At 46.6% G+C, this 72089-nt stretch overlaps 1 protein-coding gene across 2 annotated transcripts; it reads left to right on the top strand.

Annotated features, from left to right (window-relative positions):
• The first annotated feature begins 36218 nt into the window (after positions 1-36218).
• Positions 36219-65463, top strand: OSR1 (odd-skipped related transcription factor 1). 2 transcript variants are annotated; one of them, XM_069235982.1, is made up of 4 exons: positions 36219-36500; positions 50985-51055; positions 58105-58802; positions 64478-65463. In XM_069235982.1, the coding sequence occupies exons 1-4, from the start codon at positions 36281-36283 to the stop codon at positions 64611-64613; spliced, it is 1125 nt and encodes a 374-aa protein (XP_069092083.1). In that variant the 5' UTR covers positions 36219-36280; the 3' UTR covers positions 64614-65463. The 2 variants fall into 2 exon arrangements, with proteins under 2 accessions (XP_069092083.1, XP_069092084.1); XM_069235983.1 differs by lacking the exon at positions 36219-36500 and adding an exon at positions 40767-40952.
• Positions 65464-72089: the final 6626 nt, after the last annotated feature.

Here is a 72089-nt window from a genome sequence, read left to right as displayed (position 1 = left end):
CCTAGGACCATAGCCTTTAAACTAAATATTTCAGAATGGACAACCCAGTACAGAAACCAGCTCAGTGGGCTATGAACTTAAGAAATACCAGAAAGGGACCTATAGAGCTTCTCAAAACTGCCAGCTTACTGAAAACCATAAGCTGTGTGCTTGTCCCTCACACTTCTTTATCCATCACACTGCTAAGCACTGCATCCCAAAACACGATAACCGCACCTCAGTTGTCCTCACTCACAACATTGAAACACTTTCTATACAAGATTAAAACAAAGACAACACACTTCCAACCAAACACCCTACACTGTGTAGCATGCTACTACCTATGTAGGCAAGAGCTTCAGTTCCTTACATAGGGGTATTAAGTTGTATATAAATGTTACAATACAATACACTATCATCAGGAATCAAATATCATCAGAGTCACAACTATGAAAGATATGTTTACATTCATTATTAACTCCAGAAATATTGACTCTTTTGGAAAAGAATCCATGTGTGAAATCATGGGTGTCTGAGATCCTGCCAAACCATCCCAATATCACCTACAGCCAGGGTGCAAATCTGAACATAATCCTACGGCCCTGAGAATTTAAAGGCTTTCATATGGTGATGTTGTAAACACTTCAAAGAAAGAATGCAACCTCTACATCAAGGTTATTGTATAGAAGCACACTGCTCTAATTTCCTCTTGTCACTTCAGACACATTCAGCTACTGCTGTTCTTGCTGTTCTGGGAAATAAGGTATTTTAGCACATACTTTTAAGAGATGTGTTAATGTTAGCCCATTAGAAGTGGGATGCTGCATTTGCACTTGAAAGATCATTTGTCATTGCAAACAATAACAACCAGTAGATCTCATCATTTAGCTTTGTAGATGATTTGCTCATGCTGTTCAGCATCAGCAAAGAGAAAAACTGGTTATTGCTGATGTTGAACTGATCCCAGCGGAAGCCTGTAACTCTTTTCTAATACCATTATTAACATTATCAATGCGTGTCCATTGCTACCAGTGTTCCCTTCTTTTTATCCCCAAGGTTAGCAAGTGAGTGAGTCAGTGGTTGGGAACATATAACAATATATTATTATTGTTATTGTTGTTATTATTATTATTATTATTATTATTATTATTATTATTATTATTATTTTATTATTATTATTATTATTATTATTATTGTTGTTGTTATTATCATGCAGATGAAGAAGAAGAACAACAACAAAGAAACCATTTAAACTTCACAGTCACTAGCACTTGTATTTATTTTTTTAAATATTGATGGTTCAATTTAAATATAAGACTTTTTTTAAACAAATTTATACAGTTCGGCCAGATTGCATACATTTTGTTCCAGTGCAATGCAATCTTGCATTGGCAGAGCATTAAAAAAATATTTCAGTGATTGGTTTGTGCAAATGTTGTGCATCGTTACATACATCATATTAGGCCTGATGTACAAAGCCATCTTTCACTCACAAAGACGCACAATTTGCAAAGTTACAGATTTAGGGGATGATTACGAGTTTGGCAGTCCCGTGACCACCATGTTGGCGGTGGCGATCCAACCACCAACATGCTGGTGAAGTGGACCACCGTATTACAAGTTTGGTGGCCGAGAAAATAGAAGACTGCCATGGCACCGCCGCCACCGCCATGCAGCACAGACCGCTGCGGTCTTCTGGAGGCATAAACAGGCCGGTAGAGACCATGTTTCCGTCGGACCTATTATGAGGGTACACACTGCCAATGTGACTGCCGCGATCCAACCACCATGTAGCAGAAGTGTAACCAAGCAGTTTAAAAGAAGACACTCACCTGCAGATAGAAATATACATCCGGAGCCACCATGGAGCCATTCCTAAACGTCATGCTGCTGCTCCTGCTCGCCGAAAGATAAGGAGTACAACGCCGACATGGATGACACCAGCCATAAGTACACACACCTTCCTGTATTATTAGCATGTACAATTTTTTTTTACCCCTACCAAACACATTATTGGGGGAAACACCAAGGCCAGCAGCTACACCTATCTTTCCCGACAACACACTTGCATACTACAACTCAAACACACACACATTCACAACATGCACACTACAGCCAGAACACATGCATTGCAACACGCACGGAAACACAACACAGGCTCAGGGACATAAAAGGGACATAAAAGGCCACAAACATACACACACAGCAACAACAATACAAAAAATGCACAAATACAAAATAATTCTGCAAACTCACACCAAACACTGGCTAGAGACTGCCCACACATACAACACACAAATATATCCACACACACACACCACCATCAAACAACCCTGCTATCGACACACACATCACACACACACACATACAACAAGGGACTAACAATGCCATGCACAAAGAGACAATTCAACAAAAGACACAAAGCGCACGACCACAACAACATCACCACAGCTGCGATGGGAGCTACAAGACCATACCTGGAAGGAAGCTTCAATGGGACACATATCATGTTAAACAAGGCACCAAACAACATGCGCACAGCAGTTTCACACAATTGAATTTTAGTCACAACCAATACCAATATCAATTGACTTGGGGCACAGCAACAAAGCACACAAAATTCACACTCCATGGGACATACCCCTACACCAACCTGCTGCAAGGGACACACCTACATGGACACATGCGCATTCAAATGCAACGCAACCTAACACAACTCAATACACTCCAAGTCTGCACTGACAATACTCACGAACACACACACTACATGTAGATGTTAGCCATATCAGGGGACAAGTCATTAAACGTACATGCCCACATGCACAACACAAAAAGATACACATACCACTACACACACAACACAGTGCCATGACACCAACATTGCAGCAACATACACATACCCATCCGACAACACACACCCTTCACTTAGGGGACAACAGCACTACACACAAACTTAAATACTGAAAAAAACACCACATAGAGCAGCAAGCAGCCTAAACACACACAACTACAGGCACACAACCAATGTCAGCCAGGAAGAACAGAAACCTAGGGATGGAAAAGCAGGACAAAGGTGCATCCAAAACACCAACAATTGGTTGGCTTTATTAAGGCAATTTTCTTGTAGTTCAAGGCCATAGGCCAGTCCAGACATGTCTGCCCAAACGGCACAATTTTGGGCCCCTACTTGACTTCTAACTGCCATTTAACCTCCACAGGGGTTTGGGTTTAGGCTTGGGAGGGGGGCTAGGGTTTGGGTTTGGGGGGATGGTTTTGGTCTTGGGAGGGGGTAACCTTCTTGTGAGGGGTTGACTTCTACTTGGTGGGGGAGGGGCATGGTGGCTTGCATGGGGGACATGGGATGCCTTGGGGAGGGAAACTGACCTTTTGGGGTTAGTATGGGGTGGGAAGAACAGGGTTAAGGTCAAGCTCACAGAGGAAAAGTTTCTTTGACACACGGGGACGGTGATCAGAAGGGGGTCTGGATTTGGAGGTTTAGGGAGTGGTTGTCTGATGTGTAGGTGTGGTGGTTTTGGGTGTGTGTTTGTGGGAGGTGTGCTTGTGTGTGGTGGGTGTCTGTTGTGTGGCTGAATCACGGTGTTTATGTGTTTGGGGCTGAGGAGGTGGAGGTGCTGGGTATGTTGTGGTGTGGGGGTGGGTGTCTGTTGGTGTGGTCACTGCAGGCATGGTGGATGTGCTGCATGTAGGTGTGTCTGTGGTTGTGGTGTCCACCAGTGTGGTGACTAGGGTGGATGTCTGGGGGGTCCTGGGCTGCTGTCTGCGGGTATGATAGGTGTGGTGGCTGGATCAGTGACTAGTGATGTGGTGTCTGTAAGTATGCCAGATGTTGTGTGTGTGATGTTATGGGGTGCCAGGGGAAGTCATACCTGTTGCTGTGTCTACAGGTGGATGTTGTTTGAGTCCGTGCCAGTGGTGTGTCTTGTGGTGCTTATGTTTGTGTGTACTAGCTTTGTCTGATGAGGTGGATGCATGCAAGTTTGTCTGTGCACTTTGGGTAGGTTTTGGGGGAAGGGAGGATTTAGACTGTAAGAGGAACATGGAGGGGAGACAGAAGACAAGGGGTGACTGGCTGCCATCAGTGTGGAGGCCAGAGCCTGAAATCATCACTGTAGGCCGGAGATTGCACTGTGAATGTCCTCCAGGAATGCATTGCCTTGCTGGATCTGGCCTGTCAGTCCCTGGATGGCATTCACGATGGCCGACTGACCCACAGACACTCAAGAGGTCAATAGCCTACTTACTGAGGGAAGCAGTGCTAACAGGGGCTAGGGCTGGGGCAGAGGTGCCTGCAGCAAAGGGGACGCACACCCTCTTGGGTGACCAGGCATGGCCAACTGGGTGGGGAGCAACAGGGAGGGCAGTGATATAATGGGGAGTGACAGACAAAGATGGTGCTGGGGTGGTCCCCGATGGGCCCACCACCACTAGGGAGTGGCCGCTGGAGGAGGAATATGGATGATGTCAAGCCAGATCCAGTCTCTCCCATGGCATTCCTCTCACCCTCCGGGCAACTGGGTCCTTCGCTGTCGGTGGTCTCGTGACCTGAGGTCCCATGGACAGATGCTTCCCCACTTGGCTTGGGCCTGTCCCCTTTGCCTGCCAGAGCTGATGCTGCCAAAACAGGGTGATGTAAGTTCATAACATGTACATCATGGCACGGCAATCACAACTCTGGGACACAAAACATACCATCATGTCAAGTGGCCCACCGCATAAAGTGACAGCAAAGTGGCACCATCATGTGCCAATACAAGACCATGCATCACATCTGGAATCACAAAGGTGACACCTGAGCTAATCTTGGTCACACATTACTACAATAGCATGGATGGGGTGTGGCTACCACACTAACCATTACACAACTAGGAGACCACTCCACATCAAACTTGTGCCACATGCAGCTCTCCACATAGAGCCAGTAGCCAACAATTGAATACCATTGTTAGGTACCCTACCAATTACATTCACACAAGCCTATGCACACATCTAACTTCCACTAATATGATGTCTCCACCGTAAGTGATGTTTGTGGGAAAGGCAGACAACACTGGCACTAACATGCCATGTCTGGACTAGGTGACATGGAATCAGCCACGTCACAATGGACACCTCACAACAATGTATAGCTCCACAAGTCATACCATACAAACATTAGTCAAGGAAGTAGTAGCAAGGTCACCCAGATGTGCACCATATGTGGTCTTGCAGTTCCCAAAACTCATGGAAAGATGTCTCCAGAATACACACAAGAATGGCCCTGATAGGCCCAGGACATCGTCCACCAGTGTCACACACCCATTTCCATGTTTACTTCTGAGTATTGGTGTAGTAGACAACTGAACCAGGCAGGAAGGAGGAGCACAGACCTAGAAATTACTATCAGGAGGAAAGCAAATTGTATAATTGTATAATGACAATCTACATCACTACCCACATATCGGACATGACAAGCATGGCATCTGTATGTGGATGATTCCCTGATTCCAAACACGTCATGTCAACATCACTGCAAGTCAATCCATGATACATCCATGCAGTCAGGGCACAATTCCCAAGCAACACACAGGTACTGTGAACCGACAACCATCATACCACATCAAGAGTACAAATCATCATCATGTGGATCAACAACCTGCCCCTACCTGTCGTGTCCATCCTAGCTACTGCTGTTGCACATGACTTAAGACATACTAAGAGGCATTAATGTTTCTGCCTAAATACATATCATGGTAACACAGTCCTGTCTGGGGCATCACAGTAACTGGACAATCTTTGCATATGTGTCATAATGACAACAGGACCCCATGAACATACATATAAGACTTTCACAACATCATCCCATATGCATGGTTAGCACATGACCCATATCTACTGCACATATATGTATCCTAGTGGGAATGGAGCACATGCAGACACAAGGTGTGTATATTACACTGATGACACATCAACCCTGGCAAAACACATTTCCAACTTACCAAGGGAATGTAGTATGCTACAGCTACCAACATTTAGCATGTAAGTCATGTCACATGTATCATGGACACCCATGCATCACAGATTGCTGTGAGGGACCAGCACCCAATATACAATGGAGACAACTTGCAGCTTGTTTGAAGCTGTCAACCTACACAAATCCCCAGACACAAGACATGGGACAATGATCCATATCCTGCTTACCGTTGGACTGTAACATCTATAAGGCGTGATCTGTTGGAGGAAAGTTACAACCACCAGGGCAGTCAAAACAGAATTTATGAACAATAAACTCAGTCATATATACTCCATGCTGAGCATTTCAAGTGAGGGTTCACCATAGTTTATTCCTAGGTCCCAGCTACAAAATGGATGGGCACACCAGTGTGAAGCACATGGTATGTTCACACCAATTTGACCCCAGAAGATATGTGACATATGACACATGCTACATTGTAAGGGGAATCAGTCTGTCCCTCACTCAATCACCTGCAAAAGGTTTTATCATGATCATTCTATGTACTCACCCCCTTGTGGCTGCTGTGCTGGCTTCAAACGTCCATCCTATGCCGGAAAGGCCACCGCCAACTTGTGGGCCATTAGGGGGGTCATTGTCCGAAGGACTACCCTTCTTTGTTGGGAGGACATCCCCAGCTGGGCCTCTGCAGTCTTCCTTCCACCTCTTCTGACAGTGGGCGCTTCACTGGAGGTGGACCCCCAGGGTCCGCACCTTCTTGTTGGTGGCACGCCAGATCCCCTTATTCCACAATTCCCATACAAAATGTCTGAGTCGCATACATGTCAGTGCACCTAGTTCATTACATCCTGTTTTGACCATCCTGTCCACCTGTGGCAGACAGCATGCATTGGACTCAGGATCATGACTGCAAACACATCAAATTAGGGAGCAGCATACACACTCTCCAGCTCACTGCCTGCACTGACTAGGTATAAAATCAGTGACTTGGATGGGACATGAGCTAATCACATGATATTAACCAATAACACGATGTAACACGTGGCAGTTGACAGGCAAAGCACACTGCAAACAATGCACACATGTGTGTTCACAAAACCTACAGTACTGAAGGACAAACCTGGCCCTGCATTGTACACGGTCAGCCTCAAAACCATAACAGCAGAGTCCAATATCATGGCACATCACTCTACGGCACACTGCATGTAGATGTGCAATGACCAAATAATGTATGGAAGCACTGAACACATCAGAGCTGGATAAAAGAGATGACAGGGCAGTGGCATGAAGGGATAGGTCAAGGCTATGTGACACACATTGTTAGATGTGATATGGGAACATCAGTCACAGATTATGACCCTCCCCAATGCAAATTGCATAGTAGTCAGTGGACATGGCCTACAAAAAAGTGCATATTGGGTGTGAGGCATGATTTGGCCCCTTCATATGCTGTCCAGGGATATGGGAGTGGGCACTGTGTCACACTTCCTGTGGAAATGGGAATCAATACCAGCCCAGATATCCAGTTATGGAGTGAGTGACAATACACAGGCCCCCTTCTCTGCAGGCTGTGCAGACATACCTAGATAATACGCCATGTCCAAAAACATCACATGCTTCATAGTACATCATGTAGCCCAGAGCCAATTTACATTGGCTGCCTATGTGCAGAGCTGAGGAGCAGAGTGAGTCATTTATTGGCTTCAGAACAACAGTCCAACAAAGGCTATATGTGACTAGAGATCCCTGTTCAAACACAGAAGAAGCACAAATGGTAGCCAACCATCACATACAACATGCATTAAAACCTACAGCTGTCATGCAACCACATGTGACTACACATTACAGACATCATCTAGTGGCAAGATTAGGCTGGGGATGGCTGTCAGAACACCTCACCTAGACATGTGCAAGAAATGCAAGTTGGTTCAGGGAACACTCAATGTACACTTACCACATTGTCTCTGGACTACAAACCTATCAATTGACAGAAATACATGCCCCTTGACTTAGCCATTTATTTACAGCACCTACAGGGCTTTGCAGATACAATCATGCAAACTGCGCTTAAGCCTAGGATGATGAAAGATTAAATAAGTAGGGGTACATAGAAAAGTGTGCACATGGTGCACTTACCTGCTCCTCTGGTGCACCATAGAGCTGTCCATACAGGAGTAAGGCATCCTGAACCAGCCTCTCCAGCTCTTCGGGTGAGAAGGCAGGGGCTCCATCACCTGTAGGATGCAGCATGACTGCTTCGTAAGCAGTTCAGGTTGTGGAGATCTTGCTGGCAGCAGTGTCAGGAGTCGTGAGAGAATCAGTAGAAAATGGCGGTCATGTCCACCAAATTCGCCATGTACACGACCATCACCACTGACAGACGCTGCCATTGGACCAAGACTTCCACAGACAGCAATGTTATCCAATAGCAGTGTCCGCTGCTTTGGCATCCACCTACCGCAATGACGACTTCCACCAGTGGTCACAGGCGGTTCCTAATGTCCAATGGAGTAGGTCAGGCAGCAGCCATTTTAGAGATATTCAATGCAATTACAACATATATTTTGATGCGTCACAAGCAAAAGAATTATGAGCTTGCATATATTTCGTACTGGCCGTGTTCTGTCATGTAGGTCAATTGTTTCAATTACAATGTAGGTAGGTGGTCCTGCAGATGTTACACCGTTATTGGGGGTACAGCGACCACCCACTCCCGCACATGTAAACCATGCTCTGGGGCATTGAATCACAGGCAGTTTATGGAGTAATTCTGATGTCAGGTAGCTGACCATATAGAAGTTTTTGTACACACATGTTGATAAGCACAGCATCAAAGTTTCACAAGTGGGCAAGTGTCATCCATGGTGTTTTTTGTGTATCGTGTTTACAGTGACTCACATGACATGACACATTTCATGTCTGACATGTTTAATGTAAATTGCTAGGGACACATTGAGTGACGACCTTTTTTTCTTTTTGGCCCACATAGTTACTCTGGTAGGAGAAGGATCAGACACACTCCAGTGTGCTGTCCACTAGCAGACTTGCAGACCATGGAGAATAGCCATGTCATACAATTGTTCTGCCTGGATAGGCAGACAATCATAGAGCTCTGTCGTCAGTTGGAGCCAGATCCGATGCCAGCCATGCATCATCCAATTAGCATACCACCCATAGTACAAGTGATGTCAGTGTTGTACTTCCTGGCCACAGGGTTCTTCCAAAACACAGTGGCCATATCTGCAGGGATGTCCCAACCTATGTTCAGTTATGTGTTGAAGGTTGTTCTCTCAGCAATATAGAAACACCTGGCAGCTACATTTGTTTCCCTCAATGTGAGGATTTTGCCTATGTTAAAGCAGTGTTCTATGGTTTGGCACACATTCCACATGTTGTAGGAGCCATTGATGGTACCCATGTAGCCCTGGTTCCACCGCATGGGAATGAATGGGTCTATCGGAACAGGAAGAACTTCCATTCCATCCATGTCCAAGTAGTGGGTTTGGCAGACCTCTAAATTTCTCCTCATTTGCATCACATGCATTACATCCCACAATGATGACAAATCACTCTTAGGTATTGCTTGTGTGCTAGTTGTGTTTATTCACATGTGCTCTGAACATAGAGGTGGATTTTGATTAAACCAAAAATACAAATAGTGAATGAATCAGTCATAGTGGTTGTAATCATTGGAGTAGCTGCAATAACAGGTGAGATCCAAAGTCCAATGTCCTACTATCCTGGAAAATGGATAGTGTGTGAACAACAGTCAACAGAGTGCTTCTATTGCACACAAAGGGGCTCAATCTGTAAAGGGTCACTTCCTGGCAGTGGTTGAGGTCTTGGCATCTGCACCTCCTGGTTGTTTAGGTGGACATACCCACTTTTGGGAGGTTCTTCAGCTACAGAGGCAGCGGTGTCTAAGGCAGGTCCTTCCACTGGAAGGGCCTCCCTTCCACTGGCTGCCACCTAGGTCGATGGGGCAGATGTTACTAGGCCATTGTGAGGGGTCAGCTGTTGTCCTCAATCCCTGCTCATGGTGGTGTTCATGTCCCTCAGCACCATTGTTAAGGAGGCCAAGGTGGCATTGTGGGCCTCCTACTTTGCAATATTTCATGGTGGTAATCCCTTTGCAACTGCTTGATCTCCCTGAGTTCAGTGAGTACCTTCCCCATCACGCCTTGGGATTGTTGGTAGGCTCCCAAAATGTGATGATGTCCTGGCCAAACCCATCTCCAGCAGCCTCATTTCGCTGGCCCACGCCACCCCTCCCATGTGTCGAGACGGGCCACTCACCTGAAAAGCAGGATGTCTGCAGGGGCAATGGTATGCCCCCGACCTCCTGGAACACCTCTCGGCACTTCCTGGTGGACACAGAAACCCCGACAGGTGTCCCAAAAGGAAAGGGGGAATGGAAGAGAAAGAGACAAAACACTGCCACGTCTTGCGGGTCCAGCCAGGCACCCTGTATCTTCGGGAGGGCAGGTCATTGTTAACAGAGTGATAGTAGAGTTAGTGCACTCAACTTGCTTGAAACTTAATCTCTCTTTCTGATATAGGCACAGGAGCAGTAGAAGAACACCAGGATGATCCAGCACTTTTCTTTGGTAATAATAAATGTTGGCACAATTACTAACACTGCATTACCAAAAACCCAAACTGAGTACCATAACGATAAGTACTGCAACACTAGGGCGGGCTTCACAGAGATTCACTGTTGCACACTACAATTGGAACTGTGGTTGCACTTATCATGCACAAGAAAGACAAACAAGGGCATTAATTGTATCATATATAACTTTCCTGCATGCATAAGGTTAAACTAAAAGGAACAAAAACAATCCAAGAAATACAAATGTCCACTCTGGGTTTAAACAGTTAGGGTGGCACAGTTTGGTTTGGTTTCACTGTGTGTGTGAAAAACCCTTCAAAAGCAAATTCCTCAAACCTGAAACACAGGCATGAATGACACAATTTAAATCCAGGAGTTATGCTATTAGAGAAAGAAAAGATACGTAAATGCTCTTTTAAAATTGCACTGTCACTTTTTGTAGTACTTGAACTCAAGCAGATATCCTGAAGCACATTTAGGCAAGTAACTACAATAATAATCTAGAATGTTCAGAAATGCATTTGTCTCTTCAGCACTCTGCCAAAATACAAGGTCTGAAATACACCAGCTGTTCAAGGAAAGCGCGGCGCTCTAAGAACAAACTCCCTGGAGAACACTAGTCTCTTAGCTGCAGTCTTTTCCAGAGTGCTGGAGGAATGCCTGGTGTCAGCTGGTACAGGAACGAAGAAAAGAATTGCCTCAAAAGTCCTGAATATGAGGATGGCAGCAGGGGCTGGACTGCCAAATCAGATGCTGAGATCAGGAAGCAAAACAAAGCCATGCAGGGAGGCATGCTTCACTCTGCTATTTATAGCCAATCAGGAAAGCAGTTGAGTTTCCACATGTGGATGAGTCACCACACCTAATTAGAAGCACATGTCTACACCACACCCAATTAGAAGCACGTGTCTACACCTGCTCACATTATCAAACAAGCATTGGTAAAACAAGCATTGATAAAACAAGCATTGATAAAACCAATTGTGTAACACAGCACATTATGTTTACTTAGAAACATGAAGGTTTAACCAAGAACAGACATATGATTTAACCCTAATCCCTGGGGATGCTGACAGATAACGCAGGAAGCACCTTGGGGATTCCTGACAGTCCTCCCCACCAAGGACCCTCTCAATGGGCGGGGTTTGGAAGGGTGCAGAAGATGGAATTTTTTAGAAAGACGTGGAGCATGAACTGTGGATGCGGGTTCCCAGGAATTGTCCTCAGGCCCATAGCCTTTCCAAGCCAATAAATAGTGTAGAACACCACGGACGTGCCTGGAGTCAAGAATTTTGGCCACTTCAAATTTCCATTGCCCATGTACTTTTACTGGGGGAGGTGGTGGGGCATCGCAGGTATCAGGGGAATAGTGACAGAGTAACAACACATGAAACATGGGGTGTACCTTCGAATCATCTGGCAATGTCAGTTCTACTACCACAGGATTGATGATTTTGGCAATAGGAAAGGGGCCTAGAAATCGGGGGTTTAATGTTCTGGATCCTGCAAGATGAGATTTTTTGATGAGAGCCACACCTGATCTCCAATCTGATAAAAGGGAGCAGGTCTCCTTCTTTTGTCTGCTTGTTTTTTTACTTGAGCTTGATAGAGTTTGAAATGGTGTTGTACTTTTTTTTTAATCCCCTATAACTCTTTATGGTGTTTCTGTACTGATGGGACTCTTGCGGATGTTTGGGACCCCGTTATAGGTAGCATTCTTGGGTGCAGACCAAACAAAAAGTAAAATTGCGATACTCCCTTAGCCATGTGGACACTGTTTATATATAAAAATTCAACAAGAGGCAAAGTCTTCTCCTACTCAGAAGACCATGGTGGTCATTCTGACCCTGGCGGTCTTTGACCGCCAGGGCGGAGGACCGCGGGAGCACCGCCGACAGGCCGGCGGTGCTCCAATGGGGATTCCGACCGCGGCGGTAAAGCCGCGGTCGGACCGGCACCACTGGCGGGGTCCCGCCAGTGTACCGCCGCCCCATTGAATCCTCCGCGGCGGCGCAGCTTGCTGCACCGCCGCGGGGATTCCGACCCCCCCTACCGCCATCCAGATCCCAGCGGTCGGACCGCCGGGATCCGGATGGCGGTAGGGGGGGTCGCGGGGCCCCTGGGGGCCCCTGCAGTGCCCATGCCACTGGCATGGGCATTGCAGGGGCCCCCGTAAGAGGGCCCCTACATGTATTTCACTGTCTGCTGTGCAGACAGTGAAATACGCGACGGGTGCAACTGCACCCGTCGCACAGCTTCCACTCCGCCGGCTCGATTCCGAGCCGGCTTCATCGTGGAAGCCTCTTTCCCGCTGGGCTGGCTGGCGGTCTGAAGGCGACCGCCCGCCAGCCCAGCGGGAAAGTCAGAATTACCGCCGCGGTCTTTCGACCGCGGAACGGTAACCTGACGGCGGGACTTTGGCGGGCGGCCTCCGCCGCCCGCCAAGGTCAGAATGAGGGCCCATGTGTCAATGTAACATCTCAGGATTTGCTCCAGCGATTGGTTGGCACGTTCCGTCTGCCCATCGTTTGTGGATGATATGCAGAGGACAAGTGGACGTCCATACCGACAGAGGAACAGAAGCTACGCCAAAACCGTGATATAAATTGGGGGTCACGATCGGGAACAATTGTGGTGGGCAACCCATGAAGCCATACAATGTGTTGGACAAACAAATCAGAGAGCTTGGAAGCCGTAGGGAGGCATTTTAATGGAACAAAATGAGCCATTTTGGTTAGGTAATCTACAACCACCTATATGACAGTGTGTCCACTGGAAGCTGGGAGATCAGAAATAAAATCCATACTTATGGTATGCCATGGGGCCACCGGAATTGGCATGGGAAGTAACAATCCTGTGGTTGGAGTATGTGGGGTTTTAGCCCGAACACAGGTGGAACAAGTCTGGACATCCTGCACAAGTGTGGGCCACCAAAACCATCTTTGACAGAGATCTAACATCTTTTTCTCACCCGGGTGACCTGCGAGGACAGAATCATGTCCCCAATGTAACACTGTATTCTGTAATTCTTTGGTAGGGACGTACAACTGATTAGAATGGTATAGTAAACCCTCTTTTTCATACACATCAGTTGAACAGGGAACCTTGTGTTGGGCTACCCGTATTATCTCAAGGAACTCTTGGGATATGAACATAGCCACAACTTTTTCTGGTGGTATAATGCTTCTGACCTGTTCTAGCGCAACATCAGAGGAGAAACCCATCCTAGACAACGTATCTGCCTTTTGTGGTGTAGTACCGGGCCTATAGGTGATTACAAAGTCAAACTCGTTAAAGAATAGAAGCCAGTGTAATTGACGAGGTGTCAGGGCCTTGGTTGCTTGAAAAAACTGTAAATTACAGTGATCTGTGTAAATAGTTACGGTGTGTCTAGCTCTTAGTAGGTGGTGATGCCATTCCTGGAAGGCAAGCTTGATGGCCAGAAGTTTCTGCTCCACCACAGTGTAATTTTTCTCTGCAGGTAGCAATTTCTTTGAGAAGTAAGCCACTGGATGGAAATGCCCAGACTCAGGATCTCGTTGGGGCAAGACACCACCCACTGCCATTTGGGAAGTGTCTGCTTCCACGAAAAATGACTGAGCCAGGTTGGGATGATGGAGAATGGGTGCTTCAGTGAATGTGTTTTTAAGACGTTGGAACGCTTTCTCAGCTTCTGCATCCCAGAGGAACTTAACCCCCTTTCGTAGGAGAAGAGTTATGGGAGATATCACGGTAGAAAAGTGTGGTATAAATCTCCGATACAAATTTGCGAAGCCCAAAACTGTTGCACTTCCTTGATGGATCTTGGGGCTACCCAATCCAGGATGGCCTGTACCTTGGACCTATCCATGGAAATTCCATCAGGAGTGATCACATATCCCAGGAATTCTACAGTTGTAGCATGAAAAACACATTTTTCCAGCTTGGCGAAGAGATGATGCTCACGAAGCCGTTGTAAAACCGCTCTTACATGCCCTATATGTTCCTCAGTGGAAGACGAATAGATCAAAATGTTGTCTATGTATACCACTACACAGATATCCAGAAACTCCTGCAGCACTTCATTGATGAGAAATGGAAATGCTGCAGGAGTGTTAAACAAGCCGAAGGGCATCACTGTGTACTCGAAGAGTCCGAATTTATTTCGGAACGTTGTCTTCCACTCATCACACTTCATCACTTGGATAAAGTAGTAAGCGCCCCGGAGATTGAGTTTAGTATAAATGGTCGACTGACGTACCTGATCTAAAAGTACCGGGATCAACAGAAGTGGATACCGATTTTTCATGTTCACTTTGTTCACTGCGCGATAATCTATACAGGAGCGCAGCTCGTGATTCCTCTTGGGCACGAAGAACAAAGACAATGATACTGGTGATGTTGAAGGACAAATGAAACCCTTAGCCAATAGATCATCCAGGTAGTTTCGCAGGTATCCATTCTCAGGCTCAGAAAGAGCATACACCCTACTACATGGTAGCGTTGCCGGTGGAATCAAGTCTATACACAATCGTATGACCTATGTGGCAGCAGCTGGGTGGCCTTCTGTTCACTAAAGACATCATGGAAGTCTTTATACGGTGCAGGAATGGCCAGTGTGTCGTCCGGCTTGATAGCCGTACTATGTGTGGACCCACAATGCAAGGGTGTCATTAGTAATGGTTTGTCTTGGTAACAGGAGTGCCAGCAATGTTTAGAGTCTAATGTCACTGTCCTTGCTGCCCAGTCAATTTTGGGATTGTGTAACTGAAGCCAGGGTATCCCCAAAATGGCTCCAAATACTGGGGTATCCATGAGGTCAAACTGAATTTGTTCTGACTGGTTGTTTGCACAAAGCATGGACAAGGGTGTTGTTTGATAAACGATAAGCCCGGAGGACAATTCTGAGCCATCCACGGCTCTGACTAGTTCAGGGACGTCTTTTCTGACAGTCGTAATATTTAGGGTTTTAGCCCAATCCAAGTCTAAAAAGTTTCCGGTAGCCCCGGAGTCAAGCAATATGGGAATAACCTTACGAGCCTGAGGGGACAACACTAACATCACAATAAGAGTTAGATGCCTAGGTACTGTACTGGTGGTATTAGCCAGAAGATGTGAGATCATATTGAAAGAAGCGCTCGATAAAATGGCCTCAGAAGTTATTGAGCCAGGTAGTTTTCCGCCTGGTCAGGAAGAGAGAATTCAGGCCCTGTTACCGCTCCGATGGCTTTCTTTGGAACAGTAGGGCTTGTTTGGACATTCCCGAGCAAAATGCCCTGCCTTACCGCAGTACAAACACAGTTTAAATTTTTTCCTACATTCTTTCTCTTCCTTAGATAGTGTGCCCCGCACATTGCCAATTTGCTTATGCTCAAGTGTATCATGAGTGGGAATGGTGGACTACTTTTTTTGGTTTTGAGCACCACTAAACATGTGTCACCATGGAATTTTTCTCCCTTACGTTCACTCAAGCGGTGATCCAATCATACCACCAGGTCAATGAACTCGGAACACTCCGTAGGAGGTTCCACAATTTGGGCTAGAACATCCTTGAGATCATCCCGAAAGGCCACGATAGAAGAGGGAGGTCATCTTCTCCTCTGGCCACTCAGTCTCTGCCACCAACCGATTGAAAGAGGTGATGTAGGACAGTAGATCCTTGTTTCCCTGGCGCAAATTCAGGAACTCATTGTCACTGGCTTGCACGAAGAGATGTTTGGAGAACAGTTTCCGCAAGGCTTCTTTGAACTGGTTGAAATCATACAGTATAGGGTCATTGCGCTCCACCAGCGTAATAGACCAATTAGCTGCATTGTCTCCCAAATAAGAGATAATAAAAGCTACCTTTGCAGCATCGTTGGGGAATGCAGCTGCCTGACACAAAAACTGTAGCTGGCACTGGTTAAGAAAAAATTTCAACTTGGCACTATCTCTAAAAAACATTTCTAGAGGAGCTAAGGGCACAGGAGTTGGTGTTGTGACCATTACCTGCATGGGTTGTGTGGTGGAAGTCGTTGGGCCTGAATCGGGTCTAGGAACATGATTAGACTGGTCAAACCCATGGGCCTGTAGTACTGGAGATCTTTAAGTTTGACTCCTCCCCAGGGGGTGTCTTGTGGATTATACCGCTGTAGTTCAGTGTGCAACTCCGGGTTCTCTTGCTTTAAGGAAAGAACTTCCTTCTGTAATCCCGCTAGGGCCCTAGTTAAATCTAATAAAGATGGACCATCCTGATCAGCTGGTAAAGCCTGTGCTAAACCTTTGAAAGTACCTATTGAGGAATCCATTGCCTAGGCAGCCGTGTATGTTGTGGTTTGGCTTTATGTCGAGACGGGCCACTCACCTGAAACGTAGGATGTCTGCAGGGGCGATGGTATGCCCACCAACCTCCTGGAACACCTCTTGGCACTTCCTGCTGGACACAGAAACCCCGGCAGGTGTCCCAAAAGGAAAGGGGGAGTGGAAGAGAAAGAGACAAAAGACTGCCACTTCTTGCCAGTCCAGCCAGGCACCCTGTATCTTCGGGGGGCAGGTCATTGTTGACAGAGTGATAGTAGAGTTAGTGCACTCAACGTCCTTGAAACTGAATCCTCTTTCTGATATGGGCATGGGAGCGGTAGAAGAACACTGGGATGCTCCAGCACTTTTCTTGGATAAAAATAACTGTTGGCACAATTACTAACACTGCATTACCAAAAACTGAGTACCATAACGATAAGTACTGTGACACTAGGGCTGGCTTCACAGAGATTCATTGTTGCGCACTACAATTAGAACTGTGGTTGCACTTATCATGCACAAGAAAGACAAACAAGGGCATTAATTATATCACATATACCTTTCCTGCATGCATAAGGTTAAACTAAAAGGAACAAAAACAATCCAAGAAATACAAATGTCCACTCTGGATTTAAACAGTTAGGGTAGCACAGTTTGGTTTGGTTTCACTGTGTGTGTGAAAAACCCTTCAAAAGCAAATTCCTCAAACCTGAAACACAGGCATGAATGACACAATTTAAATCCAGGAGTTATGCTATTAGAGAAAGAACAGTCACTTAAATGCTCTTTTAAAATTGCACTGTCACTTTTTGTAGTACTTGAGCTCAAGCAGATTTCCTGAAGCACATTTAGGCAAGTAACTACAATAATAATCTAGAATGTTCAGAAATGCATTTGTCTCTTCAAGATAGGCACTCTGCCAAAATACGAGGTCTGAAATACACCAGCTATTCTAAGAAAGCGTGGCGCTCAAAGAACAAACTCCCTGAGGAATACTAGTCAGTTAGCTGCAGTCTTTTCCGGATTGCTGGAGGAATGCCTGGTGTCAGCTGGTACAGGAATGAAGAAAAGAATTGCCTCAAAAGTCCGGAGTAGGAGGATGACAACAGGGGCTGGACTGCCAAATCAGATGCTGAGATCAGGAAGCAAAACAAAGCCAAGCAGGGACGCATGCTTCACTCTGCTATTTATAGCCAATCAGGAAAGCAGCTGAGTTTCCACATGTGGATAAGTCACCACACCCAATTAGAAGCACATGTCTACACCACACCCAATTAGAAGCACATGTCTACACCTGTTCACATTAGCAAACAAGCATTGGTAAAACAAGCATTGATAAAACCAATTGTGTAACACAGCACATTATGTTTACTTAGCAACATGAAGTTTTAACCAAGAACAGATATATGATTTAACCCTAACCCCTGGGGATGCTGACAGATAATGCAGGAGGCACTTTGGGGATTCCTGACACCATGCACCCTACCCCAATGAGCCTGGGCCCTTAGCACAGTTCGTCCCCCACCACTGGTTCCAGGTCCATCTTTGTCCAAGCTGTCTAATTGTAATACAGGTACCTGGACTGGGGGCACAAGATTGTTGAATCAGTACTCTGGACCCAGATTCGAGGATGACTAGTTGCCAGAGAGTTTGATGCAACAGGGCTGGGAGGAATCAATGTGGTCAGGGTAAGTCTGACAAGTGTCCTCTGACCAAGTTCCCCAGATGGGCAAAGTTGTCCTCAACATCCACACACCCAGGAGTGGTATCCCAACTGAGGGTTTGAACCATGGGGGTAGCAGCAGTGTCTTGATAGGTGTCTGTGTTCCCAGTGGTAGGTAGACCTGTCGGAGTGAGAGACAGTATATTTCACTTTGTATTGTGACAGGTGCCACCAACAGTTTACAGTGACATTTGACTAAGGCCATGTACATATTGGCTCTGCATTTTTTCCTTTTGTAATAGGCACACTTGTATCAACTGTTAAGACTTGGAATTTAGGGACCAGTCCAATTTCATTTCAAGGCACCTTGCTACAGAATGTCTGAGTATCTTGGCACTTGGATGTCTGTCCCTGGACTCCTACCTTTCCAGCAGTGCAGTCAACAATGGATGTGCATGATGTGGCTTTGTTCATCCCAAAACCTACTGGACTGCTATGCGGGCACACGTGGATCCTTGTTGTTGTATATCTTAGTTGTCATCATAGGGTCAGTGCACTGTGAATATGTTTCCTGCCACAAACATTTAGATGAGGCATCTTGGTACCTTTGAGTTGTCCTACATTCATTGGGCACATAGGTCGGGCTGTCCTTCCTGTCCACATTATTGACATCTTGGCTTATCTGCCCAAGACATATCTAGTTGATTAGACTGATCATAGAGTATACCATGATTGGTATGTCGGTCCCTCCCAGGAAGGTAACCTGCATTTGTGAATTAACAGACAGCAGCACTATGTCATTGAGGACCGTGTCCTGTTTATTGGAGGTAGAGGTACTGTTCCTCCTAGGACTTACAGTCATGTTACATCACGTTCTATAACCAGCATACATAATTCTTCCTCTCAGGTGACTAGATTTCCTAGCGAGTTGATGTAAATGGATGTTAGGACAGATGCACAGTGAGCATGTATTTTTGCATTGAGTAGACTGTGCCTGCTGACCTTGGCATTGCTGTCTTGGCCTGTCCTAGTCACACCCTATCCAGCTGACATCCCCATGGATGTGAACATGACAAAGGGTGAGTAGAAGGGTAATGGTCCTAGTAGCAGTGCACACAATATTGGCTGAGCGGATTGACATTACCAGTGCGTTCTGACCTTGGCATTGCTGCCTGGGCCTGCCCTAGCCACACCCTTTCAAGTTGATATTCCCATGGGTGAGTACATTACAAAGGCTGAGTAGAAGGGGAATGATCCTAGTAGCAGTGCACACAGTATTGGCTAAGTGGTTAGACATTACCAGTGCCTTCTGAGCTTGGCACTGCTGTCTTGGCCTGTCCTAGCCACATCCTATACAGCTGATGTCACCATGGATAAGTACATGGCAAAGGCTGAGTAGAGGGGTAATGGTCCTAGTAGCAGTGCACACAGTATTGGCTGAGTGGTTTGACATTACCAGTGCCTTCTGACCTTGGCACTGCTGTCTTGGCCTGTCGTAGCCACGCCCTATCCAGTTGATATCCCCATGGGTGAGTACACGGCAAAGGCTCAGTAGAGGGGGAATGGTCCTACTAGCAGTGCACACAGTATTGGCTGAGTAGATTGACATTACCAGCACCTTCTGACCTTGACATTTCTGTATTTGCCTCTCCTAGCCACACCCCATCCAGTTAATATCCCCATGGGTGCGAACATGGCAAAGGCTGAGTGATGGGAATGGTCCTGTAGCAGTGCACACAGTATTGGCTGAGTGGATTGACATTACCAGTGCCTTCCGACCTTGGCATTGCCTTATTGGCCTGTCCTAGCCACACACTGTACAGTTTGAATCCTCTCAGGTGGGTGCACACCAATGTGGAGGTGACAACGTTAGTGATTTGGATTGGGCTACACTGTTCTGGTCTTAGTGATGGTAGAACAGTGCCTGTTGGGAGTTGTAGTGCTATCACTCTCTGTACAACACCCACTATACAATGATGTTGTTCTCCCAGGTGGGTGTGATTGGCACGTAAAAGGCCAGAATGGGGTTTGTGAACAGGTGAACACTCGACTGTTGTGTGGTGTGACATTGTAGGTGGGGAAAGGTGATCAGTGAGCATGCATGCTAATCCATTTTGATGGGCAAATGTTGTTGATGTGATTTAAACCAGGGGTTGAGGTCTGAAATACACCAGCTGTTCTAGGAAAGCGCGGTGCTCAAAGAACAAACTCCCTGGAGAATACTAGTCACTTAGTTGCAGTCTTTTCTGGAGTGCTGGAGGAATGCCTGGTGTCAGCTGGTCCAGGAACAAAGAAAAGAATTGCCTCAAAAGTCCTGAATACGAGGATGACACCAGGGGCTGGACTGCCAAATCAGTTGCTGTGATCAGGAAGCAAAACAAAGCCAAGCAGGGACGCATGCTTCACTCTGCTATTTATAGCCAATCAGGAAAGCAGCTGAGTTTCCACATGTGGATGTGTCACCACACCCAATTAGAAGCACATGTCTACACCACACCCAATTAGAAGCACATGTCTACACCTGCTCACATTAGCAAACAAGCATTGGTAAAACAAGCATTGATAAAACCAATTGTGTAACACAGCACATTGGCGGTCATTCTGACCGCGGCGGGCGGCGGTCGCCGCCCGCCATGCGGTTACCGCCGAATGACCGCACCGCGGCGGTCATTCCAACTTTCTCGCTGGGCCGGCGGGCGACCGCCAAAAGGCCGTCCGCCGGCCCAGCGGGAAAGCCCCTGCAACGAGGAAGCCGGCTCCGAATGGAGCCGGCGGAGTTGCAGGGGTGCGACGGGTGCAGTGGCACCCGTCGCGATTTTCACTGTCTGCAAAGCAGACAGTGAAAATCTTTGTGGGGCCCTGTTAGGGGGCCCCTGCACTGCCCATACCAGTGGCATGGGCAGTGCAGGGGCCCCCAGGGGCCCCACGGCACCCGTTCCCGCCATCCTGGTTCTGGCGGTGGACATCGCCAGAAACAGGCTGGCGGGAAGGGGGTCGGAATCCCCATGGCGGTGCTGCAAGCAGCGCCGCCATGGCGGATTCCCTGGGCCAGGGGAAAACCGGCGGGAAAACGCCGGTTCCCCTTTTCTGACCGCGGCTTTACCGCCGCGGTCAGAATAGCCCAGGAAGCACCGCCAGCCTGTTGGCGGTGCTTCCGCCGCCCTCCGCCATGGCGGTCATGGACCGCCAGGGTCAGAATGACCCCCATTATGTTTACTTAGAAACATGAAGGTTTAACCAAGAACAGAGATATGATTTAACCCTAATCCCTGGGGATACGGACAGATAACGCAGGAGGCACCTTGGGGATTCCTGACACCATGCACCCTACCTCCACGAGCCTGGGCCCTTAGCACCGTTCGGCCCCCACCACTGGTTCCAGGTCCATCTTTGTCGAAGCTGTCTAATTATAATACAGGTACCTGGACTGGTGGGCACAAGATTGTTGAATCAGTACTCTGTACCCAGATTCGAGGATGACAAGTTTCCAGAGATTTTGATGCAACAGGGCTGGAAGGAGTCGATGTAGTCAGGGTAAGTCTGACAAGTGTCATCTGACAAGGTTCCCCAGATGGGCAACGTTGTCCTCAACATCCACACATCCAGGAATGGTATCCTCGCTGAGGGTTTGATCCATGGGGGGAGCAGCAGTGTCTTCATAGGTGTCTGTGTTCCCAGTGGTAGGTAAACCTGTCGGAGTAAGAGACAGTATATTTCAGTTTGTATTGTGACAGGTACCACCAACAGTTTACAGTGACATTTGACTAAGGCCATGTACATATTGGCTCTGCATTTTGTCCTTTTGTGATAGGCACATTTGTATCAACTGTTAAGACCTGTAATTTGGGAACAGTCCAATTCCATTTCATGTCACATTGCTACAGAATGTCTGAGTATCTTGGCACTTGGATGTCTGTGCCTGGACTCCTACCTTTCCAGCAGTGCAGTCAACAATGGATGTGCATGATGTTGCTTTGCTAATCCCAAAACCTATTGGACTGTTATGCAGGCACACCGGGATCCTTGTTGTTGTATATCTTAGTTGTCATCATAGGGTCAGTGAACTGTGAATATGTGTCCTGCCACAAACATTTAGATAAGCATTTTGGTACCTTTGAGTTGTCCTACATTCATTGGGCACATAGGTCGGGCTGTCCTTCCTGTCCACATTATTGACATCTTGGCTTATCTGCTCAAGACATATCTAGTTGATTAGGCTGATCACAGAGTATACCATGATTGGTATGTTGGTCCCTCCCAAGTAGGTAACCTGCATTTGTGAATTAACATACAGCAGCGCTATGTCATTGTGGACCGTGTCCTGTTTATTGGAGGTAGAGGTACTGTTCCTCCTAGGATTTACAGTCATGTTACATCACATTCTAGAACATAGATTTCCTAGTGAGTTGATGTAAATGGATGTTAGGACAGATGTACAGTGAACATATATTTTTGCATTGAGTAGACAGTGCCTGCTGACCTTGGCATTGCTGTCTTGGCCTGTCCTAGCCACACCCTATCCAGCTTACATCCCCATGGATGAGCACATGGCAAAGGGTGAGTAGAAGGGTAATGGTCCTAGTAGCAGTGCACACAGTATTGGCTGAGCGGATTGACATTACCAATGCATTCTGACCTTGACATTGCTGTCTGGGCCTGCCCTAGCCACACCCTTTCAAGTTGATATCCTCATGGGTGAGTACATGACAAAGGGTGAGTAGAGGAGGAATGATCCTAGTAGCAGTGCACACAGTATTTGCTGGGTGGATTGACATTACCAGTGCCTTCTGACCTAGGCATTGCTGTCTTGGCCTGTCCTAGCCACATCCTATCCAGGTGATATCCCTATGGATGAGTACATGGCAAAGGCTGAGTAGAGGGGTAATGGTCCTAGTAGCAGTGCACACAGTATTGGCTGAGTGGATTGACATTACCAATGCCTTCTGACCTTGGCACTGCTGTCTTGGCCTGTCGTAGCCACACATTGTAAAGTTTGAATCCTCTCAGGTGGGTTCACACCAATGTGAAGGTGACAAAGGTAGTGATTTGGATTGGGCTACACTGTTCTGGTCTTAGTGATGGTAGAACAATGCCTGTTGAGAGTTGTAGTGATATCACTCTCTGTACTACACCCACTATACAGAGATGTTGTTCCTCCAGATGGGTGTGATTGGCATGTAGAAGGCCAGAATGGGGTTTGTGGATAGGTGAACACTCGACTGTTGTGTGGTGTGACATTGTAGGTGGGGAAAGGTGATCAGTGAGCATGCATGCCAATCCGTTTTGGTGGGCAAATGTTGTTGATGTAACTTACCCGACCCAACTCCCCCAGGTATTCCTGGCAAGCCCTCAGGGTGCAGGATGGCCCAGACCTTCTCCTCCCATGATATGAACTGTAGGGGAGCAGGTAGGGGACGGCTGCCAGTCTTGTGGACTGCCAGCTGGTGCCTGCTGGATATGGAACATACATTCCCCCTGAGGGCATTCCATCTCTTTTGGATGTTGTCCCTTGTGCACGGGTAGCTGCCTATAGAGTTGCCTCTGTCGACTATCCTTTGCCACATTTCCATTTTCCTAGCAATAGTGGTCTGCTGCACTTGGGCTCCCAAGATATGTGGCTCTGTTTCACAGATGACTCTTAACTTGTCATCTGTGAAACATAGATGTTTTCATGGTGACATGGTGGTGGTTAAAAAGTGATGAGGAAAATAATTTGTAGGTCCTGTGTGATGAGGGAGTGACGGGTAAATAGTGTGATGAGGTGCAAATATGCGTGTTGGGAGTGCTGTGAGGATGTGTGATATGTGTTTTGTGTGTGAGATGGTGAGGTGCCTAATCTATGGTTTGATTTACTCTGATTTTGCTCTGTCTTCTGTGTTTGGCATGGGAGATGTAAAGGATTGTGGTGTGTGGAAGGGTGAGTTTTATAGTGTTGTTGGTAGTTGTGTTGAGTGTGTGAATGTGTGTCAGCTGTGTTGTTTTCAAATCTTTCCAATGTGGTGTTGTGTATTACTGTGGGGAGTGGCGACCATCGCAGTTCACACCACCATTGGAAGACTGCCATGGCGATTTTCGACTTGTAATAGGTTCTGTGGTTGGTTGTCAGGCTGACGGTGGTCAGACCACCACTTTCCCACCCTTCAGAGTCCTGGTGGCGTCTGGATTTGGCTGTCTTCTGGCTGTGTAACTCATAATACGGCAATCTGTATGACCATCAAAATGTTGGTCTTTTGGCAGTTGCCACCGCAGCGGTCTGGCGGTCAGACCACCAAACTCGTAATGAGGCCCTTAGTGACTGCAACAAAGGTAAGTCAGATTGTAATAGAGGTACACTGTACAAATCATGGCCTTTGCAGGTTTTGGAATTGGAAAAAGGCAACTTACAGGTTTTAAGGGTACATTGCAAAATCACAGACTTTGAGACTGAAAAAAAGGTATGTAGCAATGTACTAAAACTACATTTCAAAGACACATGATTTTTGGCTTCAAATAAACCCACCCCAATGTATTAGTGGATACATGCATACTGGTTCCTTATTCCCTTCACCTTACGACTCTCATATCGTGACAATGGTTCAACTGAAAAGAGCAATTACCTGGTTTCAAGATACCATGAACTTTGACATTAGTATACTTAGCAACACTGCTCAGAAGGTACAACTTCTCATCAGCGCCATCACACATATCAGTGACTTGACCTGCTGCGGTCTTGGACGTCTCTCTGATATGCTTGATAACGTAGCTCCACTACAAAGAAAAAAGAAATTACCTAAGTCATCAGACCCATTGTTCAACAAGACCTCGTATGAGGAAAGCAGAGCCTTAAGAATTCCAGAGAAGAAATTGAGACAACTGTCTTCCACCACTAACCACAAATGTCTCACAATTGCTGGGTCCATGTACAAAATACATATATTTTGCAAGAAATTCAATCAGTTTAGATCCCTCCGGACTTAGCCAAGTCCCAACCAAAGTAAAGCTGATCTGGTCAATACTACCAATAGCCCCTCTACTTCCTCATCCATCAAATTTCATGACCCACCAACAAAAGCAGAAGGGTTTGTACAGTTCTTTGATTTCAAAGTAAAAATACTTCTATGTCAAGACATTCACCGTCCCCCTCCCCTGATGTGCAAATCCAAAGACACTTGGCAAATATTTAACATCATTATAGGGGAAAACTTACTCAAAATCATCATGAAAACCAAACCCTAAAACCACTTTGTGGACCCACTCCTGGGTAATAAGGCCAACAACCTTTCTACTCACATGCTCCCCTTCTAGACAAAATTGGTGAATATCTACTTCGGTCAAGGAATATTTTCTGACTGTCTCAAAACTGAACAAGTCACCCATGCCTTCAAAAAACATCTGCAGATACTAATGACCTCAACAACTATCGCCTGATCTTCAACCTGCCTTTCCTCACAAAAATCATTGAAAGGTGTGTAGCAGAGCAACTCACCCAACACAGAAACGAAAACAACCACATAGGCAAATGCCAGTCTGGTTTCAATCACAGCTACCACAGCACAGAAACAGTTTTACTAAAGGTGGCCGATGATGCACTTTGAATCCTAGATTTAGGCAACTCCTGCCTCCTGATTCTTCCTGATCTATCATCAGCCTTCTACATGGTAAGCCACCACATACTCCTAGATACACTCAAAAATCGAATGGGCATTAATGGTGCGGTCCTTAAATGGTTTGAATCATGCCTAATCGGCAGATCGCAGATTATAAAAATTGATGACTTTCTCTCAATACTGATAGTGGTTGAGCAAGGGTCCCCCAATGGCCTATCCTTGCCCCAACCCTCTTCAACCCATACATCGAGCCACTTGGAGACCCACTTAAGAAAGCAGGGATTTTCTATAATCGATATGCTGATCATACACAACTATACCTAAATGTCTCTTGAGAAATGATATCTCGCACCTCGGGATCTCTCTAAACAATGTTAAAAACTAGATAACTTCTCATCACCTAAAACTGAACCCTTCCAAAACTGAAGTCCGCCTCATCTTCCCTGCAAAATTAACACTTCCAATAAAATCCTGAATGGACACACTCAGCATCCACAACAGCAAACCCACCATCGTTGACACTGCCAAATTCTTAAGAGTCATCCTAAACAAGAAGCTCAATTTGCTGTCTCAAATCAGCATCATGGTCAGAAACACGGACCATCAACTGCATTTTCTCTGGAGACTCCACCATTACATTCCACTGCAAGATCTGAAATCTCTTGCTCATACATTGATCCTTTCCTGAATCGACTACTGTAACTCTCTCTTTACTAGCCTCCCCAAAAAACATTTTAGCCACTCAACAGCATGCTTTGTCTACAGGACCAAAGTGATTGGCCACATTAAACCTATGCTGGTCTCTCTTCTCTGGTTGCCCATTGTAGCCATTACTGTATACAAGACTGCTTGCATAACCCATAAGACCCTACACACATCCACTCTGGTTACCTGGCAGATGAACTCACTCTTTCAGGAGGTTCTGGATCATCCCAAAATGCTGCAGCATTGCTGCCAGAACCCCCGACTGTTAAAAAAGAATGACTACTGGCGCAATCCTTCTCAGGTAGAGTACTCTGAATTTGGAACTCACTTCCTCTTAACCTTCATACTACCACCTCACTGGTAACCATCAAAATGGAACTGGAAGCCCTCTGCCTTCAAAAATACTTTAGCTAAGACATTGCAACCAATTTCCTCCATTGATAATATGGTCACTCACCTTTAAAACCTAACTGAAAACTCCACCTTTGACCATATTTTCGCTAAGTCACTGCAGGTAATGTTCTCCATTAAGAACATGTTCAATCAATCAATCAACCAAAAAATTTTTTAGAGCGTGCTACTCACCCATGAGGGTCGCAAGGTGCTTGGGGCGGTCAAGTGGGGGGGCAGGGAGGGTCACTGTTCGAACAACCATGTCTTGAGGTTCTTTGTGAAGAGCAGGAGGTCTTTGGTTTTGCAGAGGTTGGTGGGGAGGGAGTTCCAGGTTTTGGGGGTGAGGTAGGAGAAGGACCTGCCTCCTGTGGTGGTGCGTTGGATGTGGGGGACTGTGGCTAGGGCGAGGTCTGCTGATCGGAGGTTGCGGGTGGGAGTGTGGAAGTTCACTCTGTCGTTGAGGTAGGTTGGGCCGGTGTTGTGGACGGATTTGTGTGCGTGGATGAGGATCTTGAATGTGATTCTCTTGTCTATGGGGAGCCAGTGAAGGGATTTGAGGTGTGGTGAGATTCGTTCGTGGCGGGGGAGGCCAAGGACGAGGCGTGCAGCTGTGTTCTGGATTCTCTAGAGTTTGCGTTTGAGTGTAGTGCAGGCGTAGAGGGCGTTACCGTAGTCTAGTCTGCTGCTCATGAGTGCATGGGTGACTGTCTTCCTGGTCTCTGGGGGAATCCATTTGAAGGATTATTTAAAATTGCGGAGTGTGTGGAAGCAGGAGGAGGTTAGAGCATTGATTTGCTGTGTCATGGAGAGGGAGGGGTCCAGGATGATGCCGAGGTTGCGTGCGTGGTTTGCGGGGTGGGTGCGGGCCTAGGGCGGTGGGCCACCAGGAGTCGCCCCATATGGTTTTGTTGGGGCTGAAGATGATGATCTCGGTTTTGCTGGAGTTAAGCTTGAGGTGGTTAGTTGTCATCCAGTTGGCGGTGTCGAGGAGAGCAGCGTGTAGGTTGGTTTTGGTGGTGGTGGGGTTGCGGGTGAGGGAGAGGGGAGTTGGGTGTCATCTGCGTAGGAGAGGATAGTGATTCCGTGTAATCGGAGAATGTTGGCTAGGGGGATCATGTAAATGTTGAAGAGTGTGGAGATGAGGGAGGACCCTTGGGGGACTCCGCAGATGATCTTGGTAGCGGTGGAGTGGAAAGGTGGAAGGCGGACTCTCTGCGTCCGGTCGGTGAGGAAGGAGGTGAGCCAGTCTAAGGCTTTGTGGTGAATTCCTATGTTGTGGAGGCGTGTGCGGAGTGTGTGGTGGCAGACAGTGTCAAAGGCTGCGGAGAGGTTTAGGAGGATGAGTGCGATGGTCTCGCCTTTGTAGACTTTGGTCCTGATGTCGTCAGTGCATGCGATGAGGGCGGTTTCCGTGCTGTGGTTCTTGCGGAACCCGGATTGTGAGGGGTCAAGAGTGTTGTTTTCTTCGATGAAGTGGGATAGGCGGGCGTTGACTAGTTTCTCGGCAACCCTGGCGGGGAAAGGGAGGAGGGAGATGGGGCGATAGTTGGAGAGGGTCTCCGGGTCGGCTTTGTTTTTTTTTAGGAGAGCGGTGATTTACGCGTGCTTCCAGGGGTCTGGGTAGGTGGCGGAGTCGAAAGAAGAGTTGATTATGTCGCGGAGTATGGGGGCGAAGGTTGGGCTGGCTTTGTTGTAGATGCGATGTGGACAGGGGCTTGAGGGGGATCCGGAGTGGATGGAGTTCATGTTTTTTTTGGTTTCTTCGTGTGTGGTGGGGGCCCAGGTGGTGAGTGTGGTGGGGGGTCATGCGTGGGGGTTGAATTGGGTGAGTGAGGGGTGTGTGTGGTGGGTGTGTGTGGTACGAAGCTATTGTGGATGTCCAGGATTTTGTGGTGGAAGTGGTTGGAGAGGGCGTCACATAGGGGCTGTGTGTGTGAGGGGTCTATGCTGCTGGCTTTGGGTTTGGCTAGTTCATTAATGATGGTGAAGAGTTCTTTGCTGTTTTGAGAGTTGTTGTCAAGGCGTGTCTTGTAGTGATCTCTTTTGGCGGTGCGTATGAGTTGGTGATGGGTGCAAATGGTTGCTTTGAGGGTGGAGAAGTTGGTTGTAGAGGGTTCTTGTCGCCATATTTTCTCTGCTTGGTGGCATTTGTGCTTGGAGTCTTGGAGTTCGGGGTGAACCATGGGGCGTTCTTGATGTTGCAGGTAGTGATGAGTTTTCTGAGGGGGGCTAGTATGTCTGCGCAGGTAGTGATCCATTTCGAGAGGCTGTGTGCTCCTGCGTTGGGGTCGTTGGTGTAGGGGGGGGTTGTGAGCCAGTTGGGAGTTCAAGCGTTCTGTGGGGATCTTGTCCCACATGCGGTAGGGTGTGGTGTGTTGATGGTGGTGTGTGGGGTGTTTGGTGTAAGAGAAGTGGGCGCAGTGGTGGTCAGTCCAGAGGAGTTCGGTGGTGTGGGTGTAGGCTATGTGTTGGCTTGAGGTGAAAATTGCATTGAGCGTGTGCCCTGCTGAGTGGGTGGGTGCGGTGACCAGTTGTTTGAGTCAGAGGTTGGTGAGGTTGTCTATGAGGGAGGTAGAGTTGTGGTCTTGTAGGTTCTCCAAGTGAAAGTTGAAATCACAGAGGAGGATGTAGTCTGTGGAGGTGAGGGCGTCCGAGCCGATGGTGTCAGCGATGGTGTTGCAGAAGGCGGGGCGTGGTCCTGGTGGTCTGTAGATTAGTGTACCTCTGAGGGTGGAGTTGTTGTCAATGTGGATTAGGAGGTGCATGTGTTCTGTATTGTCGATAGTGTCTTGGGAGCTGGTGGTGACTTTGATGGTGTCCCTGTGTAGGATGGCGATGCCACCACCTGGCCTGTTGAGGCGGTCTTTGCGTTGGAGTTTGTATCCCTTGTGGCGATGGCTATGTCTGGTTCCGAGGAGGGGTTGGTCCAGGTTTCCGTGAGGAAGGCGATGTCAGGTGAGTGTGATGTGATGAGGTCCCAGAGTTCTATGGCATGTTTGTGAAGGGAGCCGGTGTTGAGGAGCAGGCAGTTGAGGTGGTTGTGGTGGGTGGTGTTGGTGTGGTGTATGAGGGTGTTGTTGTGGGTGTGTTCTGGTTGTGGGGTGGTGTGATGCGGGGCTGGTTGGTGGGGGTGGGGGCAGAGCAGGTGTGTGTTGCGTTGGGGGTGTTGTGTGTGTTGTCGGGGGTCGCTATGGTTGGTGTGTGGTGTGAAGGATGAGGAGCAGGACAAATGACAGGTGAGGCAAGTGAAGGGGCCATAAGTGTGTGGGGCTGGAAAGGGTGCAGGTGGGGCGGAGAGGGCCAGGGGGACTGTCGCTGGGCGTGGTCTTGGCACGGACGGGAGGAGACAGGCTTGCTTTTGGCGCGCCAGCGGCGTGTCCGCGCCGTGGCTGCCATAAATGGGGGGGAGGGAGGGAGTGGCAGCTGGGAGGAGGGAGGGCTGGACGAATGAGAAGGCTGGGGAGGTGGGGGCACAGGGGACGCAGCGGCTGGGGAAATTGTAAAAGAGAAGGAACGGACGGTGAGGAGGAGGCGGGAGGGGCCGCAGGGGACGAGCGGCTGGGGAAATTGGAAAAGAGAAGGAACGGACGGTGAGGAGGAGGGGGGAGGTGGGAGGGGCCACAGGGGACGCAGCGGCTGGGGATATTGGAAAAGAGAAGGAACGGATGGTGAGGAGGAGGGGGGAGGCGGGAGGAGGCCGCAGGGGATGCAGTGGCTGGGGAAATTGGAAAAGAGAAGGAACGGATGGTGAGGAGGAGGGGGAAGATGGAAGGGGCCGCAGGGGACGCAGTGGCTGGGGAAATTGGAAAAGAGAAGGAACGGACAATGAGGAGGTGGCACTGGGCGGCGGAGCGGGGAGCGACCTGTTATTTTGCCTCCTAGAAAAGAACTGCAATACCTCCACTTCAGCAGGTGCTTATACGTTTTTTATTGCTTTATATATCTATTGACCTCCTGCGATGGTCAATAGATATATAATATATATAAAGGAACTGGTTTCCTTTTTTACAATGATTTACCATTTTGTAATTTTAGAGCTTATATAACTATAGGGCATACTGTTTGCGTTGAATTAGCGTCTATGTTTTAATGCTAATTGAGCGCAAACTTAACTCCATATTTATATTTTAGCGCTAGACGTGTCTAGCGCCAAAATATTGGAGTTAAAGTCATTTTTTGCCTGCGGAAAACTACCTTGAGTCAATGAGATGCAAAGTAGGCGTTCTTGGGCAAAAAATGACTCTAAGGCCCATGCGCCTTATTTATCCTCCTGTGCAAACATGGTGCACGGGAGGGAGGCAGGCCTAAATAATGGAGCTAAACTTGCTTAGCGCGATTATTTAACTCCTGGGTCAGGGCAGGCGTTATGTGACCTGTGGGCCTATTTCCATGGTGAAACACAATGGAATAAGCCCACAGGTGCCCTCCGCAGGCCCCAGAGACACCCCCACCCACACCAGAGGGACTGCAGAGGATGGGGGACCTCATCCTAGGTAAGTAGAGGTAAGTAGAGGTAAGTATTCCTGTATTTTCTTAAAAGTGCCATTGGGAGCCCTGAAATGGGCCCCCCATACATGGTACTGGGTGAAATGGCCATGTCCAGAGGACCCCTGTCCCCTGTGCTGGCCATTGGGGTGGTGGGCATGACTCCTGTCTTTTGTTAGACAGGAGTCATGTGGTGTGGTAGGTTTAATGTCAATAAATGATGCTAGGCTGGTTAGAGTCATCTTTTTTTACTCTAACGAGCCTAACTTCATTTTTTAATGCTAAACCCACTACTCCCATACTGCCACCCCCACCCAGCTAACGTCATTCTCCATGACGTTAGCCCACCCTTTGCGCCGGATTGCGCCATTTCATAAATAAGACGCCCGGCCTAAGTCTTGGAATGGCGCTAGCCGGCGGTATACTTTTTGACGCTAAATTGTGTTAGCACAGTTTAGCATCAAAAAGTATAAATCAGGGCCTATATTTGGTGATATTTGGCCATTCTTGAACCCTCTGTAACTATCCATGAAACAACATATGTCTACTGTAAAGCGCTCTGGCATCTTTGGGTAGGGTTGGCACTATATAAAAAATGATAAATAAATACATATTTGAATAAATTAATAGTGGGACACTGTGGTTCCTTGAGATTTGGAAAAAGGAGGGACGTGAAAAGGCACCCCCCTCCTCTTTTCAGAATCACAATGGATAGCATCAATGCTTTGCATAATTGCATCCCAGCACCAAAAGAATGTTTCTACCTGATTATAGTGAACGCTCAGGAGTGAAGGGGCACACAACGCACTCCTCCAATGCCATTGCAGCAGATTGATTTTATTTTTTTTGTTGCAACCTCTGTATGTGTCCAATAATCTGTGATTTGTGTGACAATCTCTGACATGTATTTCCTTTTCTAACAATATGGCTCGATTTTCACATGAAAACAGAAGTGAATTAAAAGAACGTCGCAACGTATGAGTAGTAAGCGAATTCCTCGCGAGAATTGCCAGGTTACCAGTGGATAACTCCGCATCTTCGCATCGCTAACTCTGCGGATTTTAATTTCGCTTTAAAGATTACGGCCCATATTTATACTTTTCGACGCAAAACTGCGCTAACGCAGTTTTGCGTCAAAAAAATTAGCGTCGGCTAACGCCATTCTGAAGCGCCATGCGGGCGCCGTATTTATTGAATGACGTTAGCCGGCGTTAGCCGCCGGCGCTGTCTGGTGTGCGTTAAAAAAAACGATGTACACCAGGCAGCGCCGGCGTAGGGGGAAAATGGCGTATGGGCGTCCACAAATGGTGCAAGTCAGGCTGAGGCAAAAAAATCGCCTCAACCCGATTTGCGCCATTTTTTTTCACTCCCAACCCCCATTGAAATGACTCCTGTCTTAGCAAAGACAGGAGTCATGCCCCCTTGCCCAATGGCCATGCCCAGGGGACTTCTGTCCCCTGGGCATGGTCATTGGGCATAGTGGCATGTAGGGGGGCACAAATCAGGCCCCCCTATGCCACAAATTTTTTTTTAAAAAAATACTTACCTGAACTTACCTTAATGTCCCTGGGATGGGTCCCTCCTGCCTTGGGTGTCCTCCTGGGGTGGGCATGGGTGACAGGGGGTGTCCCTGGGGGCATGGGGGGGTACCTCTGGGCTCATTCTAAGCCCACAGGTCCCTTAACGCCTGCCCTGACCCAGGCGTTAAAATCCGGCGCTAATGCGGGTTTTTTAGACCCGCCCACTCCTGGGCGTGATTTTTGCCCGGGAGTATAAATCCCACGCACATGCCTCGGAGTCGATTTTTTAGACGGGAACGCCTACCTTGCATATAATTAACGCAAAGTAGGTGTCCACGCAAAAAAATGACGCTAACTCCATGGACTTTGGCGCTAGACATATGGAGTTAGTTTTGCGTCGAAATTGCGTCAAAAAAAACGACGCAATTTCGGCGCAAACGGAGTATAAATATGCCCCTACATATCTAATCTTAAAAATGTCAACAAGTGAAATGCGGTTGAGTCGCCCTAGTTGTAAGGAAGGCGCTACTGTGAATTTCGACGACGCTAATTCACAACAGTGCTTATTGTTCCCCTCCAAATCCCTCACCTTTCTGTCACTTTAGATTTAGAATCCCGGTTCTGTGAAATTAATTCATTTTCCGCACCTCCAAAATGCTTCTGCACGCTGAGGTGCAGAAAATGAAGAAAGGACGAGGCAATAAGCAAACTAAGCATTTGACTATATATTGCTGGGACAGAAAAAGAGAAACTGCCAGGGATAAATTCTGCCTTCAACTTAAATTTACGGTGCGGCAGGTGCCCTGAAGACAGCCCCAGGAGTGTCTGATACAATGGAAAGGAAGAAGAGGAACGTCGACAACAAAAACATGTTTATAAGTGGTTAAATTCAGGAACGTGTTTTGAGTAATAGAAAACGAAACGCGCGCTCAAACAAGGGCTCTAAATGGTCGAAATAAAGCGAACATCTCCTAACGGCTCTGGCGTGTCTTCGAAGCGAAATCTTTACGGCCAGCAGGTGGCGCCGTTTTCACTAAAGTAAAACATTCTCTTTACCTGAAAGGACATTGGGACATCAAAAACAGGGAAAAGTAAAGCATTAGCAAATAAAACGGACCAGTAAAAGTAAGCGGAATACCGTTAGACAATAAGTTAAAATCGCCTCTAAACAGACGGAATCGCTGTGAAATTATCGAATTAAATACTCAATTAAACATTAAAAATCAAAGACTATCTACTTACCCCGCGTTGGTGAATTCAGTCTATAGCAAAAAAACATATCTAAATATATGGATGATCCTTTCAGCTGTTTTGGAAGCACCAGCTGTTTGTTTAATTCTTTAGTAAGTGTTCACTAAAAATTAAACTAATGGACTTATTCCTCTATACGTGCAGGCACATTGTTAACTAGTTGCAATGCGATAATTGGTGCGGGAGCGTTTTAAAATCGTTTATCCACATATAATACATACGAGTCTGCAGTGCACATGTAATAAATAATTTGAATGTAGAAATTGTTAAAACCCGACGAGCCGAAAGTCTATTAAACAACAAAAACGCGAGTTAAAAACGGGGGCCGCGCGAACCTTTTCTGTTCGTAGTATTAAAAAAATACGAGCATGCTCTTTTGTGCCTAAGCGACGTAATTTTAATATGATCTTCATTATTCAAATTTGAAAAGGACTAATTGCAGCACATATATTAATTAGGTAATTGTTTTAAAACGAATTGTATCTTTTGCCAAAATACAAACGTGCTGCACCGACATGGAAAGCAAAACTTTGGGCGTTAAAGGTGGATGGTATTTACAAAATACAAGTTCATATTGTGTCTTCTTTAGCTGGTGGTAAATGAGTTCGATCAATAACCAATTAATGTTTTTTGTTCTTGCTAAAAACACATGAACAGTTTTGAGGGACGGATAAGTACACACATATATACAGCTCATGTTTCCTGACTTTATTCGCCATGAAGCTTTGTAATCGTGAACGATGTTGAAGTCAGATTATAATAACAAATTGTCGATTTTTGAATATAATCCCTAAAAAGGAGATCACCGCTGTACGCCTGTCACTTAGTTCGGTGATCCCCGTCCTCTGAAAATAATAAAATGTTCCACAGAGTCTTATAAAAATATATATGAGAAAGAAGTGAATAAACGCGGAGCCACTAGGAAACCACAAATGCGGACAATATATATTTTGTTACCCCCCATTAAACCGAGTTGATAAACTATCACGGCTAAGGGATGAAGAAACCGACGAGAAAGAGAGAAGTGGAGAACACATGCTGAAAACAGAAAAGGAAACGGGAAGTGAACAGGAAAGTAACAAACAAAGAAGAAAGAGAGGAAGAGATGCTAAATAGAAGGAAGCATGATAGAGGCTGAGAGATGGAGAAAGGAAAGGAAAGGCAAGGAAATGAAAGGAAATGAGAAAAGAAAAGAAAGGAAAGGGGAAGAAAGGAAAGGAAATGAAAGGAAAGAAAAAAATGAAGGAAGGTAGGTAGATGATTGGAAGAAAAACAAAGAAAGATGCATAAATCCAACAAAATGGAGACTCGCTGGCGGATGAAAGTTGCAATGTTAGCGTTCTATTAACTAACATTATATTTCCATTTGCGTTTAGCACTTTATTTACACCGTGCACATTCCCTGTGATGAATCCCCTGCTAAAAATCACTTTCATTTGAGAGATAAGACGTGTTAACCGATCGTGAGGCTTCCCAGCGACCCCCGAACACAGCAGGTCACAAGAGAGCGGCCTTTGGTGGACACAGATTTCCGTCCTCTGGAAGAAACTCGTCCCATTCCTGGCGCTTAGAGGTGTGGACGACGCTAATAATGAACTATAGCGCCCTGCACTGATATCGCTGGTCTTTGGCGCTATCCGGTGGCGGTGCGCCCAGACCAGGCCGTGCGCTGGGGGTTCATTAGAGAGTGAGTGTGAAGGTCGGAGCTTCCGTGGAGGCCTTCCTCTGCCTCCCTCGGGGTGTCATCTTTCCGCCTCTCCCTGTGAGGTGTGACTGCCTCTAGGCACTGCCCAGCACATGAGCGCACATTTGGCATGGGACAGCAGCAGGTACTAACCAGCGGAGACACAAAGCACAATGAGCTGTGTTCATCGGCGCTGTGTGCAGTGCAGGTGTGCACAACCGACGCTGCAGGCTGCAAGGAGGTGTGGGGGTTGTGCAATGAGGCCCCCAGCCCCGAAGACACCCACGGAGAAGCGGCCACCACTGGCCCCGGGGCTCGTGCTGCTGTCACGACAGAGAAGCTTCCGGCCCGCGACACGCAGGGCTCGGCCAGCGCCCCTGCAGCCTGCGCATAGTGAGTACACGGTGTGTGGGAGAGGGCAGGGGGCAGCCAACGTGCCTTGTCGTGGTGCACTCTGGGTGTGATTTTTTGGGGTATTGTGTTAGATTTTATGTGAATGCGTTAAACAGTCACCTCACTTCCCATCTTTACCCTGGTTTCTTTCTTTCTTTCTATCTATCTATCTATCTATCTATCTATCTATCTATCTATCTATCTATCTATCTATCTATCTATCTATCTATCAATCTATCTATCTATCTATCTATCTATCTATCTATCTATCTATCTATCTATCTATCTATCTATCAACAGGCTGGTCGGTCGGTCTGTCTGTCTATCGATCTGCTCATTCACTTATCTATGTTCCCCCCTCGCCATTTCACCTCTCGGTGAACCCAATCATATCCAGAAATGTATCACTTTTAGTAGTTTCATTGGACCACATCAAATAGTGCACAGAGAACACCATGCACGCCCCACAGGCATTGCCCCTATAAAGTGCACGGCGATCGACCTCATACAGAGATCGGATACACTGCGAATGCACAACAGACTTTAGTGCTGCAGAGTGCACTGTGGACTCCCTCGTACAGCGGGAGTAGAGAGCACACGCTGCGTGCACAATACACCATAGTCATGCGGAGTACACGGTGGCCGCCCTCAGACACTGGGGGGGGGCACAGTGAATGCCCAACAGACCTCAGTGCAGCAGAGTACATTGCGACCGCCCTCATACAGTAGGAGCAGAGAGGTCAGTGCATGCGCAACACGCCTTGAGTACACAGAGGTGACTCTCAGTGTGAGGAGAGAGCACACGCCGAATGCACAACAGACCGTAGTGATGCAGAGTGCACCGTGGCCACCGTCATACAGTGGGAGCACAAGAGCGCACACTGGATGCACCACAGACCCCAGTAATGCAAAGTGCACTCTGATCGCCCTCATACCGTGGAAGCACAGAGCCCACAGATGCACAAAAGGCCTTAGTGCAGCGGAGTAAGTACACAGGGGTCACTCGCACACAGTGGGAGCAGACAGCAAACGCTGAATGCACAACAGGCCTTAGCGCGGCAGTGGCCACTCATAAAGTGAGAGCAGAGAGCGCACGGTGAATGCACAACCGCCCTTCGTGCAGTAGAGAACACTGCCTGTGGCCGCCCACATACAGCGGGAGAGGAGAGCACCGGGGCACACAGTGGACGAACAACGGGCATAAGTGCCTCGGAGCACACATGAAGGGCCTCGCAGGTTATGCTTAGAGGACATACCATGAATGCACAATAGGCCTTAGTGATGCCGAGAGACCGACCGCATGCACAAACTGAATGCCCAGCAGGTGTTGCAGAGTACACGCAGGGTACACTGTGACAGGCCACACACGGCGCTAACCGAGAACACGCCTTGAATGCACGACAGACCTTAGTGATGCAGAGTGCATCGTGACTGCCCTCCTATATTGTGAACAGAGAGCACATAGTGAATGCATAACGGGCATTAGTGCCCCAGAGCACACACCGACCGACTCCGTACACAGAATTTATGACACAGTTATCTGTGTCGGTGCTGCAGAGTATACTTTGACCACCCCCATGCACTGTGAGACAGAGCGCATCATTAATGCGCATTAATGCTGCAGAGTTCACATAGTGAATGTATGCCAAAGCCTTGTACTGCGGCGTACACATAATTAACGCTACAGAGAACACCGTAAATGCCTGGTGTGCAAATCCACGACCCTCTTGTCCCATTTCTGTCTCACGAAGGGGCCCAGAGGACATTGCTGTCAGTACTGAGGGACTCTGTCCAAATCACAGCCATCTTCTGCCGGGACACCCTTACAGAGCATGCATCCCCTCACACCTCCCCTGGGCAGGCGAGAAGGGGGCAGCAGTTCACAGGCTCCAGAGTGTGCTCGTGAACCCTGACCCGGACACGCCTCTCATTGTTTATCTCGTGCAAGCGTTACTTCAGCGGGGTTAGTGGGAGATGAACTATCAGCATTGTTGTGCGCTGGCGCGAGGCACCGGGTCCGGCCCTGGCTGCAGAGGTGAGAGGCAGCGCGCGGGCTGCGGGCACCGGTGCCAGGGGCGGACTGTGGGTGCCTTACATGCCAGTGTCCGGATCATTTACTTACAACGGTGCAGTGGAAATGTTTCACGAGTGCTCTATCCCCGTACCCGAGCCTGCCACTCGCGGAGCGCAGACACACTCACTTCTTCCAGAGCAGGAAGCTGCCAGAGGCGGCCGGGTGGCTGTACACAGTGAAAAACAACTGGAACAAGAAGAAGAAAAAGAGGGAAGAATGCTGATAATATAATATAACGAAATTTATTATTATTCTAGTATTTTGTATGAGTATTAATAGTATTATTTTAAAGTAATGTGAATTAATATAGAATTACATTATCGTGTAGGATATTATTTATTCTTAGTGGCAGTACTAGTAATAGTAGATTAGTAGTATTGTCCGAATTTTAATTAGCATTTATAGTGGTGGTTACGACAGAAGTATGTTCAGGTTTCTGACTATTATTAGTAGTATTAATATTATTATTACTATAGTCGTCGACATCTTCACCGTCGTAGTACTACTAATAATAATAATAAAATGCCCGTTATTATCTATTATTAAGATTATGTCATTGTGGTAGCACCACTTGTATTTGCTTGTACTACTGACTCAAGTGGTGGGGTCTCACATTTTGTGCAACTCGGCCTCCTGAGCACAATTCTGATTATTGAACATTTTTGACATTTAATTTGTCAATATTATTTGTCTATAATTATGATGTGTGTTTTATTCTTGGTCATTTCTAAATGATTGAAAAATATAGGGTTCGTTTTATATTGTGTTATGTCATTCCGCTTATCCAAATGGCTGGTGTAATGCCCCTGCTAGGTTTGCCACTAGCGCCTAGATGGGAGAGGTACAATTAAGGCGCAGTAGAGGCCAATCTAGCGAATTGGTCGTCCCATATCACATAGTCAGCTGCCGGCTCTGGACTGACACGGGAAGGTATTGTGAATTCGCACTGGCAGATGTGGGCAATGGGCAGGGTCGATCTCTGGGTCAATTTCTTAATCGAATGGCGGCAGAACCCCATCTGAGCTTCTGTGTAGAGGCTCAGCCCCCACCCTCCCCCACCCCGTGTGGGGAGGGGCATACCATTCAGACTGTTCCATGTAGATTTTGGGACTTCACAAGGTTGCATTGCTTCAGACTGTTAGGCCATGGTGTTTGTAAGAAACAAATCCCGACACTGTGCTAAACAGTTAGACACAATATATTCCTCAAGTTTGTAATGTATATTTTTTCTTTTAAAATATCCGTCTATCTCCGTTGCAGGTCGATGTTCTATCATCGTGTTAGTTACCTGTGTAGCACTTGACCGAACCCAAAGTCGCCTCACAGCGCCGAGGGGCACCTTCGAGAGCGTCAAAGAGGCGCTATGTGTGGCAGACAGTCATTGGAAAGGAAATCCTTCCGCACCAGCCTTATTTGTGTCTGGGTTACCCTAAGCATAGCAGGCCTTGTTAGGTTTGATTTCTGTACTTTGAGAGTTTACTCTCCTCACTCAGTGAATCCCATGCCACAGAGCCCTCTAGGAGCTGGGCTGTGAGGAAGTGACCAACCTCCGACCTCCACCCCGCACCTCCACCCCGCACCTCCACCCCTACTACTCCCAGGGCACACCCGTGTCTTGGGGGCTCTCTGGGGGTGGCGTGGATATATCAGGCCCCTGGTGTTTTGCTCGTTGTGATGTGCCCATTCTCCTCAGTCATTGACTCGTATGACACAGAGGACGCGAGGGGATGGGCAGTGAGGTGTGTAAGTAGCACCCCCCCCCCCCCCTTCACCCCAGCCTCGCCCCGCGCTCCCTTCTCTTGGCTACTCTGGAGTTGGCATTCATGCACCAGGGCCTGTTGGTTTTCATTTCTGCTAGCTGTGACCCCGGCCCCCTCTCTCGGTGACTCCCATGACAGAGCCCGGCCCGGGAGACAGCGAGGTGTGGAAAAGCACAGCCTTCTGAGGGCGCGCCCGCCCCCGGAGCGCTCCCGAGAGTTTGCAAGCGTGCAACCGGCCCTGTTTATTTGTGGGTGTTATTTGTTGTCCTTGTAGTGGCTCTGTAATAGAGTGCGGCAGGGGACGGACAGTGAGGAGGTGTGAGAGCGCTCTCCACAGACCTCCTCCTCCCTCGCAGGGCAGGGCCGGCCGGCGGCCACTGCGCATGCGCGCAGCTGGAGTGCTTGAAATAAGGAGGCGGCGGCCCGCAGAGTGCAGAGGAGTTTGAGGCGGACTCAGGAGCGCACTGGACGGGCTGCGGGGCCCCCCGGAGGAGAGCGGGGCAGTCACAGAAGGCACCAGGCGCAGACTATGCCCGGACCTGCTGGGCCCCCAGCAGCAGCACACACTTGGGAAAGCGCGGATCACCCTGAGGGGCCGCCCGTGGGCACCGGCACTAGGTAAAGTCGGCGTGCACCCAGAGGGTTACAAGGGGCAGCAGGAGGTACCGGGTGGGGGCGCAGGCCACTGGAGAGCTCTGCATTGACGTTGAAAGCTGAAAACTTTGTGCAGGAAACTTTATAAGCAATGTCTCAAAAATGATTTTGCATGCATAGCGCTGTCTGGCACACACGCCCCTGAGCTTACAGTCTGAATCAATGAATCAATCTATCTATCTAAATAAAGACATAGGATAGATAGATTGCTGTGATGGTTTTAGACAAGGTGAAATATAGTATCAGCCATTTTTTAAAAAAAATTCGAATGCACGTTTTTCTTAACTCAAGTGTCTTATCTTTAAAATCGTTATATTGTCACATTTCATACAACGATTGGTTGTAAAAATGTATACATGCGTGTGGTATAAGTGTGCGTGAAAAGACGCGCGCACGTACTTGAGCTATGTTAAGCCTTCGGGATGGACCTGAGTGTATTCGCCGGGCTGCCGCCGTCTAGACGCACGACCCGATGCCGGCCGCGGGATGCTCTGCACAAGTGCTGGGCTGGCAGGCTGCTTTGCCGTTTGTGGACCCTTCACTTGGTGAATTCCAGAGCACAGTGGTGGTCTGGGTGTTTCTGCTGCTGATGGACACATGCGGACCTAGGGATTAACTGGCTCAGGTGCCCGACGAGGAGCCACAAGCAGGTGCAGGCCTTCGGTCCAGCCCTTATTGCCAAACATGGAAATGCTTACCATGCTGACTTTAAAGATAAAAGTGCGTTGCGTTACGGCGACCGGCCGGGTATGTTGGGTGTGGGATGGCAAGCCGCTTTGTGTGGTGTTGCATTATTCAGCGGGTTGGCATTCCTTCTAACTGAGTAGGCTGTACACGAGTTGAAGTTTTCAGTAATTTCTCTGAATGGGGTCTGTCTTTGCCGAATTACTTTCGCAACTGATGTCAGCCTGTATGAGTCTGTTCACCCCACCTTGTTAGCGCATAATTCACGCCCATACCAGATGGAGTCTGGAGTTTCACAACGGGCATTGTGTGCCATTCACAACCAGCGCGCCTAGTTGTCCGTGTGTGTTGCATGAATCGATGTATGGTGTCCCTTTTGTATAGCTCTGGCCAGGTGTGCGTAATCGGGGGCAGGTGTGAGTGGCGCATTTGCGTGTATCGAAGGCAGATGTCAACTGCGTGCGTGTGTGTGTGTTGAGAGGGGTGGTGTGCGTAAAACATATGCACTTTTTAGCTGCTCCAGGATGCACGGCGCAGGCAGATGTGAACTATGCACGTGTGTAACCCAGGGCGGGCGTGGGCAACTCTAATACAGACCAAGATGTGGGCTGTGAGTGACTACTGGGTTGGCATGTTCTTATTGGATTCTCGTATATATGGTCACTCTCGGCGAGCCAATATATGTGCTACTGCAACCCCGGTATGTAATGGTACCGTAATTTTTGTCGTGTAATTTTTGTAACCGCGGGCTTATGTGAGCCACATGTGGACAGATGACCTCAAGTGAGATGTGTGCGTCTGTAATACTGGGCTGGTGTGTGCAGAACACAGACAGTTGTCACTATTCAAGCATGCACCTCAACAGAAGCGACCGGAGTGTGCACGCACCCATGAGTACATGTCAGCGGTTATTGAGTGCACTACGGGTAGATGTACTGTTGGCAGATGTGAGCTATTACTGAGTGCACCACGGGTGGCTGTGCGGTGCTCTAGCGTGCACGACGGACAGACGTCAGCTGTCAGTGAGTGCACCACGGACAGACATGAGATTTTACAGAGTGAACCACAGGTGAATGTGTGGTGCACCAGCGTGCAGGACGGGCAGATATGAACTGTTAATGAGTGCATGGATGTTCAGTGCTCTAGCGTGTACGACGGACAGACGTGGGCTTTCACTGAGTGCACTACAGGAGCGTGTGACTGCACCTGAGTGAACCATGGACAGATGTGAGCTGTTATGTGCATGGGCACCACGGGAAGGTGTGAACTGTCACAGAGTGCACCACGGGCGGGTGTGAACTGTTGCATAGTGGACCATGGGCAGATGTGAGCTGTTATTATGTGCATGGGCACCACAGTCAGATGTGAGCTGTTACTGAGTGCTCCACGGCCAGATGTGAGCTGTTACTGAGTGCTCCAGGGTCAGAGGTGAGCTGTTACTGAGTGCATCACGGGCGGGTGTGACTGCTGCTGAGTGGACCATGGGCAGATGGGAGCTGTTACTATGTGCATGGGCACCACGGGCAGATGTGAGCTGTTACAGAGTGCACCACGGGCGGGTGTGAACTGTTGCTGAGTGCACCAAGAGTGCATTTGCGAGCTCTAACGACCACCAGGTGAGATGCGAGCTGTTGCGGTGTTGATCACAGGTAGTCAAGAGTGTCTCTTTTATGCACCACGGGTAGATGTGATGTATTTTAGTGTGCAGATGCGCTAACCGGTGTACGAGTAGATGGCAGCTCTTGTAGTGTTTATAAAACCAGACTATTCGTGCCCCGGTGTAACCGCGAACTGAGCTCTGAACCGTTACCACGCGCACCACTGGTAAAAGTTGTGCGCTCTGGGAAATTGAGGGCTGTTTTACTATGCACCACGTTCGGCTGTGAGATGCTCCAGTGTGCACCAGTGGCAGATGTGAGGTATTCCAGTGCGCGCCGTGCTAGTGTGCACACTACCAGATGAGGGGCGTTTTATTCTGCTCTAAAGGCAGATTTAAGCTGCTGTCGCGTGTACCACATCTGACTTTAGAGCTGGTTTAGTGTGCGCCACTTGTAGATGTAAGGCGCTACATACATAGTGCAAGACTGACATACATCATTCAAGATGTCCTAGGATGTACTAGACTCGATGTGCTCTAGATGGAGGGCGGTTGTATATATGCGTTGCGTGGTTGCGAACCCTGGACAGAAGGGTCCACTCAGCAGAGACGGGAGCTATCGGACGGGTTCCAGCCGGCCCCGAAAAGCAACCCTGCGATTAATTTACCTCGGTTGTAATAAAATCTTGCGGCCGTTGTACTGGGTGTGTTTTTAGGTTCTTGAAACCAGGATCTTAACCTGTGGCGTCTGCTCGGGCCCCTTAGAGGCCACGCTCTGCCCCTGTAACCCCTGCACTACCTGCACGACCCCTGGCTTCAAAGACCGCCCCTGTGGAGAATCAATTGAGAGAAACAATCGCTGCACTGATTAACATTCCTGACACCGGGCTCCGCGCGCCTGTCACCGCCGAATCTGCCAACTCACGTGACTGGTGGTTTTATAGGGACTGAAGACGGGGTCTCCGGAAGGCATGAAAAGAGGGCCCTCTCAGACCTCATTAACGGGCAGCTCCTTCTTTCACGCTCAATTAGTCCCCAAAAGGTCCCATTTGTGCAATTTGCACACTTGGTTACAGAGAAGAGCATCGTTTCTTCATATATTGCACTGTTGCCGGAGCCTGCGCCCCCATGACTGGGCCTGTGCCGCACATCAGGCTCACATACGGGTCAGGGAGAGGACCGAACGTGTAACGAATACTTACCAATAGACCCGATTCAGGCGGGAGACTCCCGAGTTTTCAAGCCAAACATTGCTAAAAAAATTCTGTCTCTCGCCTGAAATTGTATCTTCTATAGTAGTCAATGGGGAAATGACATTCTTCCGATTTGTGTTTCAAGCTCCTGAACTTCGCTGTCCTAAAATGTTGGCATGTGTGGTGTACCGTCAGATGCCGCAGCCCCTGCACACGACCACGTGTCCCTGGTTGCGCTGCTCAGAACATGACACACATGCAAAGAGCTGCGGAGTTTGGCCGCGATACGGACGTGGTGTCACAATTATTGCAAGACGTATAGTCAATTGAGCGTTACGTTTCTGCAGCGAGCTGATCAGTTAATTCCTCGACGGCGTGTTTTACAAGACGTGGGATTACGGAAAGTGATTTTCAAGTAGTCCCCGTGGTACACAAGCACATGCGGTTACACCTGCAAATACATGCTCACGTGCACACAATCTCACGTGCTCCTCGAGGTTGGGGCATTCAGGTGAATAATGCAAAAAGAGCTGGATTTTTTTTTCAGAAGGGTGTCTTTTTTCGTAGAAAAAAACTTTGCAGTTCGTTCTGGTCATTTTCCTGACGCAGTATTAATGGTGCCGCTGACTTCGGTGTCGTAACGTCGCAAAAACTGTACAAAAAGTCCTGGCGTAGACTCATAAGACACTACAAAGATATCGGATAGGGTCGAACTCAATCTGCGCATTCATTAAACACCAGCCACGGTTACAGACGCACAACCAAATGCAACTGGTCGATGTGAATGCCCACTATAGGAAAAGGCACCCCGATTGAGAAAGTGCCACGATGCCATACTAACGGCAGAAAGCGCTGTACAAATGCAGGTGACATAGCAAAGCAACGAGAACGTGTTTGCTCCACCACTGCTCTTACATATGTACCTACTCGTGAGTGTGTATGTGCGTGTGTGAGAGGATCTAAGGGTCGCTCACACACCTGCACCTTTAATTAATGCCTCCTAACATCGGGAGTTCTTAATATTTTCAGCAGTGAATGCACTTAATAGTTCTCTATGCTGTATCTATAGTAACCTTTGTTTGTCCATATTGCATGATCCACTCATGCCTTCAGCTCTAAAACAATAAATAATTGTTGTGGATGTATTATTTAACATTACCACGTACTAGGGCACGTAAAATGCTACGTGTCGACTTTAGATTAGTCCATAGACGTATAGAATATTTTCCTCAGGCACACACCAAGATACCTCTTCTGGGAGGCCAGGCCTGTGTTAGAATTGACGGGTCGCAGAAGACAACGTAGAGATAGGGCCACACAATTGCGCAAGCCCATCCCAGGGTCACACAGTGGCTCGGGCTCAGCCAGGGCCACACAATGGCGCAGGCCCAGCCCAGGGTCACACAGTGGCTCAGGCCCAGCCCAGGGTCACACAGTGGCTCGGGCTCAGCCAGGGCCACACAATGGCGCGGGCCCAGCCCAGGGTCACACAGTGGCTCGGGCTCAGCCAGGGCCACACAATGGCGCAGGGCCAGCCCAGGGTCACACAGTGCGCAGGCCCAGCCCAGGGTCACACAGTGGCTCGGGCTCAGCCAGGGCCACACAATGGCGCAGGGCCAGTCCAGGGTCACACAGTGCGCAGGCCCAGCCCAGGGTCACACAGTGCGCAGGCCCAGCCCAGGGTCACACAGTGGCTCGGGCTCAGCCAGGGCCACACAATGGCGCAGGCCCAGCCCAGGGTCACACAGTGGCTCAGGCTCAGCCGGGGGCACAGAGACTCTGGTCCAGCCCCAGAGATCACAGCGGCTCAGACCCAGGTCACACAACGGCACAGGCTCAGCCCAGGGTCACTGAGCGGCGCAGACCCGAGCCCAGGGTCACATAACTGCTTAGGCCTAGCCTAGGCTCACATAACGGCGCAGACTCTGGCCAGGGCGAAGACGAGACGCAGGCCTAGTTTTAGATCGCACAGTGGCGCAGACCCGAGCCCACGGTCACATAACGGGGCGCAGGTATGCCCCAAGGGCCACTGGGCCTTAAGCCCTGCCTGTCACACAAGGCACAGGCTCAGCCCAGGGTCACGGAGCCGCGCAGACCCGAGCCCAGGGTCACATAACTGCTCAGGCCTACCCAGGGACCACTGGGGCTCAGGTATTGTTGGTTGGGCGGAAGTCGTGTGTGTGTGGGTGTTTGGGGGGGTCAACGACTCAGGCCCAAGTCACACAACAGCACAGGCTGTAAAACTGTAAAAGGGCCAGGGTCACACAGCGGCGCAGGGCCAGGACAGGGTCACTCCACGGCGCAGGCCCAGGACTGCTGCACCCAGGCAGGGAGGGAGGAGGTGCGCGCCAGGACAGATGGACTCTCTCAGCTTTACGGTGCGGTTCTGCGGGCGGGTTTATCTTGGCAGAGGGGCTTCGGTTTCACTCGTATGTCAGTGCACTGAGTGGTCTGCTCTCAATTACTCGGCCACCGAGCCCTGCGTTTGAAACCCGTTGCGTTTTATTGCCAGTAGATTCAGAGGGCTCTCGAGGGCCCTTTGTAAAAACCGAGATAAAGACATGTTTACACGAAGCCCAATTACAGCCGAAGAGGAACAACAGAGAGCATTGGGAGGGCGCGAGGTGTTTGCTGTCTCGTGGAGCAGCAGTTACAAAAGTGTCCCAGTCGCTGCCTGCACGCGCCTGTGTATCTTGTGTGCATGCAAGAACGGCTGCATGAGTGTGCATGTATATTGTATCAGCATGGATGCCTGTGTTAATGCATGCATACGAGTATGTGCGGTACATTTTCCCGCATATATGTCATGATGTGCGTGCAACGGAAGACATTTTATTTACATACTCTTTTATAAATGTGTATTGTATGCACGCAAGATTGTATGTGGGTATAATAGTGTACGTGTGTATGTGAATATGTCGTACGCATACATGTATGTGTATTGGAAAGCATGTATGCACGCATGTATTTGTATGTCGTCTTACTAGCACACATGCGTTTACCTATGCTTCTATACAGGTTTAGTGCATGGATGCAAGCAGGAGTGTGTGTAAGGATGTCTGTGAACACACGCATGCTATTACTGAATACACATGCACCTCGCTACCAGCCACTCTGTGTCCGTTCCATGATTCACTCGATGACACGTCTGTAAAGACGCAGCATTGCACCGGTGTTAGTGCAGACTTCGAGCATGCATCTTGCAGCGGGATATGTCCAAAACATGCCCATGCTCAGATCCTCCCATGTTCTGCGACCAGTAACAAATCCCTCTTGAGCCGCTTAGAGTCGTTTCTACTTGATCCGGGTAACGTATGCGATTTTAGATTTTAAAATCATGTCTCTTAGAAAAAAAATCCAGTCGATTCGGCTGGTTTCGTGTAGCGGGTTATTGCTGCCCTGAGATGTCTTTTCTCTGCTTTCTGTATTTTTTGTTAACCAGCGAGCTTTCCCTGGTGTTTGTTCCCACTGAGTGCGAGTAACACACAGCTCAAAAGCACACTGGGCCCAGGGAGACCCAGCGGAAAGCACCTGTAAATGGACATTTCACCCAGGACCCGTGGATTATATTCACCAAAAATGACTGGAGAGCAAATTAAAATGGTTGTTATTTGCTGTTTGTATATTTGTAGTTCTGTCATTTCAGCAGTAATTATTACAACTGAAACGGCAATACTAAAATAACTGTTCCAACCCAAGCTACAATAATAAGACAATAACATGTTTATTATAATAATAATAATAATAATAATAACAATAATAATGTCAGACGCAAATGTCGAGATTTCCTTGTTGCGGGGCATTTAGCTCGGGTCAGAGCTTCTTTGAAGCATTTTTTTTTTTTTTATCGTCTTAATTTGTGTAAACTAGGTCGAACAATTGCCCTGAATTTTGAGGGACAGTGATTCATTTTTGGACCAAAAAATACCTCTGGACGGTCACATTAGTTAAAAAAAAAAAAAAAAAAAAAAAAAAAAACACAATGGTCTTTTTATGAATTGTACCCGGGACATAGAATGCCCCCTGCCTGCTCCTCCACTCAAACGGGTCGCGGGCTTGCACCGAGCTGCTCCAAGTAATAAACACAAGTAAAACATGGCGGCTGCAGGGTTTTACTTGGTCCCTACAGTGCGGTAACATTGCGCCCTAAACGCCGATCTTCCCGTTTAAATGACGAATCGGTGCAGCGACAGCCCGCTGGTGTCCCGAGTTCATAGCTCATAGAAGCCCTGTGTCTAGAAGTAGACACAGGGGCTCTGCGCACGCCTCCGCGCTCCTGCGTGAATACTGGGGGTACACCTGCGTGAATACTGGGGGTACACCTGCGTGTCCCCCCAAGCACACCTACGCCACGAAAGCGTTAACTGGGGGAAGGAGGCAGGACGGGACTGTCTCCAATTAACAGGCCGGCTCCTCGGCAGGTTGACCTGCTGTTTCTTTCTGGGTCAGCGCGGTGGAATTCACTGGGATTTCTGCACTTTTGCTGAAACTCGTCCAGTTAAGTTTAGGAGACGATGGAATGTGCAAAGGCCTGTGTGGTACATAAGGCCATGGCGATTTGTGTGTTGCTCGAGGAAATGACTGTGCCGTTTTGTATGTCCGAAGAAATAGCAAAGGTGGTTTGTATGTTCTATTAAATTGCTACGGCCGGTTTGTCTGCTCCATAAAGTAATCACGGCTGTGTGTCTGCTCTTTCAAATGCTTGTCTACTCGCCGCACCCTTGACTCGCGTCTCTTTTATTATTACCCTTCACAGCCCCCAACCACCACCAGGAACAGTATCCGACAAAACGGTTTTGGCGCAGAAAACAAAGCACCCTCTGCCTAGCGCCCACTACCCAGCCCTAGTGCCGGAGGCACATTCAAAACCCTGGGCTGCACGCAACAAGCGCCGCACTTTCTCCGCTGAGAGAAGTGGGTCTCTGAATAAAAAAATCAGAAAGAGCTCTGTTTAGATGAGTTTGCTTGTTCACACTAATAGATATCCAAGGAGAGATACCGTAGAAGAAGTGGAACGAGCTCTAGACGATAAGAAGCAAAATAACTGAACTGCTTTGCTGCGTCGGCGGCTGGTTTCTGAGCTAGCATGTATTTTTTTGTTGGGAGTCTGAAGATGTCTGAAGATGTTACTCTCCGCAGCGCCAAGATACCCTCTCGGCTGATCGCTAGCGCCTAGAATTTTACAAAAAAAGATTACAAGTACCTGACGTTCTGCCTCCGCAGGGCCGTACAATCATATGAGCCACCTTAAATGGCAAAGCTGCCCCCCGTGCTCAGTCCCTGAAAGGTGCCGCCTAAGCCCCGTTAGCGCGCCGAGGCGGCTGTGCCAGGGCAACCCCACCGCCCCCAGGGCGGCTGCACCGCGCGAGTTTCTGAAGAGACCGCGTCCAAAAGATCATCTCGTGAGATCTCTGAGCACAAAACCGAACTTCTGACAGAATCCCAGGTTTGGTGGGGAGGGGAAGCGGGGCGATTCAGTTTCGTCACAATAACAAAACGTGTCTACATACATGTCTTACCTATGAAAAAAACAAAAACATCAGTATAAAAGGCACAAGTCCGAACGCGAGTCACGTTTTGAATAAGAATTGGTCTTGCCTAACTTTTTTATTCTATTAATTTTGCTTTTCTAGTCAGGTATCAGATTATCCTCGCCCCCGTAACCCATTCTAGCACAATCCCACATTATTTTTTAGATAAAAGCAGCGGTAAAACAAATGCACAAAGTACAGTAGCCAAACGTTTTACACGGAATAATATGTTTGTCCATAAATGTTTATTTTTCAACAAGACAGTAGTAGTATGTGACATCTATTTAGCGCATAGTTTAACGTATTGGCACTGGAGACATTTTATCGACTAATTCAAAGGTGCTCTGCTTAGTGACCTATGGGGCGGGGTGTTAGGGGTGGGGGGGGACACCAATCCTGTCGGATCAGAATATGCGCTCGGCAGCAGGCGCTTAATCCGCTAAACTACCTGACAGATTTACTTCCGTGTAAAAAACTATGGTCTGTGCTTGAAATGGAAAAATAGAAGTACCTGATTGCTTCGGATTAGTACCGGTACTCTCCAATTAAAAGTATTACGTTTTTCTTGGGAAGTGCAGGTACTCTCCCTCCCAAAATGCCCATTTAAAGACCCCTTTGTGTTACTCTTCTGACACTTGCACGCGATTCCTGAACAATACGTATTTGTGGTTGCCAGCTGTGTTTCTTTTTTGTTTGGAGCATTTGTATTACACGCCTTTCTCTCATGAGAAATGTTTTTAAATTGATCGATGGATGCTTGGCCTGCTTACACGTAAGGAAACCTCGCGTTACTGCGAATTCCGTACGCGACTGTGTTGCTAGATACACGCACGAATTCACAATCAAATAAAAACGCAATTTTTACAGGGCAGAGCTTTGCCCTTCGCAGTGACGTTGGGGCACACGAGCCCACGTCTTGGGAGGGCACCTGCTGTCCAGCCGCTGCACATGTCAGGTTTAAATAAACACGTGTTTATGCCTCTCTCCCCAGGTGGCACCAGAAGTAAGGGCCGAGCGTCTTGTCGGATTCCGCCCCGCAGCACTGCCCAGCACGTGTCTGAGGTAAGCTAGGAAGTCCAAATTCAGCCGTGTAAATAAAGCCAACTGTTGTTTATTTCGACCAAACAATATTGTGATTTGTATCGCAACGTAAGGCCCCCTTACATAATGTTTTTTTAATTTTTTTTTTTATATAAACGCTCAAGTCGTCACTGTAGTGGCACTTTTAATTTCCCGCATATTGAGGACAGGGCTCTTTTTTGCCTTGGATGGGTTGCAAAGGTGAGCGCACGGTTATTTTGACATAAACATTAAAACACAATTATCCAAAATCGGGCCACCTGCAGCAAATCCCTGTGAAATGTGAAGGACATGCGTGGACCATGTGGTTCATCCCACCTAGATCCCTGCACGTTTGTGTGATGCAGATATCTAAAAAAAAACTTTTTTTTTGTTGTTTGGGGTTATTATAGCGACGTGGCCCGTGCTTTCAGGTGTGCATGTCCTTCTACCTGGGTGGAGTTAACAAACGTGACCACTTACCTTCCTGTATTGTGGTAGGTCGAAGTAGCGGATACGATATTATTGCCATACAATATATTGCCTGATATATAGTGACCCTCCCCGTTACCGAGTTAATGCCATACAATATAATCGTTGCGATATGGTGACCCTACCGCTATAGATCCAAGGCATGGCAAATAATGACACGAGTGCGAAAGAATAGCCACAGACAACATATTTTATTCTTCCGCCGTCATTAAGAGGTAAGCACGCCTCCAAAGGTGTAAAGTTAAGAAAAAGACTAGTGTCGTGCACTTGACAACGTCCCTCGATCCTGTGGTCGGCGTCACTGCTCGCAACTCAATAACTGCCCCTCAGTCTCCATAGGGCCAGCTCCCTTCTGTATCTACGGAATTATCACCACTGCACTATCTAGGAGCAGACTGATTTTATAGGATGAATCATTGTGTCAGGTGTGCTTACACTTACCACAGAGCAGGCCATATTTGAATACTATAAATCCGTCAGAATGTTTCTACAAACTTCATCGCCCCTTTACCGGTGAATGAACCAGACTCGCGGTGCTGAGTGCCCAACACTGCGCAGTTACTAGTCCCGAGCAACCAGCCTGCGCCGTCTGGCCCGGAAGGATTGCGCCCACCCCGTGGGCTAAGAGGACTGCGAACAAGCTGGCACCTGCCCCAGACGAGTGAACCGGCCCAGACCGCAGGTAACCGCCCCCCGCCCCCAATCAGGCGAGTGAACCGGAACAGACCAGGTTAGACAAGACATTTGATTTTTACAAAAAAACATTTCTGTAATATACTTATAAAGGTTTTCAGCTAGCCCCCATAGGTGTTATGTACTTATAAGGACAGTCAATCAGCCTTTTTCACCAAATTATGTGTGTAATATAGGGGCGTTCTGCTGCCCTCTTCATCCATTGGTCTGGTATTATGTCATTCAACGTTTCGTCCACCCACTACAGCAGCATGGGCGGGTGAGTCAACCCCGTTCAGCCACTGGCTGACTTCACTGTGAGCAGCCGCACTCTGTCCTCTCAGAAGGAGCATGTCCACACACCAAGTAGTTTCCTTGGGTGATAGGGACTGCTTCTTGAGACCTTAAAGTATTTTTGTTATTGGCCAGTTTTTTTTTTTAGATTGATGACGGGCGGCCGTGCAGCTTCCCCCAACAGTAATGATTTGAGGAAACTGATAAAACAAGCACTAATAAGGCAAAAAGGCTGGGGTTCAATGCCAGATCTATTGGCCTGGTCAGTGCTTATATTTATTTATAGTTAGTTTGCAGTATGCGGTATATGTATAGTGTGGAACTCACCTATTCTCTGATGTTTGGGCGCGTTGGTTTCTCGATGGCATGTGGTTTTCTCAAAAGAAGGCATCTTCAGGGAGATGTGGGCACCAGGTTGTTGGCCTCCATTTGACTTGAGTATGTGTAGACTGTGGCCCAGATTTACCAATTAGTCATGCAGCACAGTGCAGCAGCGAAAAAATGCGGTGGTGTCCGGCGTGACAGGGAGGGACCTGGAGAGCGCCGTATCTACAGAGATATGGCTCTCGCTTCCCCTCTCCCTAGCGCTGGTGCTTGTTTCAGGTGCTATGTGCCACACACACACACCTTTGTGCCGTAGTGCAAGGATGTGTGCTTGAATCTAGTAGTTTAATACTGGAAGGCTACCCTTCCAGTACAAAATACTATGCCTAGACAAGTTTTAAAACTTACCCCATGTTGTATGTGTGCAGCAGCACGGATGCAGCATGCATGCAAAGTCGGAAAAGAAAGGAGAAATTAAAACATTTCTCCTTTTAACGCCTGTTTTTAAAAGGCTTTACCTTTCGGTGCAAAACCCTTTCTACTATTGTTAGTAGATATGGGGGCTTATTTACAAACCTCCTTGTACCGCCGGTGTGTCACTCTTTATATGGGCAGCATAAAGGGCTTGTCAATAAGCCTATGGGTTGTTGCATGGGACCACCATGTATCACCCATGTGACGCCCCCTGGCGCTAAGTAAAGCAAAGCAGTGCTTTGCGCTACTTGTAGGGTACTTACCAGCGCAAAACAAGTCTTGCACTGGAAAGTGAATTGGGGAAAAAATATTTTGTGCTGGTTTGCACCACATTTGTAATGCTGACCCTGCGCAAAATGTTTTTAAATCCACCACTGTACTGTTTAAGGTGAAAGGTCTCCCTACAGCATTGTTCGGTAGGGGTCGGGGCAGATTTTGTAACTTCCAACTAACCCTTGCGACTTTTACCTGTGTCACGGGATATACTCGAGTGCCCTGCAAAGAAGCGTTGAGTTCTCAACCATTTACCATAAGGCGGTAATATTTTGCCCTGGTTACTGGCGACTGGTTATTCCCCTTGCATGTGGCCTACATGGTTGTGAGGCCTATGTGTATTGTTGCTCCTAGAAGGGGCTATAATTATTGAACTAGGTTCTAATAGGTCGGGTATCACCCCTACTGCTTGTTCCCTGTCCTCGTGCACCTGTAACTACTCTGTCCTTTCTGACCTTGGATCTATTGTTCAGTAATTCTTCGTCCCAAAGGCATTGCGCTGCCCATTGGGATGAGCAGTGTTACTTTCTCAGAGCCTCGTTGTCTCTGGGTTTTCACTTGCAGCCCCTCCCCGTGTCCCCCCCACAGAGCCGCTTCGTCGGCACTCCCCTATTCACAAGGCCCCATTTATCTGCCTGCCTATCCCTTCAGCTACCCCTGAAATTACACTGATGTATTAATGAATGCAGTGCATCAGCCTAAAAAGATATAGCCCAATGTTTCGGATTTTGTCTATTGTGTGTGTGTGTGGTTTTTTTTTTAATGGTTTAAACGTTAGTCAAAAACACCCGAACAACACTATTTCACAAAACATTACTAAATTCAGGCACCAAGAAGAGACAACGCATGGTCTGTTTATTTAGATTTTACATAAACTATCCTAAAAGAATATTCATTCTGAAGTTTTAATACAGCCACGTGTCCCTTTGTATTTGACAGCATAATTTCTGGTTGCATCTTATTTTTTTTCAAGTAAGAAGCATATAAAATATTTCGAGATAATTTTTTTGTGCGCAAACACGGGATTGCATGTAAAATTAACTAATTACAGCCATCGTTGTTATTCTCAGATTCAAGTGGGATCCACTCACCAGACCTTTGCAGGAACGAGAAAGAGACAAAAATGTCCACAAATTGCAGTTCTTTTTACGCATGTTCTCGTTTAGTGGATTTATTTCCCACGAGAAAATATTGTTTTATCAAGTTCGACCCATACCAACTGTCTTCGAAATACGGAAGTTGTAAAGATTAACATGTAAATACAGATATCAAACAGATAAGTTATAGTTTCTTCTATACGCGTCCTGCAGAGTTTCTAAAATGCCCCAAAAAAATGTTTTACTCTTTTTGTACAAATAAACAAAAGACGTTTACATGTTAACAATTGAAGGCGCGACTTTTGTATAGTGGAACATGAGCACGACACATACACATCCGAAGAAACGTGCATGTTTAAGATGTGCTATTTTAGAGGCACGGTGTGCAAAGATTAGTTTGAATAGTGCGTTTATTCCATACAAAGGATAGATAACACAATTTGGGATACGGCCTATCTGCTTCCGGTAACATCCCAAAAAACGACCTCTTCCCTCTTTGTGTCCAAGTCGGAGACCATTTGTGGGTGCGCGAGCTCGTCTTGGCGACTGCGTGCTGTGGGCAGAGTCGATGGGGCCCTTTGTTCTTCGCAGGCCTCCCGTATGTAAACATCTCCTCCCCTCGAGTTTGTTCTCACGTGGCGTGACCTCATTCTCGCGTCCCTCCTTCCAAGTTTTCAAGGCAGCCTCCCAAACCAAATGGTACAAACGCCTTTTTATTAGTAAAAGAAAAACACAAAATAGGCTTTATCTAGAGTACAACACGTTCTAGAAAAACAGAGGGGAACGTTGAATAGGGCTACACTGTCATGGTTTTGTTCTTTTATGGTTTTCCATTGTTCTGTAAAGTAACAGTATATGGTAAACTGACTTTGTCCCCATTTGCCCTTGTGACAGGGACATCTCACAGTTGTAATAATTTTATGCACTCCAAAGAACTCGATTGACCCCCCCACACACACCCACAGCGACACATATTTATGCCTGGCGCCACTGTATCTTTAAGGTACCTGTCCTGCAGGGAATGGCTGCCTGGCTCACACTGCGCGTTCCTGTCTGACACATCAGTTGGCCAGTTGAGGATGGTTTGTACTGGATCCAGTTCTTGGCAAGCAAGTGCCTTTGATAATGAACTGGCATACAGAAAATTACAGTTGATCCTGGTTGCATCATATTTAACCAGTAGCGTTTCCCATGTGTTTTTCCACTGCGGTCAGGTAAGTCCTTGTGAGAAATCATTATCTGCATCTGGAGACTTAAGACACAATCATTATCTGAAATATCCACCGTGGGGAGTTCGTACCATTGTGTCTGCAGTCTGTGTTTATGAAGCCATTTTTGAAAGCTTCCTTGATCTCAAGCTAAATTTTCTACAAATGCCTCCCTCTTGTGTCTTTTAACATTTTAGGGAAGGGCTCATGAGCCCACCACAGAGCGAAATCAGATCATGCTTCCAGAATGAGCAAGATGCAAATCATGTCCACTGAACTTCTTATTCTCAAAATATTATAGTACATTTTCATTGTGAATGGCCTTTAAACCGGACTTGTTTAAACTATTCAGGAGGTAGACTAACCCAGCTATAAAAAAGATACATTTCTCGTGCCTGCTGATTTACTACGTCCTATGGTACCAGGTGTTTGCGGATGAATCTCTGATCCCCTGGATCGGTGGGAAGGTTCCACCTGTCATTTAAACCTCAGGTGAATCTGATAATTAAGTCCTGTGTGTGGACAATGAAGAAGTAAAAAAAAATTCTCCCTTTCATCCCTCAGACCAGTAGAACCACCGTCATTTTGGCCCTGGTCATTTCCAGATTGGATTATGGGAATGCGCTTTTACTTAATCTGAATAAAGAATCTCTGCACAGACTTCAGTTGATGCAGAATACGGCTGCCAGGCTGCTACTAAGACTACCTCGTGGGGCCTCTGTTAAGAGGGGCCTTAAAGATCTACACTGGCTTCCGATCATCCATCGGCTTTCTTTTAAGGCCCTCTGCATCACTCACAAAGCGGCTCATGGGATTGGGCCTACAACACTAACCACCAAACTAAAATGGTATAAGCCTAATCGCTTGTTGCGTTCAGCCGGTGCCTATCAAATTCAAATAGCCTGTACTAGGAAAGTAAAATGGGGAGACAGAGCTTTTACTATTGCAGCTGCTAAAATTTGGAACTCTCTTCCACTGAGTATAAGGCAAGAACACAACCATTTAACTTTCAGGAAACTGGTCAAGACATGGCTGTTTCCTCAATAAGTTTGGGAGCTCCTTTGCTTAGGTCTTTTCGGCCTCACCCAGTTAGCGCTTCGATGCCCGAGGGCCGGAATGCGCTTTATAAATGCCCAATACATACATACATACATAGTGGTGAATATTCACCTCGCTTAGCGTCCTTAGAAACACTGATGTCAAAAAATGCTCTGTGAATGAGAGTAAAAGGTATTAGCACATTGTCAATCTACGAAGTTGTTACCTTAGTGTTCTTCTGTCCCGGGTAGCAAAATGTGTGGGAATGTTTGGCTTAAAGGTTCCAGCTGAAGTAACTCACTTCTATCTGTTTATTTCTTTAACATGTCCCTCACTAGCGGCAGCTCACAGTATCACACTTGTTCAGGCTGATGCACTACCCAATCTCCTCTGTTGCTTAACAGCCTATCCCAGTTTCTCTAAGTGTTCAATGACCAAGGTGTTGACCTTCCAAAATAGGGATATCTGAGTGGTGTTCGATCTGACAAAGAAAAACCGTATATCCAGGTTACATTTCACATTCGTTTGCCAAGTGTTGCTCTTCTGGTTAAAATATGTTGCAGGTCATTTGGAAACATATTGACGTCACTACTCATAGTTTACTTGGCCAATCACTTTCATTAAAAAAAAAAAAAAAAAAATCTCTTTGGTCTACAGGCGACCAGACTTGACTACAGGATGTACAGGAGATATTAAACCCCACAACTAAGTATGTTGACACTCTGGAATAGAGAGTCAACATCCGTAGTTGTGGGGATAACATCTTGATTTGGCAGTAGCATTGTTGTTAAACCAGTTGCCTAACCAGCTACATTTAATAACCTTACGTAAATGCTTTAAGGATATGGTAAAAAGGCAAACATCAAATGTGTAAGGTGTCCTTTGATGTACTCTGGATTGTATATGTTTGATGTATTTTACTATGTGATTTTGTTTGTTGTAATGTATCACTCGCTGGTATTAATTCATTGTGTAGACATGATTAATGCATTATTACTAGGTACCTACAATATAGTTTGTGTATAGGTATTGTTGCACTTAAACACATAAAAATACATTGTATTGTTGAAATATGCATTGTTGGTACTGAATGTGTGCAGCTATATCACTTTGAGGTTACTATATCATTGCCTTTTTTCTTTCTCTTATAATTTACCTCTTGCATACTTATTATTTTCAGGCACATTCTTCTGGACCCCTGGATCATTTAAAGGAGACCAATCACGAAGGAGCTGCCATGGGTAGCAAGACTCTTCCAGCCCCAGTGCCCATTCACCCCTCTTTGCAGCTGACCAACTACTCGTTCCTGCAGTCCTTCAATGGGCTTCCAGTGCCAGCAGACCACCTGCCCAACATCTACGGCTTCAGTGCCCTCCATGCAGTCCATCTCCACCAGTGGACCCTCGGCTACCCTACTATGCATTTACCTAGGTCCACCTTCTCCAAAGTACCTGGGGTGTCAGGTTTGGTGGACGCCAGGTTCCAGCTGCCAGCCTTCCCATTTTTTCCTCACATGATCCACACCAAACAAGAGTCTGCAAATGGCGCTCTGAAAGTGAAACCAAGGTTTGATTTTGCCAACCTTGCAGTGGCAGCTACCCAAGAAGACCACTCAAAGCTGGGCCAGCCAGATGGACGCGGCTCTCCTGCCTTGAACTCTCTTCTGGATGTCACCAAACTCTCCTCCGAGAAGAAGCCAACTCGTGGAAGGCTGCCTTCCAAGACTAAGAAGGAGTTTGTGTGCAAGTTTTGTGGCAGGCACTTCACTAAGTCCTATAACCTTTTGATCCATGAAAGAACCCATACTGATGAGAGACCCTACACATGTGACATTTGCCATAAAGCATTCAGAAGACAGGACCACCTTAGAGATCACAGGTATGACAGCTGACTGTGTGTTATTGTGATTTCAAGAGCATCCCATCACCTATGAACCCCTACTTAATGCTATGAGTAAAAAAGACCACATTTGTGAACTGTTTCTGTGCTTTAACACAATACTTATGCTTTCTACAGAGTCCACCATAGAAAGCAACTCTGCTATTTGTGGGCTGCAAATAATTCTCTTTTTTCAGGTCTACAGAGTACAGACTGATTCCTTTTTAGATTCTTTCTCTGCAAATATATATCTTGTCCGACTACACTAGAAATAGTTTCACTAATCCCGTTACTAGTAGTGGTGGAAAAAGGGGAGCAGATTCGCCAATTCCAACTTTTAGATATCTCTGACAAACCTTTGCAAACACCCTGAGTTTATGTAATAGAAACTGCAAGTAAATTCAACTTCTAGTTGGTCTTTTTTCGTGCTCCAAAATTGTAGCTGATACATTTTTCCCACAAATACTTTTTTATAGGATAATTTAGGTGAAAGTCGCAAACTTAGCTGTTTTATGAAGTGCAAAATCGTGCACGTTGCCTAAATCTGCCAGTGACAGTGTATAGTTACGAGTTTCTATTTGAAAGTCACACATAGTAGTTTACCCAGAAATGTGCTTTCTTTGGCATTGTAGATAATCAAGAAATATTCTTCCATGAAATAGATACACTTCATTTTAGCTTTTAAAAACTGAAATCAAGCCCTCCACATTAGACATAAACTGGTCTACTTGTAATCTGTACCAGTGTCCGTTAAAGACACAGAAGCTATTTGCTGATTGGGGCCGAAATGCACCCCTAGGTAGCTGAATGAGAGAGCACAACACCCAGGGCTGTGGTTGAAACTTGCTTGACGTCTTGGAGCCTCAGTGGTTCACTGTTGTGTTTGTATCAACCCAAACTTTAGGTAGTCAGTTAGCAAAACACAACATTCAGATGCATGTCCTTCTTCACATACTGAGTGATGAGTTGCAGGTACAATTTCTAATAGAATATCAGTAGGACTATGTAGCCATCACTCTAGGACCATGTAGCAAACACTCTACGACCACGTATCCACCACTCTTAAGACCATGTAGCCACTACTCTAGGACCATGTAGCCACCATTCTAGGACCCTGTAGCAACCACCCTAGGACCATGTAGCCACCACGGTAGCACCCTATAGCCACCACCCTATGGTCATTTAGCCACCACTCTGGGCCCAGTAGCCAACACTATAGGACCACATAGCCACCACTCTAGGACCACATAGCTGCCACTTTAGGAGCACATATCCATCGCTAAAGGATCATGTAGGCACCACTCTAGGACCATTTAGCCACCACTCTAGAGCCATGTAGGCACCAGTCTTGGACCATGAAGCCACCACTCTTGGGCCATGTAGCCACCCATTCCAGCTAACATACAGTTACAAATTATGTTCTGTGGCTCAAAACAGTCAAATATATATTTTTTGTAATTGTTGAAAACACAGCTACATTTACACTGATCTCTGGTCTTTCAATTTGCATCATCTTAATATTCATAATTATGTCATACAAATATGTAGTAATGCTTAATAACACGAAGCAGACTGTCCCTTTTTTGGCAGGTTTCTCACTGCCAATATGCACCAGGGCAGATATTTGTGAAACCACATTCGGCTTGGCTGCTTGTTACCGGCCTCATGCCACTCTGCCTTTTCATGTTTTATAAATGGAATTATGTTACAAAGGCAAATAACATTGCATGGGCTGAAATACTTGAACAAAGAACATTTCTCTTCCGTCGTTTTTTTATTTAGCCTGTAAGTGTATTTACGGAAGAGGACCAACCATTTGCAGATAAGTCTTGGCCATACGCTGAAAGGAGCAGTCAAGTCCAAAATGCTGGGCATGGTTTCCCTGACTCCATTTATGACTGTGTAAATGAACTTCATAAAAGCCTAAGTCCACACCCTGATGGCTCCATTTCCTATGACATCTTAAAGAGCACGCTCAGATCAGTTCTCACTATCCTTATCCACCTCTATCCTTACTCACAGTCCTGGTTCACATTGGTCATTTGTGTTAAAAAAAAAAGGCCCAAAGGAAAGCACTTACAGTTATGGTGTAAGACCCTCACCCAGGAAACACGACTCATACAACACAAACCTCTTCTTTTGTCCTTGATGCAGCCAAATGAGTGTATCTAACTAGAGCTTACTTACTACCTAAATCCTCGCCAACAGAAGCTATATTCACGGCCACTTGGGGTATGCGGAGGGAAAGGTCCAAATTAAGCAGCAGGGTTGGCTAAGCTATACTGCAAGAATAGGCAAGTTATGAGGCATAATGCAGAACATTTTGTGATGGTATTACTTCATTATTTTGTCATTTTTACCCTTGCTGACACAGCCTTAGCAGATGTTTCACCTCAGTAGTACCACTTTAACATCTAAATCCAGCAATAAGCTACTAAAAGATGACTAGGCAACCTTTGCAAAGGGCATTCCACTGTGTGGCAACACATATCACTAGTTTTTTAGGAACTTTTGTTCTGTTTGAGCCAGAATCAAAGTTTTTTTGTTACAATCTGCAATTTATGCAGCAAATGATAAAATATGTAACATGTGCGGCAAATTCATTCTTATGTTGAAAAAGCTACAACCACAGAATCACATAAATCAAGTGTCCTTGGAAATATGGCATGAATGACTCCCTCTTTTCACATGTCACCTAGACAAACCTCATAATTACTCTTGTATCTAAACTTTCTTCACAGTAGATACTCACTGTGCAATTTTCTCAAGTACCCCATCCATCCTACACCCCTCCTTCCCTTCCTTCTGTATACCACTTATCTACTAATCGTGCCCTACATCTCCTGCGGAACCAAACTCTTCTGTGCTCTGCAAATGCCCATTGGCCCTTTTGATAATCTCCTCCTACCAAATTTTTAAACGTCTGACTGTATCTTTCAATTTTTGACCTGTCCTATGTCTTTGTTTTTTTACTTTCCCTGCTACCAGTGTCGGACTGGCCCTTAGTGAAAACAGGAATCCCCTACAGACTGGTCTGGCAGTCCTCTGGGCTGTTATTCTGACTGTTTGTGGGCCTGTTGTATAGCCTGCTGGACCAGTTCATGCTGTTAATTTCCCTGATATTAAAACAAACATTGACTGCCTCAAGTTCAAACCCATAATGCCTTAAAAACCTGGCAAAAGACATATACAGCATGTCTTTACAAGTTCAAAACTGCCTCAGTTTACAAACGTGGCCACTTTTTTAGCTATCGAATTCACTAACAGGGCCACTTTTATTTTGGTGCTCGGGCCCCAGTCTGGCTCTAACCACATCTCAAACATTGTCAGAGTCATCAGTGTTACATTCTCATTCACCTTCAACGCTCTACATCTTTAAACCCTGTTTGCCTCTGTCATGTTTCAAAACATTTCCTCAATAGGCCTCTCTCTAGGGAACTGGACTAGTTTTTCCACACCTCTGACTTCTCTTTCTCAGTCTCCTGCTAACCCTTGTGTTTGGCACCTACCCACTTACCACTTAGTGTACACTGTGGCTCATCCCTTGGACTCCTCCTCTTGAGTCTGACACATCCATTAGTGATATTACATCCTCCTTTGAGTTTTCATAGCATCCGTACTTTAATGATAACCTATTATTCTCCTCCTCTCCTTTCAAGCAAAAAATGTTGGCTTTCTAACTGTTGTAAGTCAACAGGGGCATTCCTCTCTCTTATGCTCAACTCCTGTAAGATCCCTTTACTTCCTTGCCTCAGCTGCTGCCCTCTCGTGCCTCCTTTGCCATCATACCTCAAAACCAGGCCACTGGAATTGTGCTGCGGGAGAGGGCCAAATTACGCAACAAGGTTGACTAAATTATGCATCTTGAAAATGCAAATTATGTGGCATAATGCAGCAAATTTTGTTTAAAGTACCCCTTCATTATTTTGTCATTTTTACACTTCTTTCCACTGTTGCACACCGGTTTCACCTCATTAGTGCTAGATTAACACCCGAATATAACAATAAGCAAGAGAAAGTTGACCGGTGAACCTCTGAGAAGGGCCTTTTACTGCGCGTCAACCCACGTGGCCACGTTATCGCTAAATTTTGATCAGTTTGAGCTGGTAAAATCTGCAGATTATGCAGCATATGATGGCAAATGTGGGGAACCCATAAATATGCAGAAAACAAGATCACATAATTCTAGTGGCATGGCTTAAATCCCGGTCCTAGGCCAGGGAGCAAGGAGTCCTCTTCAATTCTATGAGCAGCACAAGTCCTTTAAATCAGCCTCTGAGACAGACATAGACTCCACTTGCAAAATACTGTAAAACATACGCCTGCCCCTCCCCTTTCAAATATCTAGCTACCTAATTATTGAGTTGAGAATGAACCCACTGGACTATTTTAACAGGGTATTCCTAATTTCACATTCTAATAATATGACAAAAGTATCATAACGTTGAGCTGCGTGCCATTTATCTGGCCCAAAATGTGTACCACCTTATACCACTTGCACGCAGCAAAGTGGCTGTGTGCCAAAAATAGACCACAGTATAATCGTCTCACATTGGTGCTGCCTCTCTGCCTGTTACCTAACTGGTGTGCGCTACATCCAACTACATCCCTAGTGCCCGGACGGCACCCGGTCCCCCCTTGCTATAGCAATATCACCATTTTCACCCTCTCGGGTCAGATTTTTCAGACTACTTTGGCCTCTTTTCTGGGATGCTGTGCCCTTACCAACTGAAAACCAGGCCCACACTCGCTGACTTCCTGTGCCTTTAACTTCCAGCTGCTGAACAGGAAATCTGATTATGGGTACACTCTGAGTAACCTGTGCTTAAAGGATTTTAACCTATTTTGCCTCGATTATTGGCTTACACACTGTGATTGTGCCCCCTGCTCAAATTACCACATAACAGCATTACATAACATAAATATGTTTGAAGAGTGCACATGTATGTATCACAAGTGGTATCTTATTGATTTTTCCCAACTCGTTTTACTGAAAGGATGAAAGGCTGAGTGAGTCTGTGACCTTAGGGTGGAATGGAGAGCCTTGCACTGAGCGCCCAGCACCTTCATGTAGTCATCAGAGCTATGAAGGTTCTTATGAGCCAATTAGAGCTATATAGAAAACTTCTGTTAAAAGGGCTACAACGCTCATCTCCTATTCCATAGCATGATCTCTAGTTAATTACGATGCAGAAAGCGCGGTCAGTCACACAGAGGCCGTGGACCTGGTGACATGTGAACACGCTGCCTTACGAGTACATACTTCCACACAACCCAGGTCCTGAAAGTAAATGTCGAGCCACATTTACTAGACAATATTCATACTATCATATTACCACCAGCACAAACCAATGAAGCTCCATAATTTCCTCCAAAGAGATCGTTTGCATGATGTAAACATCAGTGGTTTGTGGGGAGGTGACCTGAAGGTTTGGGAGGGGAGGAATGCTTCCCACTGCACCAAGTGTTTTATGCTGCAGTACCCAAGCCGTGTTCAGGGCAGAGCCGCCATGAAACACTTCCGGTCCGCACAGCATCCATGACCCAGAAATTGTGGAAGCCATTGGGACCCACAATGCTCCTTAAACTGAGGGGGCGTGAAAGCAGATTCTGAGTCTTTGCCATGCGTGTAAAATAATTGTATTCATTGTAACATCTGCCTCCTTTAATTTCAGATACATCCATTCAAAGGAAAAGCCATTCAAGTGTCAGGAGTGCGGGAAAGGATTTTGTCAATCCAGAACTCTTGCTGTGCACAAAACACTACACACACAGGTCAAAGAACTCAAACCCACCAAAATAAAATGCTGAGGGGCTGCTGAGCAAGAACTGGAGTTGCTGGTGTTTTCTAAAAACACAGACAGATTCACAGCCGAATGCGGAGGAGAACTGCCGACCAAGCGAGCACTGCACAGACTATGCAATAAGGACAATTCATTTAGAAGTGAGCGTTCCTGGACAACATGTTCTTTGAACAAGACCAAGCAAACGAAAGAAATTCACATTCTGCCTTGGATGTACATCTTTAACTTTCACATCTTCTAACTTTTGAAAGAGAAGAGCTAACGCTATTGGCAATTTCATCGGTTTGTGCCTTTTGCAGCCATTAGATCACAGGAAAACTCAGAGCACAACTCACAGGGATAGGCAAGGAGCTCGGGTTTCTCTACATTGTTGCGGAATAACTTATAATTCTGGTCAAGGTGTGTTTTCTTGCAGTGATACCGAATAACAAGACTGTTGTGAAATGCGTTCAGCAATGCAGTAGCTCAAAGAGCCAAAGTTTGCAAGAAGACTGCAGACTGTGCAACCAATGGACTGGTGAATGGGCCTCGTGGCCCTAATCTGGTGCCTTCAAAGGGGTCACACAGGACTTGTTGTGTGTGTCAGATATCGACAATCACCTGGGCACCCTCACGCACAAAAGGATGTCCTTTCCCTTCAACCAAAGCTACCAGGATCTCGAATTAAGTCGTGAAAAGGGCTGCAGTTTAACCACCAAATATTCCACTGCAAGCTTTAAGAGCAGTGTGTATATAAGACATTCCAATGTTTTTAATATGAATATTGTTGTATGGCACTTTATGCTGATTATTGTTAATTATCATTTATCACTGGATTTCTAAATGTATGAAATAAACTGTTTTACAGGCTCCAATTATCCAACCGTGCCAAGAGTCTATAATGTGGTTCTATATACTTTCTTTAAGCGTTCTTGAAGATACAACATTCCAGAGGGACCAGGGTGACACAAAACACACTTCTGTGGTTTTCCACAGAGAAACTTAGGTGATCACACGAGATTAGAACCATGACTGGTCAGTGTTTAAATGCCAGTAAAGGTACAAAAAAGTTTTTTTCTCTGTTCTTACATCAGAGCAATAAAATTGTGTTTGGAAGCAATGGAGGGTAGGTGCTGCTCTTCCCTCTTTCCCGCAATGATGGCCTGCCACTTCCCTTCCCACCCTTTCCGCATGTGGGAAAGGACCAGTCGAGGCACCTATTTACCTAGCAAATGTCACACGCCCAAACAACTTCTTTAAATCCCTCGATCTACAGTGACGGCGTGAGTCCATGTAGCTTCTGTGTACTGGCTACAGATATCACAATATCAGGCCATATTTTATTCACAAAAACATGCAAAGTAAAAAATAGATTTTCTTCATGAAAAAGACAACACACATCAGCAAACTAGTTACATGATTTTTACATCGATACCCAGTGTTAACATAACTAGACATATCTGTGAGCTTATGGTTGGCCTGAACCCCGCCCCCTCTCCCCCACCCTGGCATCTCTGCATCTTTTGGTTGGGGCCCTCTAAAGAGCCCACCCCTCACCCAAATTTGGATTGCTGCTCTTACGCACAAATCCTTTGGCTCTTTGCTTGGATGTGAAGTTCTTGCTCTTAAAAATCATGCAGGAGTCCTGCTCACTCTAGGGCAACCCTACAAGGGCACTCCTCACAATGTCAGAGAACCAGTTTCGGCATAGGATGATGAAATCGAGATCAGATGGGAGATCCAAAGCAACTTATTAAAATAGTTGTTGCTAAGAACTGGATAAATAAGGAAGAGAAGAACAAAGTGGGGTATTTCCTAAAATCAGAGAAGACAGGTCCACCAAGAGTATCAAAAAGTATTGTGTACCTCAGGAGTTGTCTCAGCAGAGTGGACAGAAACAGAAGAGGCACCGTCGAATAGTTCTAGAAGCAGCACCTACACACCCTGGTAAACTCTTCTAGTGCAATGGTCCGCTGCTTGTACTTGTGAATGGTTAGCAGGGCCCGGATCCCTTGCAAGGTTGTGCTGGGAAATTGCCCTCTCTGCCCATGTCTGTAAATGATTTTGCAATTGAGCCAAAGCCAAACCAGTGATCTGGCTTATCCCCAAGTGTCAAAATACTAGTAGAATCTTCAAAATATTTGTGACACAAAAGTGCACAAACAGAATGTGAGAACATTAGAAATATTTAAAAATGTAATTATCGTTTCATTAACATATGGTACTGTTTTCCCCTTTATATACAGTTAGACCTCAGATTTCCCTTGGAACCTTTTAGCTTTTGATACCTGGGGATTATTACCTACCATTTCCCCACTGATCTGCACAATGGAAATCTGGGCAGAACGACACGATCCCTCCGAGACCAGTTTGCTTTTTGCTTTTCTCTTCCGCTTTCAGTAATGGGCCACATGGCACTAGTGAAGATAGTGTGCTTCCCGAATATTGTATTATTTTGCAAACCTTCAAATGCTAATCTCTCGTTCCTTTTTCAGACACATCCCGCATCAGATTTCGTTGCTGGGGTGTCATTGGGTAGCTCTTTCTGCTCTAAAGCTTATGTGGTAATCTTGCTCTTACTGGGGATAGGAAAGAGTTTTTTTTAGAACACAACAACATTTAAACGAACTGTGCAAGGATTTCAGAATATATCAACATTAGGAACACAAATGAAGCTCATTTTTGTTAATTCTGAATTGTGCTGGAAACAAATACTTTCATATGATTAAACAAATCATTACACTAGCGATGCAGTTTCCATTCATCCTAATCTGTGCACTGTATAACTTTACTAGGAAACCTATAGGTCTGTGCAAATGTCATTTCAGTCAAAAATGTGTTGTCTGTATTGACAGTGTGCTACCACACCATACATACGCCATTCTATACCACTCCACTCTACTTTGTAGAACTCCACATTACTTCACTCTACTCTGCACCACCCCACTTCACACCACTCCATGTCACTGCACTCTAGGACCCTGCACTCTACTCCACTCTAAACCACACCACTGCACTCTATGCCACTTCATGCTATGCCTCTCTACTCTTCTCTGCATCATTCTACTCTATCCCAATGCACTCTACTCCATTCTACACCACTGCGCTCTGCGCCTCTGCACACTAAATCACTCCAGTCTAGGCCACACCAATCTATTCTGCACAACTCTAATGTATGCCAGTCTGCAACACTGAACCATATGCCACTACACTCTATGCCAATACACTCTACACCAATGCTCTTTACTCTGTAATACTTAACTCTATGCCTCTGCACTCTACACCAATACACTCTACATCACTCTAATCTACTCTGCAGCACTGCACTGTGCCACAGCACTGTACACCACTGTACTCCACCCCATTACACATTATTCCATTCTCTGCAGCTGCACTCTATCCTGCACCTCTCCACTCTTTATTACTTCACTCTACTCTGAAATAAACTACATCACTGCACTCTACACCATTGCACTCTTTGCCACTCTGATCCACTCCACTCTAAACTACTGCACTCTACACCACTGCCCTGTATGCTGCTGCACTCTCCTCTGCACCACTGTACTCTATACCACTTCTCTCTATACCACTCCACTCTGTACCACTGCACTCTACGACACTACGCTGTAACACTGCACTCTTCGCACTGTACTCTTCACCACTCTACTCTGTACTACTGCATTCTATGCCAATGCATTCTATGTTACGGTACTGTACGCCACTGTACTCTGTAGTACTGTCAATACACTCTGTGCCACTCTGCATCACTCCACTCTATGCCACTGCACTGTACAGCACTATAGTCTACTTTGCACTGCACCACCCTATGCCACTCTACTCTGCACCACGCTACACCACTGCACTCTATGCCACTGGACTCAACTCAATTGTACTCTACACTACTGCACTCCCTATCACTCTGTTGTACGCCACTCTGCACCACTGTACTCTACTATGCACCACTCTAATATATATCTCTGAATTCTACAATATTGCATTGTACACCGCTGAATTCTGTGCTGCTGCACTTAATGCCACTTCAAATTGCCCCACTATATTCTGTAACACTCTATGCCAATGCACTCTACACCAGTCCAATCTACTCTATGCCACCCCACTGAATGCCTCTCTACACGACTCCACAGTATGTCACTCCTAAAAGCAACACTCTGCATCTCCACGACACTCTACTGCACTGCTCACCATTCCACTCTCCTCTATGCCACCAACTTTTAGCCATGCTGAATAGTAGTCACTCTGGTGTACAAGATGGCTAAAACACATTGGCAAAGTCAATAGCTCTGACATAAACAAGACCCATTGGCTTTTCCAATGCTTGGTAGTACTATGAAGACCTGAGGTTCCTGAAAGCACTGTGAATATGTGAGTGATTATTTCAAACATGCATTACACACAGCATTATATAGGCTGCCACAAAATGTGTTTATACATTTAGGTTAAAGATAAAAAGTGCTTCTAAAATATAGATTTCAATAATATACAGATTACATCTAGTGCAAACATTTTTATAACTGTCCAATAACAGCACACACTTCACAGCCCAGCTTACAGTACCTCTCTAAAATAAAGTATATTTTCTATCACAAAGCTTTAAGTAACTATCAATTAAAGCCAATACAGGTTTCCAAGTCCCTTAAAATTTGCAGATTTACCGGTTGCACACATTTGTCTGTCTACCAGGGAGCAGGTATCCTGGCATGAAGGCCTGTTTCTTATCTGTCTGCCCCCCTCGGGATCAGAGCACAGGACACTCTCGGCCTTCCAATCCAGCTGGGGAAACTGATTTTTTCTAATTACCTTTCATCCTTTAGCTGAAAAGCTAAAATTACAGACAAATGCTGTTCTTTAAGTCAGTCATCACGGACAACTGATGGTAGGGCCAAATCAAGGTCAGTAGGGGAAAATTACGAACGGGTAGTCACCCTAGTTAAGAGAGAAGAGGCAGGCAAAAGGTTTTTGAACCATACCTGCAGCCACAGCGCTTACCAGCCCGCACTTGTGCAAGGTATCCCGTATTGCCTGGCGGTGACAGGACCCCCCTATAAGAAGGGCGGCCACAACCCCGAAACAAGGACACCTCACCCTACCAGATGACCCACCATTTTAAAAGGTGCCCATCTAAAAAGGTGCCCAGTCCTACTGTATACCTCCCATAGATGCCGGCTTGCCCCAAATGGAGGCAAGCTTGATGACATTTCTCCACAGATACAAGCAGGACTTTAAGTGGCAGGTCCTGTCAGGTCTCAAACCTAACACTAATCAAAAATAGACTTTGAAACGGGTCCCTTTTGGGCTCTAAAGTACTGGCCCTAACCTTACTGGTAAAAAGACTGATCTATTTCTCAATAATGACTAACAAAAACCCTTAAGGTATTGCATTTCATTGAAGCATCCCTATTTGCAATTCACGTTTCACTTCATCTTGCACTCCTTAAGTGTATTTCTTTTTCAAGATGTGTTTTCTTGTTTTTTTGTTCTTACAATATATGAGGCTTATATAGCGAATACTTTAAAATCTGAGCCGCCTTTCGTCTGAGTGAGTTCAGGTTGTGGAGAGCTGTGTATCAATGTGCACAACGGAGAGCTCTGAAGTTGAGGCAGAGGCTGTGCATGATTCTCATGGTGCCTATCATTGGGTCATAGAGGAGTGCACACTACATGCACATGGAAAACCGAGGCCTCGATGCAGAGCGAAAGCTACATATGTGACAATGGTAACTGAGGGAAAGAATGAGACATGCAGATTAAGGATTTCGTAAGGGTGTAGGCAGTAAAAGGGTGTGTTTAGCAGAGAGGAAGAAACTGTAGAAGAAAGTGGCGTGACAGGAGAGCATGAGTCCGAGACACGCCGAAGGCCACTACCCTTTCGACAGACACTAGTATTTTTTTATTCACAGAATCATATTCAATACCTAAACATTTAAATATTGATTAGTGACAGCAAAATCATTGCTGCTATTTATTTCTCTGATACAGCCAACAAACATTGAGAAAGCCAGTTGGTCTGGCTTGTTTGGGGAATATATGTTTGTTGTTGTGTGACATGACTGGATGCAATGTCAGAAAACTCATTAAGAGGCACCCAAATACTGGCTGGGCAGCACGTTGCGTTAAACACAGGATTCTAGTTAACATGTTTTACGCCACATCCCTTATTACATCAACCACAATTCAATTTTTGGTGGAAACGTATATGGGGGTCCAAACTATGTTGGTAGAGACCCTGTCCCTTCTGGAGAGGGTGCTGGTTACATCAAGGTGTGAGATAGCCTCACTGAAGATGCCTGTCTTCAGGTTTCTTTTTCAAGTTACCATGGGTTGGTTGATTCCTCACTTCAGGGCTGGGCTAAAGGCATTCCAAATTAATAAACCCAATATGCAGATTGTTATACCCCTTCTCCCCTATTTAAATCTGGTAATTGTTCACAGGTTTGCTTTGCCTGAACTAAGATTGTAGTTGGTGGTATAGTGGACGTCTATGGGTATTTTAGGTCTTCTACTGCATGGACTCAAGAAAAGGGAGCTAAGTCTCTTGGCTTTAATGTTACTCAATTTTCAGTCCTAGAAAGGATGGAAGGGTGTGTTTACCTTGCCAAGATTCTGGCCTGCAGGTCAAATCGCAGATTTCAGTGACAAGCATTAAATCACTAAGTTGCCTTGCATAGTATTCAAGTCAACATAGGACCAAAGCCATATTATGTTCTGTGCAGTGTTGCATCTGCAAAAGTGGAAGGATCAGTCAGTGCTACGGGTTAATGGTTTGTGATTTTAACAACTGTTATTTGCTGTGCAAAAGAGACCCAGACTGGAAACTCAAAATGCTTTAACTACTTGGGAGTGGAGTTGCCGAGGTGATCCTAATTCCATTGTAAGCTGTCTACTGTTGTACCATGGATTACCAGAATTTTAGTCTTCCTGCCATTCAAAGAAAGAAGGCTGCTTTCCTTCATCCGCATTAGATATTACATATAAGAATGAGTGAAATTCTACATCAGCAACCAAACCAGTACCATGAAGAAGCTCTGTATTCCAATCGCTGTTTCTTGTGTTCTAAGCATTTCATTTATGTTAGTGCTTTACATTTCGGCTAAATACAGTCTGTGACAAAAAAGGGTGATCAAACATCACCATATGTCATGGTAAATTTCCATAAAATTAGCATGTTCCAGTATTCAAAGAGGGCCAACTGATCATAGACAGTGGCACATTTTCTTGAGTTCCAGTGAAGTATCAGCTATCCTTATCAAAAAGCAATTTCAGCAACAAAAATGATACTGTGTGCAAATGCTGGCTTTAATCATCCTTAGTACTCACTGTCGGTGTATTCTATGTTGAAGAGTGCTGCCAAATAAGTCATTATGTGCCCCTTGGTCAATGCCAAATTCTAGTCCTGCTTCTATGTTTGTGTAATGTCCCTGCGATTAGGTTTCACCTAGTCAGCCATGCGCTTTCTCTGCAAGAATTTTGTTTGCATGCAGTGGGC

This window comes from Pleurodeles waltl, chromosome 5, assembly GCF_031143425.1.
Source record: "Pleurodeles waltl isolate 20211129_DDA chromosome 5, aPleWal1.hap1.20221129, whole genome shotgun sequence".
In the NCBI taxonomy this organism is placed as follows: Eukaryota; Metazoa; Chordata; class Amphibia; order Caudata; family Salamandridae; genus Pleurodeles; species Pleurodeles waltl.
Note: the sequence above shows the minus strand (reverse complement) of the source record. Positions and strands in the feature narration are given on the sequence as shown.

Excerpts from the sequence above, each read along its gene's own strand:
- OSR1 (XM_069235982.1), top strand. The coding sequence starts at position 36,281 with ATGAGCTGTGTTCATCGGCGCTGTGTGCAGTGCAGGTGTGCACAACCG. Across the intron at positions 36,501-50,984 it reads GCCCCTGCAGCCTGCGCATA|GTGGCACCAGAAGTAAGGGC; the intron begins GTGAGTACACGG and ends CTCTCTCCCCAG. Across the intron at positions 51,056-58,104 it reads CTGCCCAGCACGTGTCTGAG|GCACATTCTTCTGGACCCCT; the intron begins GTAAGCTAGGAA and ends TATTATTTTCAG.